The 72,089-nt window shown below is 42.2% G+C and overlaps 1 long non-coding RNA gene across 1 annotated transcript; it reads left to right on the top strand.

The window, feature by feature from the left end:
* Positions 1-32,043: 32,043 nt before the first annotated feature.
* LOC124175005 lies at positions 32,044-62,141 on the top strand. Its single transcript, XR_006869054.1, has 3 exons — positions 32,044-32,268; positions 56,824-56,830; positions 62,130-62,141. It is a non-coding gene; the product is annotated as an uncharacterized LOC124175005 (long non-coding RNA).
* The last annotated feature ends 9,948 nt before the right edge of the window (positions 62,142-72,089 follow it).

The following is a 72,089-nucleotide window of genomic DNA, read 5'->3' as shown; positions in this document are numbered from 1 at the left end:
GTGTATGTTGTTCAATAATAAATAAAACGAGGTGGCTATTTTAACTTTAGGTACGACCCGCTTACAATATTATAATTACTGATAGAAAATCATAAAGAATCATTACAATGATGAACACAAAAGCCATCCAGATGGTAAATTTTGTACTGCATCTATACAATATATGTGTGTGTGTGTGTGTGTGTGAGGGTTAATGAATAAGTGAGATTAGATTGGTTACCCTACGGCGCAGTTACTAACCCGAATAATTGGAGATCGAGATGTAATGAAAGAGAAAGATATGATTGTTGGGCGCCAGACGCACATGCGTCAAAAAATAGATAATTAGAGAAAAATATATAGATAAAGATAAGATCAGGTTCTACGACGGTTTTGCACAGCTTGCTCAGTATAGACAAGATAATAGTAGAGGAGAGGGGTTGAATCCAATAGATAAAATAAGAAACAGGAAGCAGAAATAGTATCAAATATATTGACCAAGAAGCGATAAATCTTAATAACAAGCAAACAACTGAAGAGATTTAGATACAATTAAGATAGGTTAGATAATTAATTTACAGCCAGAGAAAAGTTAAGCGAGAGTTTCAACAAGTAACAGAACGTTTTTAGAATAAACGAGAGATATGCGTTGGCTGGCGATACTATGATTTGAGATAATAATTAACACGGTTTTATAATGAATAGGCAGAACAGAGAAAGATATACGGTACTTAAATTAAGCATTGATCAAGCAAGCCATAAAATATGAGAAGCGATTATAAGAAACATGCGGAATACAAAAATTGTAATAAATTTCACATTACCTGAATTATCAGAGATATAACAGAGGCAGGGAATTATTAATTACGAGATAAATTCAAAGAAACAGGTCAAGTAGAGAATTATCATAAAATATAGAAACAGACAGATAATAAGTAGTCTCTAGTTTGCGGTAAGTGCGAGAAGAGAGATAATATTTGGTACGGTAAAAGATAATTTCGGGATAAAGACAAATTAAAATTACGATTAGCGGTATTAGCGAAGAAAATAATAAAAAAGATGTTATTTGATACTGCGCAATACTCCAAAGTCAAAAGAACGACGAGCGAGACCGCGCGGCGATGTGAGATCGCTCACGCGGTACACTCACTAAGATAAATTAATCAAAGATAATAGGTGAAGAAACAGTTATGAATTAATCAGAAAAAGTATAAGGAAATAGTAATGCTCAATAGCTAAGATAAGAATTCACAATTGAACAGAACACGCTGTTATACAGCGATATTCGATATTTAGGTATTCTAGAAGAGAGAGATAATAAAATGAAGCAATAGTCACTAACAATGCGTAAGTAAGAGTCAACCAGTCGCGAAGTTACTTGCAATAAGAAATAGAAAGGGACAAGATAAGAAAAAGTAGAGAATAAGGTACGAGCCCAGGTGGCTCACGCAGACCAACTGCAAGAGAGAGATTTAGATTTATTTTGATTTTATGCCGTGGCCTGTAGGAGCCAATGGGCAAGTTGAACAGAGACAGAGAAAAATAATAGAATAAAATAATAGTATAACATAAACAGGAAGAGTAACAGCAAACTTATAATACTAAATAGATAGAATACTATATAGATAAAAATAGGAAAAGAAAATAGAGAGGTACATTTGTGTGATTTATCAGGGGCAATCTAACAAGATAACAAAAAAAAAACACTTATAATTACGGTGATGAGTAGGGATGAGCGGGGATATGAAATGATGATGTGTAATCTGTAGTTGCAAGCCTCAAAGAGCGACGTACGTCGGGATGTTAAAGAAACAGCAATCCAGAGTGGCATCAGGAACAGAAGAGATGGGGCCGCAATCCAATCCAACGAGGGTAGACTTAGATGGCTTCGACGTTAGTCAGGTGCGATGCGAGAGTAGTTGAAGATCGGCCTCAGATTTTATCAGGATGTGATCAGAGGACGTATCCCGCTTGACGTATACCAATCCATTTCGAGTCCAGATGAAGCGATAGCCTCTCTCCTTGGCATAGGCTCTCACCTTTCCTAGAAATTTGGAAAGAGTAGGGGGCAGATGCTCGTTGATGAAGATAGGAGTCCGGAGCTGATCGTGCGGCAAGCCAAGCTGATTTGCATAAATGGGGCCTTTAGCTCTTTTGATGGCAAGTAGGTGATTCCGACATTAGACGGATCTGAGTTTGCAGAGAATCAATCGGGGCTTGTTGGAATCCAATGTGCTTTTGATGCGCCCAATCTCCAGAACATCGGTAGGTGGCACGTCAACAGAGAGTTGGGTTGTAAGGGCGCCAAATGTAGCCAAGAGGTCCTCGCCTTCTAGCTCGGGAACTGCAGAGATAATTAAATCGCTGTTTAAAGAGTTTCGCTCCAGAGACGCCAGCCTGTCCGTCAGATTTGTGTTGCATAATTTTAGCTCGGTATTTGATGTCACAAGGCGGGTGATCTCAGCCGCCTGTGATTTACTGGTATCCTCGAGGTTGTCGATACGAGCACTAAGAAGTGCATTTTTGTTTGTGAGATCCTCTACTTTTGCCGTGAGGCTACTGAACATCTCAGTTGTGAATTTTGAAAACTGATCAAACTTGGATGTCAAAGATTCCAGTTTAGCTGGCAGCAAGGTCAGACCATCGATTTTAGCCAAGAGCTGTGCGGACTGTCGAGCACGGGAATGCGAATTTTCCTCTAAGCCTTTCACTTTAGTAGAAAGTTCACCAACGTTATCAGGCAAGGTTACCAACTTGTCAAGCTTCGCATTGATAGCTAACGACTGTTTCGAAGAGGCTTCAATAGCTGCAAGGAGCATTTCGAGCGAAGGCGAACCTGTGGGAGGAACTGGAAGCGGTGCAGGTGTGCCAACCTCAGGTGGAGGAGTAACAGCTCCAGCGGTATCGACGGAGAAGGGAGCAGCCGATTTGGAATATGTGGCAGCAGCTTGGGCCGTGCAAAACTTGCATCTTGCAGCCGGTATACCATTGGCCTTTGTAACTTTCATCGCTTGAGCGCAACTGGGATGGAAATAACAAAGGCATTTGTAGCAGCATATAGGGGATTTGAGAGAGAGAGAGAGAGAGAGAGAGAGAGAGAGAGAGAGAGGAGAGAGAGAGAGAGAGAGAGAGAGAGAGAGAGAGAGAGAGAGAGAGAGGGAGAGAGAGAGAGAGAGAGAGAGAGAGAGAGAGAGAGAGAGAGAGCGAGAGAGAGAGGGGGGGAGAGGGAGAGGGAGAGGGGGACGAGGGGGGAGGGAGGGGGGGAGGGGGGAGGGGGGAGGGGGGAGGGGGGAGAGGGGGAGAGGGGGAGAGGGGGAGGAGGGGGGAGAGGGGGAGAGGGGGAGAGGGGGAGAGGGGGAGAGGGGGAGAGGGGGGAGAGGGGGAGAGGGGGAGAGGGGGAGAGGGGGGAGAGGGGGAGAGGGGGAGAGGGGGAGAGGGGGGAGAGGGGGAGAGGGGAGGGAGAGGGGGAGAGGGGGAGAGGGGAGCGAGGGGGAGAGGGGGGAGCAGGGGGGAGAGGGGCGAGCGGGGGCGCGGGGGAGAGGGGGAGAGGGGGAGAGGGGGGACATTAACATACGATGCAAGTACTTTCGTGGCTTCACAAAATACAAAAGGAACTTCACTTACGTGAAAAGAAGATATAACAAGTACTAGAGAAGGAGATACGATACCGGTTTAAAGAACTTTGATAGCGATAGCGAGAACACGTCCTGATATTACTGAAAACTGAAGGTAGAGTGTCTAAACGAGCGACGATCCTGATTTTCGTCGTGCTGCTGTCACGTGATTCTTCCTCCTATTTGCGTTATTCTAATTGGGCCAGCAGGTCTCGTATGTCTGTTCTACAGGTAGGCGGCGATAATCCCTCGCCGCTTGTTTTTCTTCTTCCTCGACGACAGGTATCGAGTTATCGGGACGTCGGAGGGTGGTCGGAGATTATTACCCTCAGCTGTGTTGCATCGTTGGTGGGAGGGGAGGTCGTTCCGCTCATGTATTGCGATATTGAGGTATGCGATAATATTGCGTCACTGATCTCTTGGACTCGCGATCGATCGTATTTCACTCCTTGCTTCACTGGTGCTCCCCGTTGTAGCTATTTTGTTGGCGCTGTATTCCGGCCCTCGCTCATCGGAGCCCTCATGCCGGAACGATCTGGTGGTGATGGCCCTCGACCCGGATCCCCACACTATATCCACCAGATCCACGTGGTCAGCATAGTCTACCCTATTCCACGCCACAGCCCTTCGATAGGACGGCTCACTAAGAGAAAACCGTCCTCTATTTGATAGACAACGACTTAGTAGATGTCGTGGTCGGTTTACCTCCAGGCTGATAAGTATCGCCGACGGTAGGCTTTGTTGTGTTTTTAATACCCAGCCTTGTACGCCGTCTGGCGATGCATCCGAGCGGTAGAAGCATTGATTCGTGGTTCGGCTTCTGGCCGATAAGTCTTAAATAGTTGGAGGTGCTGTTTGTGCATCGCGCACAACCCTGCTCACAACTTAGATAGCCATCCATCGCGAGTGGTTTCAGCGGTATTCGTTCTTCTGTAGTCGGTTGTGGTCGGTGTTGAGCTGGTACATGACCCCTGTCAGGCAGTGTCCTGGTATCTTGAAGCGGAAGTCTCGTAGATGGTTCTCGTAGAGCGTTACAAAATGAGAAAATAGAATAGAGTTAGCTTGATAAAGAGAATTTCATTTGAAGATAACTAGCCGTTCGTTTTGGAGTATTAGCCTCAGACGTGCTTCGGTTATTCTTAGCGATATTCGTACGTAGAGAAGTGCAATAATTAAACCATGTGACAGTGTACGAAATACCACGTCACAATATATACATGTACATGTGTATTCTTTAAACTACTCACAAAATATAGACTCGTTGGAGTCTTCAGGTTTTTCAAATGAACACCGTTTTCTTTTTTTTTCTTTTTTCTCTTTCTCACAACTCACTTTGTCAAAAACGCTTGTTTTCACACAAAGGATTTTCAAAATTACTAGAGAAGTTTCAAACCGCTGTTGGAATTTATACTACAGGAGTCGCACCCACCCTCCACCGAGCAAAAACCAGCCGGCCAATCATTCGTAGAGCATGCATCACGTGACATACAGACAAAAAAGTGATACAAGGGCAGTATAAGCTGGGAGAAAATTTTCTCAAGAGCACACCTGCTTTTCGTTTATCGATTTTTTCCATCACATGCCCCACGCTGATTAACGACTCATGAAACTCAACAACTGTACGTGCACATTCTCGCGCCAAACACTGCTCGCTACCTGCTCTTCGTTGACCGATTTTTCTTACCACATGTCCCACGCTGATTAACGACTCATAAAACCCAAAAACTGCATGTGCACATACCATCCCGTCAAGAGTTGGCAAGACACGATTTTTCTCACGCCAAACACTGCGTACTACCAGCTTTTCGTCGGCCGATTTTTTTTCTCGTTGCACACTCCACGCTAATATGATTGGGGATCTGCGAACTCGGACTTGTTTACTATAAAGAGATGTAAAACCCAAAAACTGTATGTGCATATATGAGCCAGTCAAGAGCGGGCAAGACAAGATTTTTTTTCACGTCAAACACTGCTCGCTACCTGCTTTTCGTCGATCGATTTTTCGCATCGCATGTCCGGTACTGATTGGGGATGGGGTGTGCAGGCTCAGACCTGTATACCGTGGGAATTTTTGATTCTTTGATGGTGGGGGTGGTACAAAGCTTGGCCCCCGCACCATCACACTCAAATTCTTGCGATCTATCGGCGTATATATAGGCTCAACGCATCCCATGCAGACTCATCAATCTTACACGATACGTGCAAGTCAAAAGTTACACAAAGTTCAACTTATATCAACTTCAAAGTCATGGCCGTCGAAGCGTATATGGGACGTGCAGAGCAGATAGAGAGGACGTGCAATTTGCTGAGAGAGCAACCTCCCGGAGAAGCGAATGACGCTGTCATCAATCATTGGACTGATATTGGAATTGCGAATATCCAAGTTCTGCGCGACATTTCCGTGCAACGAGAAACAACAGTTGGTGCAAAAATACGAATCCGACATACAATCGCACTCCTGCAATCTTGGGTGACGAAGATCAAGAAGTTGCAGCAGTGCACAGTGGTGATGGGGGGAAATATCGGTACTCCTGCAGGTGTACAGTGGGACGATGTATATAGTGCTTTTGCCAGCCGAAGTAGAAGATGGTTGTCACAAATCTTCCTCAAAATAATTTGGACGCCTTACTGAACGATGTGCAGCGCGTCGTCACCGAAAAGTTGGAGTGGGTTCTGCGCAAGGGGGGAAATGTGAAGGTTAACCTAATATTATCGTGCAAATTCGAAAATGTCAAACGCGAAGAGATCTCCACCGAAGTTAAGAGCTTCAACACATCCAACGTGGCGATTCTTCTCCCATCGAGCGATATAAATGGCTGGTTCATACGTGCAAAGGGTGATCTGCTATCAAAGGTGGAAGATTTCAAACATTGCGATTCCGGTTGGAGCATGATTGAGATCCTCAACATCGCTGTAAATATCAACCGCCACCAGCCTCTCACCGCAGGAGCTTCAACATTTATCGAGCTGTCCCAAAACATTTGACATGAAAAGGCTGTGATCAACGTGAGGAACGAGGACGAAAGATGCCTTCTCTGGTCCGTCACAGCAGCCCTCCACGCGGTCAACATCAACATCGATAGGACTCACAACTATCGTCGCTATATTTCCGAGTTGAGCTGTACATGTATCAAATTCCCTGCTACTCTACATGACGTGGAAAGGCTTGAGAGATTAAATAATTTGCGCATCAATGTATATGGTATAGAATCTCAAACTTTTTGGCATCATGCAAAATCAAACGAAAGCGTCATTGTGCCAATTTATTTGAGTAAAAATTTGCATAGCGTAAACATTGACACGATCCATCTTCCAATGGTTGAGAGTAATCCGGAAGACGATATGACTGGTGAGTTTGCACCGAGATTCCAGTTCGCTTGGATTAAAGATCTTTCCCGATTGGTGAGCAAACAATTGTCCATTCATGAACACAAAACGTTTTTATGTGACAGATGTTTGTGCCACTTTAGCGCGGAACATGTCTACGACAATCACCGACAAGATTGTATTACGCTAAATAAAGTACGCATGGAGTTTCCCAAGTGTAAAGATTTAGTATTTTCCAATTTTCAAAACAAAAGAACCGTTCCATTTGTCGTATACGCCGATCTCGAAGGTATATTAATCCCTGAACCTGTAGATGAATTTGAAACTCGTGAGACTTGTGAAATTCAAAAGCATCTCCCGCACAGAGTAGCGTACTATGTACATTGTGCGTACGATGAGACTTTATCGGAGTTTCACGGTAAACGCGGTGTCGATTGCATAGATTGGTTTATGAAACAGATCAAATATTTATCAATTCAAGTAGAGTCACGCATCAAAAACATCATTCCGAAGACGGCTCTGACCGAAGTGCGACGCGATCATGACATGCGCGCAAAGAATTGTTATATTAGTGAAAAACCGTTCACCCTGAGGAGAAAAAGTGTAACGATCACCGTTACTTCACGGGTAAATATCGTGGTCCTGCTCATAATCAGTGTAATTTGAATTTCAGAGAGCCGCACACAATTCCAATAGTTTTCCACAATTTGTGCGGTTACGATTCTCACTTCTTAATGAAATCCCTCGTGTTAACTTTCCCCGGTAAAATCACACTGCCACCCATGAATAGGGAAAAATATATATCCTTCACGAAACGCGTCGATGGAACGATGATGCACTTGAGATTCATCGATTCATTTCGATTCATCGCCAGCGGCATCGATAAACTTTCCGCATATTTGACCGATAACGATAAACGCATAAAACGTGAATTTTATAATAACCCGACTCAGTTCAGTTCGATGACCCGCATAGGCGTTTTTCCCTGTGAATACGTGAATTGTTGGAGGAAACTGGATGAAACGCGATCACCTGCAAAGAAGCATTTCTACTCGCACCTCTGCGATGCAGATATTTCAGACACCGATTACGAGTACGCGAGAACTGTTTGGGGGGAATTCCATTCAGAGTCATCAGGGGGCTATTCAGATTTATATCTGAAGACCTATGTTCTTTTGCTTGCCGATATTTTTGAAAATTTCCGCGCTAGCTGCTTCAGAACATACGATTTAGATCCGTTTCACTACTACACCGCACCGGGATTTGCTTTTGACGCAATGCTCAAGGATACCAATATAAATTTGCAACTTTTAGACAACCCTGAAATGGTGTTATTTATTGGCAGAGCCATTCGAGGCGGCGTGGCATAATCTTTGAATTGATACGCTCGGGCCAATAATAGATTCATGAGAAAAGATTTTGGTCCTAGTAACGTAGAATCATATCTCACGTGTTTTGACGTGAATAATCTGTGGGGTGCAGCTATAAGCGGGCATTCACCAATCGGCTCGTTCGAGTAGGAGTATCAGCACAGCGATATAACAAACCATCCGGACGATTCGCCGATCGGCTACTTTCTGGAGGTAGATTTGGACTATCCTGTAGAACTCCACGAGGATCACAAAGACTCACCTCTTTGTCCCGTATATTTTACTCCTTCAGGTAGTAAAAATGCCAAACTCGCGACCACCCTTTACCCCAAAACAAAGTATATATTGCACTATAGAAATTTGAAACAATATTTGAGTTCAGGATTAAAAGTAACGGAAGAGCACAGATTTTAAAAAATTGCACAATCTCCATCGCTCGAACCTTACGTCACGCTCATTACTGACATGCCTAAGTGGTCCAGGAATGAATTTGAGAAAAACTTTCACGAACTCATGAATAACGCTGTGTTCGGCAAGACTATGGAGAATGTGCTAAATCATAAACATGTTGAATTGATCACAAAATGGGAGGGAAAAGGTAGTGCGAGAACGCTTATTGCCCGAGCGAACTTCAACAGCTGCACCGTATTTGGCACTGATGTGGTAATCATTGAAAGTCAAAGTTTACTTCGCCGAACCTATTTACGTCGGCGCATCAATTCTAGATCTATCAAAAATCTTTTTCTTCGATTTCCAATATAATCATATAAAAACCAACTTTTCGAATAAACAAGCTAAATTGATCTATACCGACACAGACAGCCTTATACATCAATTCAATGTGCCTAAAACCTACGATATCATCAAACGTGATGAAGATACAATGTTTGATATCTCTGACTATCCACCCGACAATGTGTATGGTATTTCCCTTAAAAACAAAAAATAACTAGGGCTGATGAAGTATGAAAATAATGGTAAGATTATGACAGAGTTTGTGGGACTGCGAGCAAAGCTGTACACATTTACTACGATGGGTGAGGATGGGGAAAAATATGACAGTGGCGTAAAAGTGAGTAAGCGCGCCTAGGGTGTAGGATATTCATCGATGAATAGCATTACGTTTGATGATTATAAGCGCTGTCTGACGGCTTACCAAGAGTTGACTCTTCCACAGTGTTTAATACGCAGCAAAAAACACGAAGTAAGCACGATCGTACAAAAAAAATTGGCTCTGAGTTGGCAGGATGACAAGCGGCAATTGATACCTGGACAGACCCACACCGTACCTTGGGGGTTTGTCCCAGCCCCACAATAGCTACAGGATAAACTGTAAACATAGAATTGACGTATATATTTGATGTTTGACGCCTCGAACGATCCACCATCGGGCGGAAACGTTTCACGATCAATACTATATTCAATGGATTTGAAGTTTCAAAATGCCAATTCATACACTTAACAATTGTTCATTTATTTATCATTAGAATATCAAGCAATTATCTATATTCATTCGTTTACCACGAGAAAAGTTTTCAGAAGATGAAAAAAAATTTTCGGAAATCGAAACAAAGTTTTCAAAAAATGATAAAAAGTTTTCAGAAAACGAAAAAAAGTTTTCAGAATGTTACGGGGTAAATTGCATAGGCTCCGATAAGCGGTAATCGGAGCTTACTCTACGCCCAGCCAAGGTGTTATTTGGCTATTGTAGGGTCCGTTCTCGTCGACTATGCACTCGAGTGCTACTACTCCCAATGCTGGGAATGAATGAAATAAAAAGGGATCGGTATTAAGGGAAGGTAAACGATTGAGAGTATATGATTGTTTATTAGTAGTCAATGCAACGGAGTCAGTCGAGGGAAAAAGGTATGGTCTTGGTTTAGAGGGATAGGTGTCTTGCTTGAGCGTTAGGATGGATCTGCCTGGTTTTGCGGGATGTAGCAGGCAAGTAAGCCACGAGTTACAGGAGAATCTGCTGACTCGCGAACGATAAGAGTAGACTACAGAGCGTAAGGTAACTAAGAGCGTGGGAAAGGAATATGAAGTCTGGAGGACGTAACACGCCCCCCCCCCCCCCCCCCCCCCCCTTAGGGAAGAACATTCGGTGAGGGTACGGAATAGGATGTTCAGAAGGAAGTGGAATGCCATGAAACGTAGTGACTCACTTACAGAATATTACAGAGAAAGGTCTTAAAATCTAGCGCATAGATATTCGTGCGCGTTTAAGTGGGTTAGTATATATTTGAATAAAAAAAATTTGTACATGACATCTCATCGTACTGAATCACTTACAGAATATTACAAAAAAGAGTCTTAAAATATAGCGCCTAGATGTTAGTGCGCGCTTAAGTGGGTTAGTATACATTTGAACAAGGTTTTCTAAATGACATCTTATAAATGTGGTGGTATATATGATAGATATTGTATATATAATAGATATTGTGTATATTATAAACGAAACTTGTGCAAAGTGCTGATGATTATAATATGGCTGCAAATTATTACGGGCAGAATAAGGCAATGAAAGAATATGATTGCTAATAGCGGAGGGCTTAGCGCCAGACTTCGAGTGGTTCGGAGCTATCGTTAAGGCTTTGCTCGGGGAGCAATTTACGCGGCTTAGGTATGCCTAGTTCCGTCATTTCAATTGCCGATTGGGTCCGGAGCAGCGACGAAGAGCGGGGAGGCAGGTCATCGGGAAATGGTATTATTTCTAGGTGCGGGTGGTGGATGGCATGGCGCGTAGGAATTTGGGGTTTTGTACGACGCGGGTGAGGGATATGTTTAAGGCTAGGAATAATTTGTTCTGGTGATAGAATTTCAGGCTGGACGATACCTTTTTGGGCGAATGGGATAGCGTCTACTAAGCTGGACAGGTCGAGTTCGTATTCGTTCAAGCGTCGGTCCAGGTCAATTAGTCGGTTGAGTGTGCCAATTTCAATTTATTGAAATGGACGATTTTAGTTTTTCGGGGGGTAATCCAAATTTCAGCGTTGATATTGTCAATTATACATTTAATCGTATACACTCCTTTATAGTGGTCGTCGAATTTGGATCGGGTTTCATTCAGTAGGTAGACCTTTTCACGTGCTTCGAAATTTTGGCTATCGACATTACGGTCGTAGTACGTCTGGGAACGATGCTTTGCTTGTTGTAAGTTGGACGCGGCGTGTTTTCATATGCTGGATACATTAGTGATTGAGTCTAGAAGGAAGGAATCGTAGGAACGAGTATACGCGCTGGCAGGGTTCGCATCTGTTGGGAGTCTGGCTTGAGAGCCAAAAATTAGTTGGTGGGGGGTGAAGTTAGTACCTTCGTGCATCGCGGTATTATAACAAAAAATTGCAAAGCGGATGTAATCGTCCTAGTCTTTACCAGCATCCGTGTAGTGTTTGATGTGCTCAGTGTGAACAAGGTGACTGCGTTCTAGCGATCCGTTAGACTGTGGGCGGTAAGCTGTGGTTCGTATTTGCTTAATTTTGAAAAGTTTACAAAGTTGTTTGATGACTATGCTCATAAAATTCTGTCCTTGGTCTGTAAGTATTGCTCGAGGAGCACCGTAACGTGCAATGTATTCTTTTTCGAATGCTGCGCCTATAGTTTTGGCGGTGGCATCAGGTAAAGGGATGACGTCCTGGAATTTTGTCGAATTGCATTGTATCGTCAAGAGATATTTGTTGTTCGATTTAGTACGGGGTAGATTTCCAACAATATCTAATGCCACTTTGTCGAATGCATCGGCTGGCCTGTCCGTTATCATCATTGGCAATTTGGTTTTTACTCTGACCAATTTTTTTCTTTGGCAACTCTCGCAAGTTCTTATGGAATCTTGGATTTGTTCATTCATACGGGGCCAAAAATACTTTTGTCTGATGCGGTTATATATTTTAGTGACACCTTGATGACCGCCAACCAACGATTCGGGGCATTCCCTAATTATTTCTTTTCGGAAACATTCGTCTGGGATGACAGTCGTGTTTCGACAAAGCATGATTTGAATTTCTAAGTCTGCGAAAATATAGGATGGAAGTTTTCGGATAACGCGAGGATCGAGAGCGTCTAAACTGTCATCGGTTATCGGGAGGGCAAGAGACTTTGGGTTTGAATCGGCTAAAGCCGTTTTCAGTTTGGACAATAGCTTGAAGATATCGTATAGATTGCTTTTATCTGAGCATTTTGTTTTCAATACTAGGGTGAAAATACATCGACTATTGTGCTTAGATTCAATAATATCAAATTTTCGCGGACTAGGCCTCATTACTATTTTTGGATCAACCATATTCTCGCCGGCAAGTTGGGCTGGTATACCCTTGATCCAAGCGCAGTCTGTCGATATGAAGTGCGCATAGTTGGTTTTGAGCATCAAAAGTCCATCATTGGTATCTTTGACATTGTCTGATATTGGTATGTCATCCAAGTTGTCAATAAAACATGCAAAACCGTGAGGATTATCAATTTGATCATCGTTAGTTTTGAGAGCACTGTCGTGGTTATGGTCAGTAATTTCCATATGGGAGTCGAATTGTTGAGTGCATGTATAGTATTAGGTGTCCGTGAGCAAGTCACAACTGTCGTCGTTATCAGAGGAGGGCGGGATAGGCAAGGGGGGAGGGAAACAGGAGTGTAAGGAAGGGTTCGTCGGCCTGGAAGTAGCGGGGGGGTATCTCCTAGCGGGACGCGGAGGCCCGACAGGAGGGGCATGATGACGTCAGTGGGTGGGGGTGAACATGGAATCGAACGAGGTGCTGCAGGTTTAGTCGGACGTTCCGATTCCTTGCGCAGATGGCGGAGGGGGGGTAATCCAGATATGGAAGGGACAGGGTCAGGGAGGTTAGTATAAACGCGTGGAGGTGTAATGCAGGGGCGCGCGGTCGCAGGAAGCGGAGAGTTGAGGCGGCAAACGGTGATTCTTATTTTCGAACTTTTAAAAACATGATATATTATTCTGCGTACCGCGCTCCATTCTAATTTGTCGAGTCCGCAACCTATCAATGGTATCGAGACGGATGTTACGCCATCTTCTTGCAATGTTTTCCTAAAGTTAACCAAAGTGTCAAAAAAAACGTGGGGCAAAGGTTTGTCACTGTATTTGGGCTTTGTATCTAGGTTAGAGATTTTCCGGTTTTCATGCACCACAGAAATAACGTCAGTCACAGTCGGGTCGAATTCTCTAAGTTGTTCGCGGTTTATGAATTCACGTTCTGTCAGTTCTGGAGCGATTCCCTCTGACATTTGGCAGTCAGCCGATATGCAATGAGCTGAGTTATCATTTTGCTGTGATAGGTCAGCTTTTATTCCTTTGATACGTCTGTGACGCAGAAGAGGAAAAGTTTTGCTTTCTATGAGGAAATCGCTATAAGAAGGGCCCATTAAATCGGTGGCTGGACAAAAGTCACCGGTTCCTGATTCAGTTTCTGGGGTCTATAAGTCATCCGATTTAAGGGAAGAATCTGGAAAATAGCTCAGGTATGGTCTTTTACGAGGCCCAGGATTTGTTGAAGAATTTGTTTCGCGATGGCGTTTAGGTTGGCGATGTACTGTGATCGGTGCCGGGATAACGAGGGGGGGTTTGAGCAACGGAGTTTCTGAATCGCTGAACTCATCGTCGGAAAGATCAGAGGAATCAGAGGAATCAGAGGAGTGTATCATCTTACAGGGTTGTGAGATTTTAGGGTGTTTCAGCGGAGCTGGGTTGGTGGACTCGTCTGTGGTCTGTCGAGGGCGTCTGGGGTACTGATGAGTCTTTTCAGTGCGTTTTTTTAATTTATCGCTAGCGGCTTCAGTCGTTGGACGGGGGCGTTTTGCATCTATAGGAAGAATTTGAGCGGTTTCGGGCGGTGTGTTCCTGGACAGAGCATCAGCGTTGGTATTAGATTTTCCGGACTTGTATTTTGTATCGAAGTCGTTCTCTGCCAGTTCTGAGCTCCATCATAATAAACGGGAATTGGGTTTCTTGACGCTTTTCACCCATTTGAGTGGCTTGTGGTCTGTTATTAAAAAGAACTTCTGACCATAGATGTACGGGCGGAAGTGATTCATACTCCAGTATGCGGCTAGGAATTCTTCATCAGGTACCGAGTAGTTTAATTCAGCGGGCTTGAGGGCTCGGGATGCGTAATATTGCATATGCTACGGGTAGGTTGACACCGTCTTTATCTTGGCTGAGAACTGCACCTATCGCGAATTTTGACGCGTCTGTAGGGAGCGCAAATGATTTGTTGAAGTCCGAGTGTTGCAGAATTGGTTCTTTGCACAAACAATCGCGTAAGGTTTTAAAGGCAGACTGATGTTCGGACGTCCAGATGAAAGGAGTATCCTTCTCCGTTAAATTGTTAAGGCATTTAGCAATTTTTCCAAAATTTGGAACAAATCTTCGGTAGTAACCTAAAAGGCCAAGGAACTGTCTAACATTTTCGGGACTTCTGGGGACAGGATACTCTTTTACAGCTATTCATATACCAGGGTCAGGTTTCACTCCTGACTCAGTTATGAGGTGTCCGAGGTGAACGACTTCCTTGCGCAAGAATTATCACTTGTCTGGCTGTAGAGTTAAACCAGCAGCGGTTAGTCGCTTCATCAATTTCCGAAATTTAATTTCATGTTCCTGCAAGTTTCGAGCGTAAATACCTATGTCATCTAAATATACGAACATCTCGTTGCCTTGTAGGCCTAGAAGGACTTGGTCCACGAGCCTTTGAAACGTGGCGGGGCGTTCTTTAGTCCGAAGGGTATACGAGAGAATTCATAATGGCCTCTAGGTGTCGAATGCAGTTTTCGTGCTGTGATTGGAATGCATGATAATTTGGTGGAGCCCGGAAGCAAGGTCGAATATGGAAAAGTATTCAGCTGAGCCAAGCTGGTCAAGGATTTCCGTGATATCGAGCATGGGGTATGCGTCACCAACTGCTTTTTCGTTTAGTTTTCTGTAGTCGATTACCATACGCCATCGTTTATCGCCGTCACTATTCGGTTTTTTTGGAATGATCCTCACCGGGGAATTATACGGAGATAAGGAATGTTTGGTAAGATTTTGCTTGAGTAGTTTATTCACTTGGGATTCGATTCCGTCTTTGTGAATTTTGGGAAAACGGTATTGTTTGGTATGAATAGGCGTGTTGTCCGTCGTGGGGATAGTGTGATGAGATAAATTGGTGTGGCCTAATTTATCACACGGGAGATAAAAGAGATGGTTAAATTCTGTTACGAGGTTAAATATAGATTGTTTTTCGGTGTCATTCAAATGATCAAGATTCAAGCTGCTCTTCAGGACTTCCAATCTTTTTGACCTACTGTCAGCCAAGAGCACTGTTGCGGCGTCGGGACAGGGTGTACTGTCGTCAGGGATAGGAGAATCGCATTGCAGTTGCGCGAGGTCAGTGGACCGGATGGGGCAGGAGGGGGGATCATCAGTCGGTCGCGATGTACGCTTGGCGGCAGAAAGATTTAATGAGTTGCTGAGGAGAGGGCCAGGGTGCGAAACGAGGGTTTTGGCGCGGGCATCGCTGTGGTGGTTACTCGGTGCAGTGGGCGTAGCGTTGGGTATGACTGTATTCAGTGGCTCGTCGAAGTCGTCTAGGGTTACTGTTGGGAGTCTTATCTCTACGGCAGATTCGTTACAATTGAACGCGTACGAGTGAGCGATGCCGTTCTGATTCTAAGCTAACGCTTTACCACATAGAACATTGCTGCCTAAATCGATGCGTTTAAGGTAATCCACTTTAGTGTCTGGGCTCGCAACTATTAGTGGGATGGCTTTCACGGTACGGGCCTGTATTGTAATTACGCGCGTTTTTTCTGGGGCGGACAAGGTTTCATCGAATTCATTGAAGTGGATTGGCAATGAGGATCCAAGCATCACCGAGTTTGAGTTGAAAGAAGTAGTTGTTTTCTCTTTTCGTAAAAAGGGCTGGCCTAAGATGCCGTCGTGCGGAATCGGAAACGAGTCAGGGACCAAGTGAAAGATATGGAATTTATTAATCAAACGTGTTTCCGTTATTGCGATAGTTTACGTCTTTTTGTCTGTTATACCAGTCAGCGTCAAACGTTCGTCGGTTGTTCGTCGTACGAGGGGCCTGACGGTCTTTCTTTGACCAAGTTGACGTCTGCACCGGTGTCAATAATAAACTTATATATTTTTATTAGCTCGGGGATGTCGATCAAAATTAGTGGAGGGTCAGCTGAAGCTGTTATAAGGATATGACTTAAAGATCGAAACGCTAGTTGTTCGCGTTGCGCGCGGGCGCGTTCTCCCCGCGGGCGATGTTCCCGTTCAAATGTTTATTTGAGCCTGCATTGCCTTGATTATTATGCGGAGAGGAACTACATCGGTCTACTGTGTGGCCTCTGCGATGACAATTGTCGCAGTTTAGTTCTTGGTTTATGTTGCATTCATGGTGGAAGTGGCCCATTCTGCGACGTTTCGTACGATATCTTTTACTTTGCAGACGGTGACATTCCGTGATGGAGTGACCCTGGTGGTCACAAAATTGACAACTGCTGGGCAGAGCATTAACGTGGCCAGCAGAACAGGTGTTCGGATCGAGCACTTGGGTGTAAGGTCTGGGCTCGGTCCAAAGCGCTGGTTGATGAGCGTAACCAGGTGTGGGCAATGACATCAGGGGGGGGAGGGGGATAAAGGAGGACGCGGAGGGCACCTGAGACGGAGGAGCAGTACGGGGGGGGGGGGGGGGGGGGTGATGGCAGGCACATGGGTGTAGCGGGGGTAAAATATTGTGCAGAGAATTGCCTCTGACGGACAATTAGCTCGGCTTCTTCACGTTTGGCGATGGTGACGGCAGTTGTAAAGGTCGGTAATGGTCTGATAGTAGCGATTCTCCACTCCAATTCTGGCCGAAGCCCTGTAATAAACGATCTAGAGGTATCCCTCTGTAGATCATTCAGTAGAAGCGTTGTTAAGTCTGGAGGGTGGTTGGATATGATCGCTGTGCTTATTTCTTTTGATATTACTCTTATTCTGCACGAGTAATCCATAATGCGCTCATACAGTTGTCGTGTGATTCTATCTAATTGAGCAGATAACTGGCGTATGGGGATATTTGGGCGGTATGCTCGGCTGAGGGCAGTTATTAGGTCCTCGACGTCATTACAGTTAATGCCTATTAAATATTGAGAAGCGGGGCCTGTAACCTTTGATTGCGCAAATTTGTCGAAAGTCATTTTATCCGAAGGTTTTATAAGAGTCTCTACGTGACGTGGTTGTTTTACAAATGAGTCAAAGGGCATGTTGTGGCCGTCGAAAGGGGGGATTGTCGGCAAGACATCTTTTACTGACTAAAAATTTAAACCGGTTTCGTTAGTTGGTGCCATGTTGATTTAAGCAGGGTATTTCAAGTACAGCAATGAAAATATCAACTTAGCACTAAGACTTGGAATAGACTTACAGGGCGAAGGTAAACGCAAAAACAGAGTACAGCATGGTTGTAGGCAGCTGGACGCAGGTGAAACTTGGAGAGGCGATACACGTTATGCGTCGGCACGAGAAGGGTATAGATGAGGTACTCCGTGGCGTGTTGATGAATAAGTGCGGTAATCCAGGTCTTAGGGCGATGCTACTTTCGGGTCCAGATTCTTATCTTACCAGGGTTGCAGGAGTCCGAATGAGCGGAAAGGGTCCATTCAATATTTGTCGGTTCGAAAGGTGATGTGTTTAAATGCAGTGTGCGGCTTAACTAGGCTATCGCACTGAATTTCCACTCGCTACATAGTTATTCGACGTCGTACGTATCGATGAATTTCAATAGTACCGAAATGTGACGGAGTTATTGAAATTGGGGACTGTTTGCAGAGCCTGTGTCCGTGGCGAGTTGAATGGGTTCTGCATGCCTGTCACAGTACTTTGTGGGCCAGAGTTCGTTCGTAACACGGCTATCACTGATTGGGACAGCGTTAGAAATTTTGAGCACTGAACACTTTTGTAGAAAACATGCAGCACTGCACTAACGGGTAGGTCGACGGGCAAAACCGTTGCCACCAAAATGTTACGGGGTAGATTGCGTAGGCTCCGATGAGCGGTAATCGGAGCTTACTCCACGCCCAGCCAAGGTGTTATTTGGATATTGTAGGGTCCGTTCATGTCGACTATGCACTCGCGTGCTCCTACTCCCAATGCAGGAAATGAATGAAATAGAAAGGGATCTGTATTAAGGAAAGGTAAACGGTTCAAAGTATATGATTGTTCATTAGTAGTCAATGCAACGGAGTCGGTCGAGGGAAAAAGGTCTTGATTTAGAGGGATAGGTGTCTTGCTTGAGCGTTAGGATGGATCTGCCTGGTTTTGCGGGATATAGCAGGCAAGCTAGCCGCGAGTTACAGAAGAATCTGCTGACTCGCGAACGATAAGAATAGACTACAGAGCGTAAGGTAACTAAGAGCGTGGTAAAGGAATATGAAGTCTGGAGGACGTAACAAAAAAATGAAAAACAGTTTTCTGAAAACGAAAAAAGGTTCTCGGAAAATGAAAAAAAATTTTCAGAAAACAGAAAAAAGTTTTCAGAAAATGAAAAAAAGTTTTCCAAAAAATAAAATATGTAATATTCGTATGGCAAAATTGCATATTATCGTTATTATTATTATTATTATTATTATCATCATTATTATTATCTTCGTAGTAGGGCTATTCCGCGTCAACCGGATCAGTCATCTCTCAGATATTTTTTTAATTTGGCATGTGGATTGTGTGGGAGAAGTTAGATTTCTGTGCCAAACCGAGAATCTCATAATGCAAAATTCGATTTTTTATTAACAATAACAAATTAGACTCCCATTTTTTTCAAAAATTCATAACTTTGGCAAAAAATTATATACAATATATTCTTTTTTCCAAATTACGCGGAGAGCTCCATAGAATTGAAAAAAAAATACCAAATCGTAAAATAAAGTTGTCATCAATTGTTTATTTAACAATTAATTCCTCAAAGATTTTTAAAACAGTGACTGACACGATCAAAATATTTCTTTAAAATTCTGACATGTTCCTTGAACGGTACTACAACCTGTAAATTCATTCCAGAGGGGTACTTTTCTTCGTTTTCGAGTTAAAAATCATTGAAGGTGTCGATGCGCATGAAATTGTGGCGCGCAGAGTCGCTACGTAATGGCGGGCGGCCGGTTGCCGTCCTCCGCTACCTCGCGGTGGCGTCGCAGCGTTATTCTAGTCATCATCACGACGTAGGACACGATTGGAGAATCTGAAAAAAATACTGTACCTTTACAAGGCCTGCTCAAAGCGATAAGTGAAGTTTCAAGAATGTGTTTTTAATTTAAAATAAGTAGCAAGTTATGTCATTATTATCATTTATGTGCCCTCTCATGGTGTGTAACCGTTATTTTGAATCTCTGTAATAAAAAAACGGTGAAAAACACATTCCTGAAACTTCACTTATCGCTTTGAGCAGGCCTTGTGAAGGTACAGTATTTTTTTCAGATCTCTCAATCATATCCTACATCGCAAAAATGACTCTGAAATAACGCTGCGACGCCACCGCGGGGTAGCGGTGGACGGCAACCGGCCTCCCGCCGTTACGTAGAGACTCGGCGCACCGCAATTTCATGCGCATCGACACCTTTAATGATTTTTCACTCGAAAACGAAGAAAAACACCCTTTTGGAATTGATTCACAGGTTGTACTACAGTTCTAGGAACATGTCAAAATTCAAATAAAATTTTTTGATCGTGTCAGTCAGTGTTTTAAAAATCTTTGAAAAATTAATTATTAAATAAACAATTAATAACAACTCTTTCCTAACATTCCGTATTTTTTTTTAAACTCTATGGAGCTCTCCGCGTAATTTAAAAAACAAAAATATATTGGATCCAATTTTTCACCAAAGTTATGAATTTTTGAAAAAAATGGGAGTCTAATTTGTTATTGTTAATCAAAAATCGAATTTTGCATTATGCAATTCGCGCTTCGGCACAAGAATCTAACTCCTTCCACACAATCCACATGCCAAATTAAACAAATATCTGAGACATGACTGATCCGGTTGACGCGGAATAGCCCAGTACAGAGTATGGCACATGCGCGTACAAAGGAGATAAAATGTGGAAATATTTGTATATTCAAAATCTTTTATTGTAATTCGGAAAATACATACAAATTCTGTTACATTTCTGTTTTATTCATCCAACTATTGTGTGAACTATCAAAACCCAACCACTTCACATGGAACAGATTGCCCCGTTTGCGTAATACTTTCTCCACAAGGTAGCCATCGGAATTTGTCACTTTGTCGAGCTCTTCCTCGTAGAAGCTGATAATCGGTAAGTTTGTAGGTGGGTGGATTGGTATTTTTCACCTCACTCACGGAGAATATTTCTGTCGTCCAATTGGGTGTATAGCCTTTTTCAAATACATTCTTGTACTTGCTGATTCGAACTCTATCGCCCACCCTAAATTTCCACGCTTGATCACTTCGTTTGATTTGCCGAGGCTTGTACACGCTACGATACGGCTGTTCTTCATTTTCCGTGCTAACGTCCACCGGTTTCATCCGAATCGTGCGATGTTTGGTGTTGTTGTAGAACTTCATTGAATCATTCAAAATATTAATCCACTCGTACGATCCTTGGAGAGTAAACCGCCTCCACATTTTATTCTTCAATGTTCGATTGAAACGTTCGCATATCGACGCCTTTAAGTTGCTAAATGTCGAATACATGTTGATATTGTGATGTTTCACGAGGGCTTTGAATTCGCTGTTGTGAAATTCTTTGCCTTGATCAATGTGTAGATGTGTAGGTATACGACTCTGGATCAGTACAGATTTCATGGCAGCAGTAACATGTTTCCCACTCTTGGACTTTATCGGCACCACCCACGCGTACTTGGAAAATATATCGATGATTGTTAGTAGGTATTTGTATCCCTTGTTGCACGAGCTGTATGCGGTCATATTGACGAGATCAGCTTGCCAGGTCTCATTCAGTCCGCGTACATCTACGAATCGGCGCGGATAATTACGTCGAGCCTGTCCGTGAAGTTTGGCGGCTACTACAGTCTTGATTGTTCCCAACTCTTCACCCATCAATTTTTCGAATTGCCATCCAACCACTCTGGTTCCTTAATCGATACTAATTCCCTGCTGGTCTGTCCCAGCGTCGGTGTTTCTTGCTCCTCAATATGTTTGATGGGATTCAACGTGTTTTCTATGATTTTGTTACTTATGCGTAGCTGTTTTAACTCCTCGTTGTGATTATGCGCGAAACTCTCAAAATTTGATAGGAAAGTATCCACAATATCCACAGCCATAGACTGTGAAGCGGTATTGAGAACTTTTAAGGAAACGGCATCGGTGGAGTGCTGCGGATCAGCTATGTCACACAATCGTTTACCGTCTATATTGTACTGATTGTCGTTCGTGGTTTTGAATCCAACATCCGGAGGCCCACGAATGAATTTTTTACCCCCACCACGCTCTGAGTGTCGCCCGAATATGTCTATGCTCATCACTGGACGGTCACTGAACAAATGATGATTTTATGTTGACACGCCGCTAATAAACGATTCCAGCCTCGCGCAACTCCTTAATAATGAAGACTGTTTCGTTGGAATGGCTGGTATTGCCTGCAGCCTGTGACGCCATAAGCAGCCGGAGACGATCTACAATTTCATTTGGATCATCCCAGTAGATGTAATCAACATCTTGCCCCTCCTTTCGCGCAATCTTATAGTCGGGTGAGCCTTTACCTGATTTTTTCGGCGAGCCAACGTGTTGTGCAATTAAATTTCTATACTTTGCGGTTTTTAAATCATCTCGAAGGCTCCCATCAGCTCGGTAACGTTTTCGATGCGCCTTTGTCGTCGTTACAATTTCTACATAATTATCCTTGTCTGGGTCATTTGCGACCGATGCATCGGGTGATTTTTGAAACAGTAATTCGAGTAATCCAGGTGTTCTCTCATAACTTTTATCCCCCACATTGACCAGATTATCAGTAAAATTGATCGGTGTATCACCAATCATCATACCGTTTGTCAACTTTCGAACATCGTATGTGGTATCCAAATTTCTCTTTTTACTTGAGCTGAATATTTTCAAATATTGTGCCGTGGAATCAGTTGTTTTCTTCACCGGCGTACTTGTAGTAGAAATTTCACCAAACTTCAGTGTTTTATCATTTGCATCCATGAAATTTCCCTCATCCATATCCTCATCCTCCTCGTCATCGTCATTATCATCCCCGGAACTCTCGTCATCTTTTTCTTCTTTTTTCATTGTCACATCCGGTAGTTCCGTTTTAATTTCACATCAAATATGCTGCTGCTGCTGTCTTGGGGTATCAACCAATTCTGACAACGGTGTGACTAAAGGCTTGAATATCTCTCCCATAACCTGTTTCGTCGTGTCCTTGTCCAACTTGAGCATCTTATGCTTCCGCCGTATGACATCGGATGCTTTTAATATTTCACTCAATGTATCGCTATGCTTCCGGATCTTTGCACTCTCCATGTTACCGGCTCGATATTTGCAACAAAACTGTGCAAGTTGATATGAGTTTATGCTTATAAAGCAGTCAAACCCCTTTCTATATCGCCCGCCATTGATTTCGCTATCCTTGTCAATTACGGTAAAACTGTAATTGTCATCATTGCAGCATGCCGAGCACAAGTCTTTGAATTGCTAATACGTCATGTCCGTGTTCACATGATCGTTGTAGATATGTTTCAGATTCATATCATCCTGCCGAAATAGCACCAATAAGTTTGCATTGTCACGCACTAGGTGTTTTGGAATGCGCACGTATGTTTGACTTGGATAAAAGCTATCAATATCGCGATGCCTGCCCATGCTGGAGTATGCTCTGATATTATCCTGCTTTTCACAAGCCACATCGTCGAAAATCATAACAGAGTTAAGGCGAGCATCTTCCGGTTATACAACCTCATCGTTATCGCGAAACGGGAAATAACCCACTCCCTGCACGGGTTCTAGTAACTTTTGCAAAAATTGATACTTTGGCTGGATTAGAGGTTTCGAATAGACGTAGACATTTTCGAATTGCAATCCATTGCCGTGGGTGATAAGTACGAGAAGCGCATTAAATTTACCGCAATTGGATGGCCCGCAAAAAATTGCTCTTACGGTATTTGGTTGCAATTTTATATGTCGTTTTTCGATCTTCTGCTTACCACGTCGCACCATTTTATCGAAATTTACGATAGGTGGTTTATCGGGCTGATCTTGAAATCTCATGATGCTTCGTTAGCATGACAACGAACACTGAGATGACAGTATATAAATTACGCCTTTCATGGAAGTCACGTTAGTTGTTGCCCGACTTTGAGGATGTGCACACGGAAGAAACGCGGTGGTGGTTTGTTAAATAAAACCATTAATCATCTCCCAGTTGAATTGCATGTGCCGGGGTATCAGTACTGCGGACCTAAAACGAAATTGGCCAAGAGGTTGGCTCGTGGAGATTTGGGAATCAATCCGCTGGATGCCGCGTGTAAAGGCCACGACATTGCATACGCAAAGAATCGCGATATCGCAGCGATAAATCTTGCCGACAAAGTGCTCGGTAAAAAGGCGTGGAATCGCGTCTTGGCCAAGGACGCTGGTGTAGGTGAAGAGACTGTAGCCTGGGGAGTCACCAACACCATGAAAGCTAAATCTAAACTCGGAATGGGCTTAGCTGCAAAGCAGTCGAAACTTGGAGTGGCTGCGAAGAAGAAATCTACAACTGAGGGGAAGAGTAAACAGCGGAAATGAACTGTGAATCTTGAATCCATCATCACAGCAGTAAAGGTCGCCCTGCGACCGGGTCATGAAGCTGTCGAGTCGGCATTGGCGGGTGCTCGTGCGGCTGCGCGTGGGACTGGGAAGAATATTCGTATGCCTCGCGTTATACCTGTGCTTGATGAAATTGGCGGCATCCTACCGTTTCTTATTCCAATTCTGGCCGGTCTAAGCGCTACTGGGGCTCTTGCGGGTGGTGCTGCGGGTATTGCTTAAGCTGTCAACGAAGCTAGTGTCAACAAACATCAGTTGAACGAGGCCAAACGGCACAATGCAACAATGGAGGCGATTGCTTTGGGCGAGGGATTATACCTGCGACCCTACCGCAGCGGAATGGGCCTGTACTACGTCCGGCAAAAAACTAGTGAAGCTACCACACCGACCTCTCACCAACATTGATTTACGCAACTATGCTCAAAATATGAAAATTTCGCATTTTCGCGGTGTTTTCATGCGGAATGATCTGCCGAAATTAGGACCAAAAATGCGAGAATTCGCAATTGATAATCTTGATGATAAAAACGGTCTAGGGACACATTGGGTTGCGTACAAGAAAAATAGTGACCATGTTGTGTATTCTGATAGTTTTGGTGATTTGAAACTGCCTAACGACTTGATGAGGTAGCTCGGCGTTGGTAGCGTCGAATACAATCATAAGAGGTATCAAGAATGTGATACTATGATTTGCTGCCACTTGTTTCTCAAATTTCTCACCGAACAACTATAAAAAGACACGTGTTACATGAGCAAGCATTAGTCATGCCGGAATCGTTGACGTTAACACTGTCAGGCACATCCTTCGTGCTGGAGGCTCAATATTTCCTCCGAATTGAGTTATCACCAGAGAAGAACTATGTTCTCGGACTCGTCGAGTTCCCGACATTCAATTCAATACCCAATATTCATGAGAGGTGTAATAAATTTTACCTGAAACGAGCAGACAACAGCAGAGAGAGCATCGTGATACCCACGGGAAGCTATGAAATTGAGGATATTGAAAATTTTCTGCGTAAGGAGCTACCCTCCGACATTACCCTTAGTCTGACAGCTAACAACAACGGGCTGAACAGTGAAGTACCACGCAATCATGTGGTAGACTTCAAGCCCAAAGATTCGATCGGCCGATTATTGGGATTTGAGGTGGTTAAGCTATCACGAAACGTTACTCATAAATCTGAATTACCCGTAGCCATACTGAAGGTTAATACTTTACGCGTTGAGTGTAGCATAACCACAGGGTCGTACATAAACGAGCATCGAGCTCACACGATTCACGAATTTTTCCCAACCGTTCCATCGGGATATGAGATTATCGAAGTGCCTACCAACGTCATTTACCTGCCAATCGCCGTACAGTCGATATATCATTTACAGCTAAGAATAGTCGATCAAGACGACAAGCTGATTAGTTTTCGCGGCGAAACGATTACCGTACATTCACACGTGAAATCACTCAAATAATGGGAATCGTGTTTGAGACGAGAAAGTTGGGCAAAAGTTATAAAATTCAAAAATCATCAGTCGCCCGACACCTCTGACAACGTTTACACCGCCTGCGTGACTGACACATCTGAACGTTCGGTTTCTCCAGAGCCTGGGTCTTCGACGACGTGAAAATTTTGGAAAATATTGATTCGTGCCCGCTGTATCCCGCAAAGGACCGTGATATTTTGCATCTAACTTTGTTTTAATTCTATCGTTGTTTCTAACCGTAGCAAGATCCCCAATTTTAAATGGTTTAACTGGTTTATTCTTTTCATCAAACCGTTCTTTGTCTTTCATGGCTTTTGCTGTAATGCTACTTGTAGCCTCTGACCTGAGCTGTGTTAAATTTACATTGTCAGTCTTTACACACCTATGCTTCACACGTCCTATATCTATTGAATTCATTTTTGTGCCAAATAAAATTTCAGCGGGACTTTTTCCTAACGTTTTCTGAACAGTTGAATTTATTGCAAGCTGTACTTTACCTAACTCGGACTGCCATTGTTTCCCCTGAGCTTTGCATACTGATAAAATATTCCTGATGGTTGACATAACTCTTTCAACTTTACCGTTAGCTCTAGGCGTTCCTGAAGCTATGAAGTGAACCACAATATTCTTTTCATCGCAGTATTTCTTAAATCGTGCATTTGTAAATCTTGAACCTTGGTCACAAATGATTTGTCTCGGAGCTCCAAAAATAAATGAATGCTTTTCCAACTGATTGATTGCTGTTTTTGTATCCAAACAACTTATCAAATTTAGCGTTACAAATTTCGTAAATCCATCTATAATTACAAAAACATACTCTTTCTAGTCAGAAGGACCTGATAATTTTCCGGATATATCTATGTGGATCGTATACCACGGAATATCTTTTTTTTCTATAGGATGCAGCTGAGCTTGTGTCGGTCTTGACACTGATTTACAAGTTTGGCACAAAATACAATTTTCAACGAATCTCTTAACACGCTTTGACATTTGAGGAAACCAATACAGCTCGTACAACTTATCTAAAGTCTTTTCCCAGCCCAAATGGCAGATATTCTCATGTACGTGATGTATCAGTGACCACACCATAAGTCTCGGCACTACAGGTAACGTTATCTGTTTTGATTTTCTGTTTATCGTCCGCATCAAAATTTTGTCTCTAATTGAACATGTTTTTTCTCTCTCTGATCCTTCTATTACCTCACGGTATAAAGTTTTTATTTCGTCATCTTTCTGCTGAGCTACCATCAACCAGTCATCAGCTGATTCAATTATTTTATTCAAATCTTTCTTAACTATTTTGAGTACACGTTTTTTTTTTTAACTGGATTTCTTGACAAAAAGTCCGCATGCTTCATTCGTTCACCCGCGCGATATTCTATTTCGAATTCAACTGACTGCAAATATGCTCACCAGCGATAAACTCGTGGAGTAAGATCTTTTTTAAGGCTTACGGCTTTAAGCGAATTACAGTCAGTCGGAACTAAAAATTTACGTCCTACTAAATATTGTCTAAAATGTTTTATTGCGTTCACAACTGCAAGAGTCTCAAGTTCGTAAGAATGGTAACGAGTTTCAGCGTCTATGGTACGTTTGCTATAATAAGCGACGGGATGTTTTTCTTTTTCAACACATTGTAACAATACGGCACCATACCCGAGAGCACTAGCATCGGTATGTAGTTCGATTGGAAGATTAGGGTCGAAAATTCTCAGTAACGGTTCTGATGTTAAATAACTGACAAGCTTGGCCCTGGCGTTAGTGTGTTCGTCTGTCCATGTAATCGTTTTGGAACTACCTGCAGTAAGTTTGTATAAAGGAGCAGCCACTTGTGAAAATCTCGGTATAAATCTACGAAAATAGGATGCTAACCCTAACAATTGCCTTACCTGGGTCCGTGTCTTAGGTATAGATGATTGCACCAGGGCTTCGATTTTTCGAAGGTTGGGCCTCAACTCTCTATGTGACACAGTGTACCCCAGATAATCAATTTTTGTTTTCAAAAATTTACATTTTCTTAAATTGAATGAAAATCCTTTCTCCGCAAGTTTTGCCACACAACTGCCAACCTATCCAAAGCTTCCTGCGCAGTTCTACCGGGTATAAGAACATCATCCAAATAAACAATCGCAAAAGAATATCTCAATTCACCCAAAGCGTTATTGATTGCTCTCTGATATACGGCAGGTGCATTCATAAGCCCGAATGGCATTGTTAAATATTTAAACCGTCCGTCCGGTGTAATAAAAGCAAACTTTTGTATTGAATTTTCTTTTACAGGTATCTGATAAAAGCCTGCCGTCATATCTAATGACGAGAAATAGTACGCACCGCACAGTCGATCTAATTGATCTTGAATCAACGGTAGCGGATAACGATCTGCTACTGTGTTGGCGCTTAACTCCCGAAAATCCACACACAATCTATCTGATCCATCCTTTTTCTTAACTAAGATAATTGGACTAGAAAACGGACTCCTGCTTTCTCGAACGATTCCTGCCTCAAGCATTTTATTTACCATATGTCTAACACTCTCACGCTCTAAAATTCCTAGCTTATAAGGTCTTCCCTGTACAATTTTATTTTCATCTTTCAGTCTAATCTCAAAGCTGCCAGATGTTACACGAATCCTAGGAGTATCAACACTCATATGTTCCGCGTGCAGTCTTAACAATCTTATAAGTGATTCTCTCATCTCTTTCACATCGCAATCTACAGTATCAAAATTAGTAGTTGCAACACACGCACCAACAAATTTGTGTAATTTTGCAAATTTAACTATGGTTCCATCTAATGTGACTGAGATACCATTTGCTAACAATTCTTTACCCAGAATTATTTTTGTGGACAAACTTTCGTCCGGTACTACATATAAATCAATTTCAGCATTGATGCTATTCAATTCTGCACACACTGAGATCATCTTATGGCAATCCACATACCCATTTCCTGAGCCCCTCAAACGCATACAAACGACTTGTCTTTTACCAGGCAACCTCTCCGCCAAACTCTCTGTTACAAGAGAACAGTCCGAACCAGAGTCAAAGATGAACGTCAACACCTTACCGTTAGCAAGCTTCAGAGTATTCTCAGTGAAGGTAGAATTACAAAGCCTCACTACCTTCTCGTTCTTCTTAGGGCAACTCGGGGCAATCCCAGTAAACATGAGCCGGTTAAAATGTGGTTGAAGAAACGTTAAGGTCGTATAATTATGGTATAGGTAGAAAATATTACCGTGTTCGATATACGGTAATTTTTCAGTAAAATATTAATCGTTGTCTCTCCACAAATATTATACGATTTTCATTACACGTGCATTTAAACAACGGTTTCTAGACTAATAATCAACGTTTTGTTTACTAGTTCAATTGCTAATTTAAATTCGTTAAAAACCGGTATATTTATAGATATTAAAATACAAATTTTCTACGTTTCATCGTCAACGTTTTGTTGTGGTAAGCGAGATTCGTAGTATAAACGTGTGGTAAAACCGTTTATATTTCTAGTCTTATGAACAGTTAATGTTTTATTCCTTCACCGGTAACACAAGTTTAACGTTTCATTCACTGCTTTTCTACAACATTTAAACAACGGTTTCTAGACTAATAATCAACGTTTTGTTTACTAGCTCAATTGTCAATTTAAATTCGTTAAAAATCGGTATATTTGTAGGTATTAAAATACGAAATTTCTGCGTTCCATCATTAACGTTTTATTGTGGTAAGCGAGATCCGTAGTATAAACGTGTGGTAAAATCCATTATATTTCTAGTCTCATGAACAGCTAATATACATATTTTATTCCTTCACCAGTAACACAAGTTTAACGTTTCGTATAGTTACCATACCTTGCCAATATGTTCTCATTAATTGTTTAATAATTAAGTCAATACACTTTTGATCTACTGATCACATGTAATACGTGAAAATTACGTCGTACATAGACTTGTCATATCGATACACAGAATTATATACCTACTCGGGCTGAAACGTAAACAAGATTTGTTTCCTACCTTTCTGACCTTCATATCCAAGAATACTACCCTTTTCAACATAGTAAGGGCAGGAATCAACTTTTACATCATTTACTTACATATTGCGATGTTTGAATTTGGAACTATAATCATTATATTCAAGTTTTTCTCGTGTTAGCAGTGACTAAAATTCAACGTTTTGTTATCCTCCTCAGCACGTTTTTCTGATTACCTTAAATTTTGTAAACACCTGGTCATTCGATTTCCAATCTTTGTTTTCATTCGATAAACTAGTAAGTATCATCAAAAATATGAAAAAATTCAGGTGACATAACACTAGAAGTGATAATTTTATTCTACGTAATATTGTAAAGTAGAACAATATGTTACCTCCATTTTTTCAAATTCTTTTCCTTGTGTTATTGTTAATTCCCCAACATAGGAAAAAAAGTTGAAAAATCGATGAACAGATTTTTTTACAAAGGTCGCCAAGAAATTACGTAGTTGAGCATATAAGTGCATCCCTTCGCGGCGTCTTTATTAATTGTAAAACATACGCTTTCCTATACCATAATGTATATATTGGAATAACCCATGCTAGTAAAGCGAGTGGCCGTAGATGAAGCTCGTGTACCATGGATGTTACATATACGTATAATGAGCGCATGTGTCAAACGACAAGCGGTCGCGAAGAATCGAGAATGTCCTAGCGTGAAATACTCGCGCCTCTTCTTCTGCCTCTGATTGGCTCGCTAGGTCAGCGTGTTGTAACTCGTACGGTTCCTGCACGCTGAGAGCCGAGGACGACGCGCCAGAATGCCCCCCCCCCACCACCGTTCGCGAAGGCTCTCAGCTCACGCGATCAGTGAATCAGTCTAATTTGACCAACTTCCGAGGTCAGTGCACGTCCGTGTTTATGTGAGCCTTCATAAGCTGGTAAGTACAAATGTATTTCCTATTTGGAAAAATTTATCACGATGATTTAATACAGACGAAAATGACAATACAGGCGTAAATAACCTGACAATAAAAAGAAGAATAAAAAGAAATACTTTGTGATTGCGTCGTACTTGCTTTTGAACGTCGCCGAAAGGATGTAGGCACAATAGAATTGCTTGTAGATAATGCTATAAGAAGCATGTGTATGGTATGGAATATATACTGATTGCAAATAGAAGCCGCAGATATTTATTGTTAGCTTCACTCTTACTTGTGCAGGCATCGTTTTTCTTTTATAAGGTTATCCAGTGAAATAGATCGCTAACACATACGTATCATGTACGAATGAACGATCATTTAGTGGCTGCACCTTTTCCCAATAAACACACAGTGGTTGAAATGATATATAATAGACCTGTCAAGACACGTTGAGAGAACGTTGAAATGGCACATAAAAATTATTCTACCTAGAATACAGGTGTTAAATACTATGTATTTTCAGGTATTTGACGGATTAGCAGTGATATCGAGGAAGTGAATGCTCCAGCTGCGGTCGAATAATAATTAAAACTTATGCGTACTGCGTACCTAGACAACGCTTTCTATAGCGTCTGTGTTCTTTTTTGAAATAATGTGCCAATACTTTTTATTATTTTACTTTGTCAGGATTGTGATTTTTTACCTAGTCCCGAGATGAAAGTTAACAATTTTCCTCGTTAGGGTATAATCATTGTATGATTATTTTGTTTCATGTTTTATTTGTTATCAAACCTCTTGTATCGGATATAAGTTTTTGTTTGTTCATGTTTACTCAATTTTACTATTTGCTATACTTCTATACTCTTGTGAGTACATCTGTACAATTGAGGTATGCGTATATGTAAAAGACTGTATGTTTATTTATACATCCCAGTCAACAATCACACAGTTACATCGTTGGCATAATAAAATGTCCGCATCAACGATACAGACAAACTGGTATATAAAAAACTACTGTTATGTTTCGGATACATTGTTAAAGCGGATATTTCGATACGTGTGCAATGTAACTATTGTCATTGTTGCCTTGGATGAAAGTACCTTATAATAAATATATATCATGTTTCGCAAAGGTGTGTGCTTTATCTCATTTAGTTGTCCTGTATTTCTCATAAGAATACATAGGTGTGGATGTAAAATAATTAATATCATTTAATTGGTGCAAGTTACCATTACTGAAATAGCTAAGAATGTGAGCGTTGCTGTATCATCTAACCCCTGAGATAAGTCCATATTGACCATACAAGAAGCTTTTAACAGCTTGTGTATTAATATAGTATGTACATGAAAAATTATACCGAAAACATATTCTCAAGTTGGTTGTTACACGTTTATCGGAACCGCGTGATATTCGATTAAGTGTATTCAGTTAAACGTATAATAATTGTTTACGGATATCGTTTTTACGTTAAATCAACACACATTAAGTACGTGTATTATTATAAAAAAAATTTTCCAATGAACACGCTTATTAAACGTGTTTGAACCACGAAAAATGGTGGCTGTAACAGGTATATATTAAACGTCTACGTTGACATTTAAATTGCGTTCTTTCATACTTGTTTCATTACGTTTCTGAAAACCGTAATTTCGACGTTTACTTCAACCGTGGAATATCCGGATCATAATCACTAACAGAAAACGTTGATGAGCGCAGTCGAAAAAACCTATATCAGGGCGGACATTTTTCACGAGAAAAAACGTATGTGCTGAACGATTATTCAACTATATACAACGTTACTTTTCGACGAATTTCTTACGATTTATTTACCAGCAATGTTTATTGGGATGTGTCCCTCTTCCTTACAGTTGTAGCAGATTATCGGCTTCTTTGACCCCAAACCTCTACCGTCCAGTTCCTTGATGACCCATGAGTAACTGCCACGCTGTGTCTGCAGAGCTGATCGACATTCGGCCTTACGATGTCCTTTTCTTCCACAATTGTAGCACTTGATGTCAAAACGGTGCGATTTACCATTTCGCGGCGCCAAAGTCTTAGTATGTGGACCAGGGGCTCTGGAGCCCCTTCGGTTTTTGGATCGGTGATTTTTTTTTCGCTTTCGAGAAGTTTCTACTCTGCCGGTGTCACTCTTTGCACTTTTCCTCACACTTTCTTCTACATCTTCTGCCACACTGAAATCTTCCTCGTTTCGTTCCATCTCTATCTCGAAAATTTACTGGGTTTTTTACTTCTACACGCTTAAACGTTCTCTATCCCACTTCTGATGTCAGATATAAGGAATTAAATAAGGAGTTTAACACAGTTTATTTAATTGTAAACCGCAGAGATACGGAACAACACAACTTTATTCGAATCGTTTGAAAATCATTCTAAAAGATGTAACCAAGTTGAACAAGAATAAAACAAATCCAATCAAAACAAGTTCCGTCTGCGTCATACAACCGGTGATCAAAATGTAACAAAGACACAATATGGTGATGCGACATATACACTACTCTGTTTAGTTAACATGTCGGCGTATTTTTGTCTATTCAGAACTTCATCAACGAATAATGGACCGATGAATGAAGGAACGTATCATTAATGCGTGTGCAAATATTACTCAAGAAATGATGTGTAAAGCCAGGGAATCATTCATTATGCGTTGTGACGTGGTATTTCGTACCCTGTCACTTTGTTTAATTATCGCATTCCCCTAGGTACAAATATCGCTAAAGATGACGAAAGCACGTCTGAGGCCAATACTCCAATAATGAACGACTAATTATCTTTAAGTTGAATTCTCTTTACTAAGCTAATTTTATGCTATTTTCTATTTCTGTAACGCTCTACGAAAACCATCTACGAGACCTTCGCGTCAAGATACCAGGACACTGCCTGACAGCGGTCACGTATCAGCTCAACACCGACTACAGACGAACGGATACCGCTGAAACCACTCCCGATGGATGCCTATCTAGTTGTCGAACAGGGTCGTGCGTGATGCACAAACAGTACCTCCAACTATTCGTGACTTATCGGCCAGGAGCCGAACCACGAACGAATGCTTCTACCGCTCGGATGCATCGTCAGGCGGCGTACGGGGCTGTACGTCAAAAACACAACAAAGCCTCCCGTCGACGATACTTATCAGCCTGGAGCTGAACCGACCCTAACATCTACTTAGTCGTTGACTATCAAATAGAGGACGGTTTTCTCTTGACGAACTGTCCTATCGAAGGACTGCGGCGTGGAATAGGCTAGACTATGCTGACCACGTAGATCTGGTGGATATAGTGTGGGGATCCGGGTTGAGGGCCATCACCACCAGATCGTTCCGAAATGAGGGCTTCAATGAGCGAGGGCCGGGATGCGGCGCCGACGAAATAGCTACAACGGGAAGTACCAGTAAAGCAAGGAGTGGAGTACAGTTGGTCGCAAGTCCAAGAGACCGGTGACGTCATATTGCCGCATATCTCAATGACGCAACACATGAGCGGTACGACCTCCCCTCTCACCAACGATACCGCACAGCTGAGGGAAAACATCTCTGACCACCTTCCGACGTCCCGATACCTCGATACCTGTCGTCGAGGCAGAAGAAAAACAAGCGGCGAGGGATTATCGCCGCCTACCTGTAGAACAGATCTACGCGACCTGCTGGTCCAAATAGAATATCGCAAATGTGAGGAAGAATCACGTGACAGCAGCTCGACGAAAATCAGGATCATCGCTCGTGTCGTCACTCTACGTTCAGTTCTTGAATAATAATGTTACGCCCCGACGTACCGCCTTGGCGTACCTTTTTGAAAATTCCATTCCATTTCATTTCTTCAATTTCTTCAACGGACAGATATCATTTTATCAAAATCTCATATTCTAATTCTAACGGCGAGTTCCACCCCTCCTGGCAAAAGTCACGTAGAGACCAACAATGATCCCTAGTATGAGGTTCAACTTTCTTCTATTTAACTGGTACCAAGAACTGAGATAGGAGACTGCTGAATTAGCATCAGTAGCGCTCAGCCTGGAAATATCCTTCTTTTTAAGTTGAAACTATAATCAATAACTAGGATAAACCACTACCTTTGGAACCACCAAATTGAAACAGATTACTTATTAGGATATATGAATGAATGTGTGAACATTACATGTAAATATCTTTTGTTCATATCTTCAATGTGTCACCAACGAGATGGAGAATCGTCGGAACACCGTCGAAGAGCGAGAAGTAACGCTGACCATGTGGATTTGGGCGCCATGAGGTCGCCCTCGCACCTCATTGGCTGATTACCGTTGTAACTTATTACAACTGCAGCTCCTTGGACCCTCGGGCCCAAGGAGCCGCGTCTTTCGTCTGTCAAGTCGCGAAGTGCGTGGACGTCTACCCGGATTAGCCCTCTCGAGCAAGAGTAGCGTTTGGAAAATCTTAGTTGTGACCGACCTAAAGTCTGGCGCTAATTCGGCAAAACCGAGCATTCAGTTATTCTGTTAATTGCAAGAGACTCACTATCTTCTACGTTTCCATCTTTTCTGTGCTTTACTTAATCTCATCATTTCGAAAATAGACATTTTGATGCCATTCCATTTGCCATAATTAAATTGAGTTCGGCTCTGATTCAACCGAATCGGGTAATTTTAAGTGATAATAATAATAATTACACTATCATTTTTAATAAATAAATCGTTGCAATTATTTTTAACATACACCAAAATCAGAAAATAGACACTTTCAAGCTTTCGATAATAAGATATCATTCCGAATCTACAAAGACTAAGTGACCGACGTTCAACATCGTTCGATTGATCAACTCTTCCAAACTTGAGGTGAGGCCCTGGTCCAGAATTCTTCTGACGCAGACCGACACGATCCGACGGCTCTCAATCTCGTCGACCGATTCACCTAAAGCTGAGTCAATCTAAGTGTTAATCTTCGAAATTGAGCGAATTCTTGTTTCACCTTTATAATCCAAATTTACTTCAGTAATATTCATTCAAAAGCAAGTCTAGAATTGGTGGCTAGCTTCACTACCCCTAATTAAATCATACTTATTGTTTCCAAGAATTTACCAACGAGACTTAACAATAGAATATATAATTGATTCAAGATAATCGAAAAAGAGAGATACAATATCGAATAATCACGACCATCGTTAACCATGGTTAGTTAACCATCGTTTAGAGTAGATATTCTCGGTACCAAATAATAATATCCTTCAGAATAGAATAACACACGATTTGTATAAACTCGAACACTTTATAAATTGTTATTTTCGGCTCTTATATCATTATCACCATTGATTGTTGCCAGACATTTCAATCACCAAATCGAAACAAAATATACTTCATATTTTACCAGTTAAATCATATTAAAACATTTATTTTGAACGACCTTTTTCCCATTTTTATTATTATAAAATTGCCTCAACAATTTAAACAAACCTCACAGACCTGTACAAGACTATAGCAACACGATCCTACGAATTACCAGCTTATCGAAAGGTAGGTCTTTTCTCAGTTTTAATATTTATTCATTGTCGTTACGTGGAAGCCCTGATTATTCAATTAATCATAAACTACCACCGCTCAGTACACCCTCACCCCCACGTAACAATAACGACGTGCTATCGCAATATTTAGTGTCATTACCGCTATCTGCAGATCGAGTTCTCGCTATTGTACCGCATTCTCTAGTACCTGTTATATCTTCTTTTACGTAAGTGAGGTTCCTTTTCTATTTTGTGAAGCCACGAAAATACTTGCAATATATATCGTATCTTTATCTCTCTCTTTCTCTTTGTCTTGCAGTTGGTCTGCTTGAGCCACCTAGGCTCGTACCTTAATCTCTATTATCTCTTATCTTGTCCCTTTCTCTTTCTTATTGCAAGTAACTTCGCGACTGGTTGACTATTACTTACGCATTGTTAGTGACTATCGCTTTATTTTATTATCTTTCTCTTCTGAAATATCTCAATGTCTCATATCGCTGTATAGCAGCGTGTTCTCTTAAATGATCAATTCTCATCTTCATTATTGAGCATTACTATTTCGCTATAATTTCTCCAATTAATTCGTATCTGTTTCTGTACCTATTGCCTTTGATTGATTTATCTTGGTGAGTGTACCGCGTGAGCGACCTTACATCGCCGCGCGGTCCCGCTTGTCGTTCATTGGACATTGGAGTATTGCGCCGTATCGCCTAACATTTTTTTCATTATTTTCTTCGATAATATCGCTGACCCTAGAGTTTTGGAAGAACAAATGTGACAGATGGTATAACAATTCAAATTCACTAAATGAATTTGGTAAAATGCACGAATAAAATAAATTGAATATTTATTCAAAAGAAAAGAAACGATCTTATCTGAATCATTTCTATGTATTTTTTCAAAATAAGGCCACCAGTCATCCTCAGGGATCGGGAAAGTTTGGAAGGAAAAGGCTGTGTCAAATAACCTGAAAAAGTGATCACAAAAACTGACACTTGAGGTTAATATAATGAAACTCAAGCAATCGCTCATCGACATCGAAAAATAATCGCTGCTTGATTCACATGATAAAAGAAACCAAAGCCTATCCGACACAAAACTCGATTCCAAAAAAGAAGTTTCTGAAAAGAAACAAAACTCATGGAAAAACAAAAGAGCCTTACAAAACAAACAACTTCTTATATTGAAGTAATTCTTTCCCATCCGATCCTTTACCCGGCTATGATGAATTATAAGGAACACACCTACCTAAATGTGGCAGTGTTAGCTAAGGCCTTCCTTCACGAAAACGCACAAGAACATTCCGAAATGGAAACCACACATTACTTTAACTCTTTGTGGAGAGAAAACTCTTGTGGACGGCTGAACGCAGTTTCAGAGAAAGGAAAAATAGGCTACCTTTGTCAACGTTGCTTTGACTCACAGTGAGTACATCATAACGAGTAACACAAATAAATTATGAGAAAATAATTTCTGTTTCAATCATTACTTTAGCTCCAAACTCGAATCTCTCCAACACAAAATCTCCTTTCACTTGACTTTCTTCAAAGAAAAAGCGCAATGTCGTCCTTGCAAGCGAAGCCTCTATGACATGGTTAAAAAGGCAGAAGGATGCTGAGGATGTGACTTGGTGAAAGAAGAATTGAAAAAAATTTGAAATATTGCTCGTTATTTCCCTTGAATGTAATTTAATTACAAAAATTAAGTTTTAGTTAATATAGTTTTTGTTTAATAAATTTTTTTTTTAAGAACAAAATTCTTTGAGTATTAAATTCAAAGGTTTAACTTTGTCCGTGTGTCATTGCAAGACAGAAACTAGAACAAACTTGGTCGGCTGTGGATTCTGCATTGATAACCAAGACAGGAGCCGACAAAGAAAAAAAGGTTCGATTTACTGGCCAATCCTCAAGAATCTCATGAATAGTTCTGAGTAGCCCTAAAGAAACGCTCGATTCCTCCTCACGAAAACCGGAACTAACTCGAGCAAAAGAAGTTTCGGGGAAAACTCGCAAATAAACAATGAAATCTATTCTGAATTCAGACGAGCGAATGAGAAAAACGAAATTTTTCTATCAATAAATGAGATTCAAAGTCGCGAAAATTACATGACCTTCGACGAGCTTCTACGAAACAATTGCGACTGAATATCGATCTTTCCATCACCTTTACAGGCAATGAGGTCGTCTGAAGATGTCTATCTAACATAACCATCTGAGCGAAATGCTGAAAATAATAGCAACAACGATCTGGGTCCTGATACATCTAATCTAAGAGATTAATTCCAGCTACGTCTCGATAATCCTCAAGCGGTTCAAAAAGTGTACAAACCTGGTGATCTGCTAGAAAACTTTTTGTAAAAGTTGTTTTTCTGCATCCGATATTCCCTTCAATAATGATAGTGAGTGGTCGAGTTTTACTCAAATGAATTCCAGAAGGCAGATTCTTCTTCCAATCGATGACCGACTGCAAAGAAGGTCAAGTCGATAACAGTCGTCAAAGGTGTACGTCTGAAGATCTAACCTCGAAGGATGTTCCTGATCTTGAAGGGACTGTTCCAGGTTGATCTTCTTCAAATGGAGCAAGACGATCCAAGTGTACCACTTTCTGACGCTTACGAGGAGATCATCGGATTCTATAAACAACATCATTTATCCGGTTAACCACTAAGTAAGGGCCATCCCAATTTCTTTGTAGTTTTGGACATCGTCCTTTCTGTTTTCGGGGTTGCAAGAGCCAGACAGAATCTCCAGGATTTAATTTTAAATCTCGAGCTCGAATATCATAACGAGTTTTTGATTTGTCTGAAGCCATAGAAATTCTACTCCTAGCAAAGTGATGAATTTCTTCTCAACGGTGTTGTAATAAAAAGGCATAATCTGTTTGATGCTGTCTTTGCACAGGAACAGGGCCTTTCTCTGAATCTGACGAAAGTCGAAGATTTCTTTCAGTAAGTATGAAGGCTGGCGTCTGCTTCGCCGTCTCATGAATCGCAGATCTGTAAGATAAGAGGAAAAAAGGGATCCAGGAGTCCCAGTCTCTCTGATTCTGCCATACGAAGGACGACAAATACTGTAGCAAGGTTTGATTCAGACGCTCTATCATGCCGTCCGATTGCGGATGCAAAGGAGTCGTACGAGTTTTTCTAACCCCTAAAATCTGAGTAACCTCTTTCATTAAGGTTGACTCAAAATTTCGGCCTAGATCAGTATGAAGTTCTAGAGGAACTCCGTGTCTACAAATAAACTCTTTAACGAATGCCTGTGCTACAGTGGAGGCTTCTTGATTAGCGAGAGGGACCACTTTAGGCCACTTGGTGAAATAATCAGCAATAACCAGAGCATATTTATTTCCAGAATGGGTTATCGGTAGAGGTCCGAGAATGTCCATCGCTACCCTTTCAAATGGAGCTCCCACGTTGTAAATTTGAAGAGAGCTTTTTCCTTTCGCTCGAGGTCCTTTGTTTGTCGTGCAGATTCGACATCTTCGGCACAATTCCTCAACGTCCGTCCGGCAACAGGGCCAAAAGTAGAAGTTGCGAATTCTGCCCAGAGTTTTATTTGAGGCGAAGTGTCCGCCTGCAGGAGAATCATGATAAAGAACATGAATCTCCGGAACTCGTGTCCTGGGAACCAAAAGTTTCCGCCTGATTTCTTTCAAGTTTACAGATTCCCATTTTCGGTGTAAAATTCCATCAAGTGAAAGGATAGAGTCCCATTGAACCCAATAAATTTTCAAATCTGGCACGGCTAAAGATATATCCTGCCAGTCCGGGCGAGTTTCCGCTTCCTTCCAAGACTTAACTTGAGTCAAAGTGTCGTCCTCTTGTTGTGATTCTCTCCATTCCTCCAGGTTATTTTCGAGAGGAATCTCTCGTATTGAAAAAGAGGAGTCTCGGTTTTTCTCTAATCATGCACATTGTTCACACTATGGCATTTCTTCGCCGGGTCTTCGAGGGAGAGCATCAGCGTTTCCATGATGAATTCCTGCTCGATGACGAATGTCAAAATCGTACTGTCCAAGCCTTTTCAACCATCTAGCTACCTGACCTTCGGGAGATTTGAACGAAAGTAACCACTTGAGAGAAGCATGATCCGTTCGTATCAAAAATCTCCTACCGTACAGATGATGATGAAAATGTACTACGGTCTTAACAACAGCTGAAAGTTCTCTACGAGTGATACAATAATTCCTCTTAGTTTTACTCAAAACTCTGCTGAAATAACTTATCACTGTCTCCTGACCTACCTGAATTTGTGATAGAACCACACCTATTCCTGAAAGAGAGGCATCCGTATCTGAAATAAAAGGAAGTTCGGCCTCTGGATAAGCTAAAATTGGCGGAAAAATGAGATTTTCTTTTAATTTCCTCAACGTTTCTTCGCATTCCGGGGTCCAGTTAAAAGGAATCTTGATTCCGGACAAGTGATGGACAGGTTCAGCTTTACTATCGAAACCTTTTACAAATCTTCTGTAATACGTACAAAGGCCTAAAAAGCTTTGAATTTGTTCTTTATTCTTAGGTGTCGCCAAGAAGAAACCTTCTCGATTTTGGATGGGTCGGTCTTCACACCTTGTGCTGAGACGATATGTCCGAGGAAGCCTTTTTCTTTCCGGAACAAATGGCATTTTTTCGGGCTCATTTTGACGCCTGCTCGCCTCAGCCTGGCATAAACTTGTTTGAGATTTTGAACTTCTTCTTTAAAGTTCTTGCCAAAGACGATTATATCGTCTAAATAATTGAGGCATATTTTGCCAGCGAGCCCATGGATAACAGCCTCCATTATTTGTTTAAAGGTAGCCGAAGCATTACTTAAACCAAACGGCATAACCTTGAACTGCCATAATCCTCCTAAACCCGTAACAAAAGCTGTTTTTTCTTCATCTAGCGGATCCATTTCGACCTGCTAGTATCCGCTCTGAAGATCTATGGTGCTGAACCAAGTTGCACCGGCTATCAGGTCGAGTGTCCCGTCGATTCTGGGTGAATGGTAAGAATCTTTCTTTGTTATATCGTTCAGCTTCCTGTAATCGATGCAAAATCGTTTGAATCCGTCCTTTTTGTTAACAAGGACGATGAGTGAGGCCCAGGGACTAGACGATGGTTCAATCACATCGTTCATTAGCATGTCTTCCACAAGCTTCCTCACCTCTCCTCGGGCGTTGAGAGCAAGTCTTCGAGGAGCTTTTTTTATTGGTAGACTCTCTGCGACGTCGATCTTATGCTTGATGGAAGTACATCGGCGCTTATCACCACTATTTTCGGCGAAAGAATCTACAAATTCCAGCAAAAGAGATTTAAACGATTCTAACTGAGCTGGATTCGACGAAATCGAAGATTTCTCAACAAGGCTCTGTAAATGTGAAGGCAAGTGTTGTTGAAAATCTTCCTCAAAAAGTTCTATTTCCCAAATTCTGGGAGGGGACCAATAAATTCCATTTCTATTCGTACAAAGAGCTATTTCGCGATTGTTCGAAGCTAGTGAATTTCTTTTGGTCGAGATAACACAGTTATGAGCTGTAAGAAAGTCTATTCTCAAAATACCTTTATCCTCTGATTCTGCTATAAAAACCTTACGTGGAGAGTCGACACACCCAAAAAGGTTGATTTGGACAGTAACCTGTCTTAAAACCGGGGTCGTCTCTCCAGTGGCTGTTCGCAGGGATAAAGAGGGAACAATCTGGTCATCCGATTCAAAGAAATCCAATCAAACTACGGTTACTTCCACGCCGGTGTCTATTACCCAAAGACAATTGACGCCATTTACAGTACGGCGCGCGTAAAGGCCAGACTGTCGTAGACTTCTAATCAAAAACTGTTCTCTAAGAGGGCTCTCACTCTTAACAATCTGCGATGATTTTGGGCGCCGACAAATTATCCGAAATTACTTTTTTGGACGAGTATCTGTTGAAGAGTTCGACTGAGGATTGGCTTCCCTAATTTCTATATCTTTTTTACGCTAATTATCCGAGTTTAGATTCGAGCTTTGCATCGGCTCCCCATCAATTTTCTCAATCAGAAAACAATGGTTGGCGTCATGTCCAATTTTTTTACTAAATATACAAGTCAAGCCAGTTTGAGTTGTCATGACCGCGTTTTCAATTTCACGTTTGTTTTTCTGGTCTTGAAAAGAACCACGATTTCTTTGTTTAAAATTATTATTACTATTTTTATTCCTGTAATTTTGAGGCTTTGTCTTTTCCGAGTGCTCTAAACTTCGTCTTTCTGAGGTATTTTTGGACACTTCAATCTGACGAAGCTTGTTTGTCCCAAAATATTGCTTTTGCATAGCCTCCACCTCAAGGGCTTTGGCCGTTGCCACTCGCAAAGAAGTGAGACCCGATGTCCTAACGGCCATTTTGATTTCCGGATCACTCATTGCGTTTAAAAAAGCTTGGGTCGCTAATAAGTTACGACACGGCTCGTGGTCTGGCAAAGCTACACGAGACAGCCGTTCAATATCCCGGCTAAGTGACGCGAGGTCTTCGTCTCGTCCTTGTCTTCTGGTCTGTCATTGAGCTGTATATAATTTTGTCAGATGGTCATTTTGGTATCTTCATTTTAGCACGGAGCTAAGTTTTTCATAATCTGAAATTTCTTCCTCATACAATGCTGTTAAAACATTCAAAGCCGGCGTCCGAAGACAAGAGGCAAGTCAAGGCCTCATGGCGGAGTCCTACTGATTACGTTTTGCTATTGTGCTAAATTGACGCTCATACTCTGTCCATGGAATTTTTCCATCAAAAATTGGCGGTTTTGAAGGACTAAAGGGTTTCTCGTTAATCTGAGAAGCAACCCCAGGAAATCTAGAATTATTTAATTGACTTAAATGAGAATATCGAAGCTGAACCTGAGACAGAGGTTCGGAAAAACCAACCTCATTATCTACTCTTGCTCTACAAATTGGGGATTCATCTACCCCCCTAGTAAAAGGCACAGACCTTGAGTCACGAAAATCCTGGGGTCATCCTGGATGTTGTACCTCCAGAACAGCGGGAGAGGAAACAGGAGGAGAAAGCGGAGTAACGGCTCTGGAACCTCGAGGAGTAACGGCCGGTTCTCCAGAGCCACTCATTTGATGGACGGATTGAAGGGCCGCCACATTCGTCCGGAGCAGGTTATGAAGACTGGTTTTCGAACGCTCTCGAGCCTCTCTTTCTCGTCTCCGCTGTTCTTGTTGCTCTTGAAGCAACTGGACAAGTTCTTGTTATTGTCGAACAGCGGCATCTTGTTGTTGACTAGCCGCATCCAGAAGCTGTCGTTGATGTCCGTCGGTGGCTTCTTGTTGTTGGCTCAAAATCTTTAGTAGATCGATCTGTGAGACTGAACCGTCGCAGGGACAGGTAAAGAGGCCACTGAAGGTGCACAATTTGTCTCGGGAACCCGCGGATTTTCCGTGATGGAATGTTCTTCTCCGCCACTTTTCCGACGACGAGAACGTGTCATACGACTGTTGCTCATAGTTTATTCCACGCACTGAATTGACCCAATTAAAAAGAAACTCAAGATCCCACTTCTGACACCAGTGTAACGTTCCTGGACTTTACGGAAATAAATATGGATCCGTGAGTTCGATTATCAAGCCAAAATCAAAGGAGTAAATAAAATGTCGTGAAAAAGCTTTAATCGCAAGTTCCTCGTTTTAAGTCTGAAACAAGACAGTTTTCACAATACTGTTGGTTGACGCAGCAACCTCATTAATTTTAAAGACATAAGAGGTTTATAAACGTCTTTTATCTATGATGACTACTAGATCATTAAAAGGGGGCAAAACGGGTGATTTCACCCTTTGTAACACTATTATACAAAACCGCATCTAAGTGATAATGAACATGTTTTGCTTGAAGAAAACCAGCTTGACCCCCACTATAATAGCGTACGTGATAGCAAAATGTTTATCAACAGGAAAATAGAAGGTCTTCACCTAGTTATTCCAAAAGATATTTATCTTTTTCAAGACGAATTCACATTTCCGGAAAATGACTTAATCAAAGGATCCCTTTCGGATATAATAAAAAGATACGGCAAACGCGAGTATGATTCAGCTAAAAAACACGCCTCAAAAATATTTGAAGCTTCCTTTTCCAACTTAATGATACCTTTCAGTATGAGAAATAAAATTTTAAGTCCTAGCGGACATATCATGCACACATGCTATGAATACGATAATGGGAACTCCAGCCTATTTATGATCGTAGACAAAATGTTGTGTAACAATTATTATAGTGCTCACACCCGAAACAGGTCTAGAGAGAGAGAGGGAGGGAGAGAGGAAGTGAGAGCGAGGGGGGAAAGAGAGGGCGAATGGGCGTGTCCAACCAAGAGTGACGTCACGATATGACTGCGACGCCGTCAAGCGGCTGCTAGCGTCGGAAAAAACTTGTCCTCACGCAAAGCATAGGAATTGCGCTTCTATGTACGTCTGAATTTGTTATCCATACCCACTAGCAAGGTTGCGCAGAACTCAAAGTGCGGAGCTATTAGCGCCTTGTACACGATACATCCGGTGTATGCAGATATATATCCGGACTATACACAACTATTTTTAAAATATTTATAACATTTTTTCGAATTTTTCTGATTACACAACGATGAGTCAACGAATGGTGATTTTCGTGAATTGACTAATCAGAGCAAGCCGCATCCTTGTGTTTGTTGCATATGATAAGGAACCTTACTTAAGATCACAAATCACACTGGTTCAAACTCGCCGGGCTCGCCGGTGTGCACTGGTCGCCGCACGTGCAATGTTGTTTTTGAAAGATAAAAATTGTTTAGGCAAAAAGGCGTACCTGGATATTGAAAAAGTGGGTAACGAAATTACATTCAACTGTATTTCACAGTCCAGATATTGAATCGGCAGTATTTAGCGATAGTTGAAGCAAATATTTTGTCGCTTTTGCAGTTACGCACGTGGCTGCACGTGGTATAAGAAAGATCCAGTATCAAATGTATTTTTCCAAGGGCATCGGAATCGTTTTGGTAAGTGTTAGTTCTGGACACATGAGAAACTATTTTTCCAAGGTTACGTACGGCTTCTCTTCTGTACCTTGTTACTGTGTGTTTAAAACATTGATTGTTGGATATCAAGCTGCTTTCCCAAACTCTGACGTCACGTTGACTCATCTTCTGTTCTGTTCTGTTATTGACTGTTATATGTTTCTGATTTGTCTTTCCATAGATCCCGTATGTTCTACAAGTGTGCATAATGTTTGGCCTTGTAAAGTTTGGCAATGGGTTACATTATATATACCCTATGAAAAGTATAAGACTGGTAGATACAACAATACGCATTGTTAAACATGCGCTGAATATATATCCCTATCGGAAGAGGTTTGATTTTTTCTAGTATACCGTCTTTGCCTGTAACTTTGAAAAAAGGATTCAAATCATATTAGAACATATATTCTTTTCGGAGGAGGTTTACTTTTTTCCAAACGACTGTCTTTGCCTGTAACTTTGCGGAAGGGATTCAAATCATGATTGGTAATTTTTTCCGGAATTTAAACAACTTTGTGATTTCAACACGTGCATGGAATAAGCCTTTTTTGGATGTATATTGGATGCAAAATTGCTTATTCCAAGCGTAGATCTAGAGAGGTAGTACCAAAGATTTCCTAACAAAGGTAATGAGCAATAAAATGTAACTATATGATTTTTTCCATCAGTCATTGTGCCGATGGTTAATTCATACGATTGAAACCAAATGTAAAACGTGAATATTTTACTTTGCCCTACATTCATAAAAAAAAGGTCTGTACATGCACTTGTTAATAAAAAACCACAGTTTACCACAGGAAGCGGAGGGCGATTTCCAGCTCGGGTAAGATGATGATGCACTTGACTTCGATTTGTGAACCATAATCTCATCCTTGGTAGATAATGCCCACTTTCCCACCTTGTTGTACAGTGTACTATTATTGATTTACTTAATGTTATTTGCAGAGACACATGATAAATTACAAGCACTGAAAACTATCTTGAATCCATCTACATCGTCGGCAGGCGTGAAGAAAAATGAACGTCCGAAGCAAAAACCTCGAATAAGGAAGATTGAGAAATTTCCTGTAATTGACAGACTTATTGCCCCAAAGGCTGATAGCTTGTCTGTTTCGCATTCCAATGTCCAAGATTCTTCACTGGATTCAACAATTGATAAAAGTAATATCTCCAAAGTTACCAATACCGTTATTGAAGAAACCGACGAATCGACTGAATTTGATAACGGAAATCAATCCATTTCTAATTCTGAAGTGAAACTGAATGAGCATGTCGCACAAGAACAAAAAACTGACGAAACAAGAAGTAGTGCGATTGTCAGTATAAACGAAACTTATATACTGTCAATACCTGCTCTGCGATTCTGGATCTTTTTAACGCCGCTAACGACCGTGTTAACGCTCAAGTTAGTGACTCGAACCAAGTCCATAGCAACCACATAATTTTCAACCGGTCTAGATAGCTAGCGATAATTGCAAAAGATTTTCGCGAGGCTAGTGCTTGCAACCAATGAGAGCCCTCTATTCCGTACCAATTTGCGTGTGTGCTGTAATGTGGCGATTCAAAATCGCCCGTCACAAGGGCACACAACCGTTATTATTTCTGATTTACGCGTCCTCAGCAGGGTACTACAACCGAACTCGATACAAACAGGCAATAACTACTTTTAACTAATTCTTTCTTTGTAAATTCTGTATTTCGCGCTTCGGCGCACGCTAATAAGGTACTTGGACGACAACGATCCCGACCACCGAGGGACCAATATCTACCGTTTGCAGCTCTCGACGACTTCGCCTACTGACGGTCTAATCAGACTATGCTGGCTACCTTGGTGCTCTTCTTTTGCTACTGGGGTAGCATCCACCCAAACCTTTCGTATTGCCTCGACTGCCGGTAAACAGGGAGATGAAAATCCTCCCGACGGCCGAGGGCACCGCTACTCAAGGTGGAACCAGCCGCCCGCTCTATCGGATGCCGTAAGGATGGCGTGAAGGGCGGACCGTAGCCTGCTATCTTCCGACTTACCGCCCTGGTAACGGACCGACCCCAAACCACTACATCCAGATTGATAAAGCCATCGTTCCGAGGATCGACGCAGCCTTCCTGTCGGCAAGGACTAATTGTGTGGGTCGTGGTCCACGGTTTAGCTAACCGTTTGACTGCATGACCTCGGGTAAAGGCAGCCGGCTATTGCCTGTACATAAGCCGGTGGAGGTGAACAGTGAGGCGTCACTCTCCACTTGATAATTCTGACCGAGAGGCACCCTGTGTATGCCTCTGTCAAAAAAGTCCCTAATGATAGGCAACCTGGACAGTAAACTGAAGCAGCCATTAAATCGTACGAGTTGGTGTTAATGACGAAATCACGAGCAGCACATTACGCCACATTTAGCGGTAATCTTCGAAAGCGCATGACCACGCCGTAACCAATATTCGCCACAGGGGGATGGCCTATTAGCGGTGGGGGTCAACCAATCAATCAAAGGGAAGAAGAATCACCTCACGAAAACCGTGAGATCGGTGAGCCGAACTCCGACCTCCTTCTATTCTACGCTTGACCTGCTGAGTGACAGCCACGAATTTTCGAATCCTCCCGATATAATCTCTCGATACTTCCCAATAAACACACGTACGTTGAATAGCCGTTTAGGAAACGTCACCACTGTAAAACTGAGGTGAACGTCGATAAATTATTCGTTTTCCACACATCACTAAATAAACGTATCTGCACATACGTAGAAAACACGTGAATATACGCCGTTATATTCAACAATTTTTGTACGGTAGAGTAATTGTTGATTATACGTGTTATCCGTGGTATATTTTCTGGTCCGAAGTCCGCCTAAGATACGTGGACTTCGAGCTTTTATAATACGTATAATTCACGTGTCTATAACTCTCACCGATTCAAAGATTGTTATCTGGCGATCGATATAGGTATGTTTTACCGTTGAAAGTTACTAATTATATACGACAGTAGATAGGTTATGAGAGTTCTCGATCCAAACATAGCGGCGTGCCCCCCCGCCCCCCCCCCCCCCCCATTTTGATAGCCATTTTGATTTTTTTGATGGCGGCCATTTTGACGGTGGCCATGATTTTTTGTTGGCGGCCATTTTGATTTTTGCTTAGTCAGACGAGTGGCCATTTTGATTTCTGCTTAGCCGGATGAGCAGCCATTTTGATTTTTCCTTGGCCGGATGAGCAGCCATTTTGATTTTTGCCTAGCCGGATGAGCAGCCATTTTGATTTTTGCTTAGCCGAATGAGCAGCCATTTTGATTTTTGCTTAGCCGGATGAGCAGCCATTTTGATTTTTCATCATCCGACAGTTTGATAATATGATTTTCGCTATGACGTCATCAGCATAATCGACCGATTTTGCCGTCTGCCGAGCAGCCATTCAGACAGCGGCCATTTTGATTTTCATCGTCCGACAGTTTGATAATATGATTTTCGCTATGATGTCACCAGTATAATCGACCGATTTTACCGTCTGACGGTGGCCATTTTGATTTTTGCTCAGTCGGATGGGCGGCCATTTTGATTTTTATCGTCAGACAGTTTGATAATGTGATTTATTTCTTGGTCGGACGAATAGCCATTTTGATTTTTCGCCGTTACCCGTAAACTTTCGCGCCAATAGTTTGCCCCAGTGGAAAAATAATATTTTCCACGTACTTCGAATACATTCTTTTACGTTAATCGACCGGATGGTGGCATCGCAATTTGATAGACAGGGAATGCTGATGACGATCCGTAAACTTTCACGCTAATAGTTTACCCCCAGAGCGAAAATTTTACACTCGAAAAATATTAATAGAATTTATTGTAGTTATGTATATATATATATATATATATATGTCAAGGATAATGAAATGAATAACGAGGAGGATTATCACCGCTTTCTTCTATTCGGTCTCCAGAGAAACTACGAAAAAGATCAATAACAGTTTCAAACATTGAACATTTAGAATCTTGTGATTAACGTAGAATTTTGAAAAAGCTTTGTTCAATAAGTTAAGTTTCGTTTTATCTTGTGAAAGAATAAAAAGGTGGTTCAACATGCGTCCCACACGCAAGACACAAAGTTCACGAGTGATATCTGGCCATTCTCCGACATCAGAAGTGGGATACCGAAGGGACGCGGAACCATCCATTTCAGAATTACCGTCCGAGACTCCTCAACGCAATTCTGATACTTCGGAAGATCGTTGGCAAATTTTATTTGAGAATCAAAATAAGTAGCTTATTTTAGCAAAAGAACTACAGAAATAGAGTCGCGATATCATTCGTATGAATTGGAAACACTTGCTGTTGTGAATGCTATTAGGCATTTTCGGCATTATTTACATGGTAGAAAATTTACAGTAGTTACAGATTGTAATTCTCTCAAGGCATCTCGTGCAAAACTTGACTTATCCCCAAGAGTTTATAGATGGTGGGCATTTTTACAGTCATTCGACTTTGATATTGTTTATCGAGAAGGAAAAAATCTATCACATGCAGATTTCTTTTCTCGAAATCCTTTACCTGAGAATGACAAACTGAATGTTAAAACTGTTGAGCAAAAACGTATAAATTTTTCAAAAATTTCTCACGGTTGGTTACAAGCGGAGCAGCAGAAGGATGCCGAAATTCGTGATCTTATTTCTAAAATAGGAAACGATGAGCTTGACTCAAATGTTTCTAATACATACGAACTTAAATCTGGAATTTTGTTCAGAAAAATACAGCGAAATAATGACACTCGTATTTTACCAATAATCCCTAAAGCTTTTCAGTGGTCTATAATAAATCATGTTCATGAATCAATTATTCATTTGGGATGGCATAAAACTTTAGAGAAGGCTTACCAACATTATTGGTTTTCTAATATGTCCAAATATGTCCGAAAATTTGTCGAAAATTGCATTACTTGCCGAATTTCCAAATCTACTTCTGGTAAAATTCAAGCTGAATTACATCCAATCCCAAAGAGTATTCCTTGGCATACTCTTCATATTGATGTTACTGGAAAGCTTAGTGGCAAAAGTAATATTAAAGAATATGTTTTTGTGTTTATTGATGCCTTTACTAAGTTTGTTTTTCTTTACCACACTCTTTCTATTGATGCTGTAAGTGCTATAAAAGCTTTAAAATCAATCGTCACATTATTTGGAGCACCGGTTCGTGTGATTGCTGATCAGGGGAGATGTTTTGCAAACAAAAATTTTCGTGATTTTTGTGCTTCCCATTGCATTAATCTTCATTTGATTGCTACTGGTACTAGTCGAGGCAATGGTCAAGTCGAACGTGTTATGAGTACACTTAAAAATATGCTCACTTCTGTTGAGATTGACAATAATAGATCTTGGCAGGATTCTCTTGGAGATATTCAACTGGCACTGAATTGTTCCGTCAGTAGTGTGACTAAAGCTACTCCTCTGGAATTGATGATTGGTCGCGTAGCCAGACCGTTGAATCTGTTACCGATTACTGATTGTGAAAAAGAAATTGACTTATCGGAAATCAGAGAGCGAGCAGCCAATATGATTGAGATTAACTCGCAAATTGAAAAGTCGCGATTTGATGCCCGAAAGGCAAAATTTTTAAAATTTTCTGTTGGGGATTATGTTTTAATTGAAAATCACGAAAGAAATCAAACAAAATTGAATTCAAAATTTAAAGGGCCATTTCGTGTTATTGAAGTGTTAGACGGAGATCGGTACATTTTAAAATCTCTAAATTGTAATCGAACGTACAAATACGCTCATGACCGTCTTCGAGCAATGCCTGACTCTTCTGTACCTTCAGAATTGGATATTGATTTTGATAAATCTTCTGAAGAGTCATTGAGTATTCAAGGTATTAAATTACAAATTTAATGTGTTATTTTTGGATTAATAACCTGTGACATCCTTGTTGGCGCACCTGTTATAAGAAATTCATCAGAATATTGGAGTAGGAAATGATTGTCATTCCCTTTGGTTTGAGCTTGATCCTAGTGCACACATTCATTACGCTTATTAGTTGCAAGTCAAAAAAAAAAAACCTTACTCATTTCGGTGAGCGGAGATGGCGCAATGTAACGGCTAATGGTGTGGTGCTGTCGCATGAGGCGACTGTGTGTGGAAATGTTGATGTATGGACGGCTTGACGTTGTCATACGGTCACATATGTGAAGCCCAATTGATAATTGGCAATGTGTGTGGAAATTACATGTTTGGATAAAAATATAAGTCTCATGAGAGGAATGCAAGTCTTTTGAGAAGATTGTAGTTCTTGCTCTTGTGGAAAGAAGATGATTTCTATGAAATGGGGTGTTGTCACCAGTTTGTCACCGGACTTGTTATTTAGTACGGAATTTGTTATAAATTATGGATTTGTTAAAGCACATTGTGATTTTTGGAATGGTAATATGATCAGGTTGGCCGAACGGTCTAAATATCTTTTAATTTTTGTCTTACAGCACACGAGGACGTGTGATTGTCAGGATTAGCCGTGTCAAGGATAATGAAATGAATAACGAGGAGGATTATCACCGCTTTCTTCTATTCGGTCTCCAGAGAAACTACGAAAAAGATCAATAACAGTTTCAAACATTGAACATTTAGAATCTTGTGATTAACGTAGAATTTTGAAAAAGCTTTGTTCAATAAGTTAAGTTTCGTTTTATCTTGTGAAAGAATAAAAAGGTGGTTCAACATGCGTCCCACACGCAAGACACAAAGTTCACGAGTGATATCTGGCCATTCTCCGACATATATATATATTTCGAATTACAGTTGCACTTAATTTTAAGTAAAGCTGGGGATGTTCGCCACAATTAGATAGGTCGGGAAATGTTGATGGCGATTCGTAAACTTTCACGCTAATAGTTTTACTACCCAGAGCGAAAAATAATATTTTTCATGTACTTCGAATACACTCTTTTGTGTTAATTGAATGGATGGTGATGTCGCAATTAGATAGGCCGGGAATGTTGATGATGATTCGTAAACTTCCGCTTTGAAGAGTTTAGTAGGTGGGAGAGTGTGGTTAGTTGGTATTTAAATCGCGAGCTCATTCAACACGTTATATTGTTCTCAAAGTTTTCCCATTGTGAACTTCAGTATCCATACTACGTCAAATTCATAAAATCCACATCGAACGTGATGGATCTAAATAAAATCAACCTCGTCTGTCGCCTGGAAACGTTGCCCACCAAGAGAATGTCAGATCTGGAGGTTGGGGAGGAGTACAGCGTGACGGGGGAAAGACGCGTAAATACTAAGTACGGCACGAGTATTCTTCTCGCGCTCAATGAACAATTCGAAATATTTTTACTCCCACGAATTGTAAGCCTCATGGAAAATGATGTGGTGCAATTCAACGCCACGCAAAAGACGATAATCGAGGGCATTCTACGAATGAAATATCACGGAGGCGAATACAACAAATTTGAATTCTTGTGTGACAGATGAGCAATTTGAGCGTAACAAACAGCACTGTTCCAACTTGCGATATGGAGATGATCATGGACATTCAAAGTTTCGTTGGCCCCAACGATAAATTTATACCGAAGGAACTTTGCATTATAAATATAAACTCATCGGGTTTGAGTCGCATTCTCTTCAAACCGCCGCGCCGTACGCTTGGGCGGATCTACCAGCTTAACACAAAGCTACTAACGCTTGGCTAACACACAATTTTCATGGAATACCCTGGAATGCGGAAATCGAACCTTATGCTGAGGTGCAGAAAATTGTAAAAAACGCTGTTAAATATGCATGCTATGTATATGTCAAAGGTGAGGAGAAGAAACGGTGGCTGACAGAGATCCTCGGTGGGACAAAACAAGTAATAAACATGGAAGATTTACACATTTCACCACCATCACTGGAAAAACTGAAAGATATGGAAGAGGCGGGCTGGTGCTGCGATTATCATGGAAACGCTTCAACGGGATACAACTGCGCCTTCGAAAATGTTCAGCGTTTGAAGAAGTGGTATGTCGAGGAGTGCACGAGGTCTCTCACGAAATCGCTCTGTCTTTTCGAAAAACAGAAAAAATATTAATAGAATTTATTGTAGTTATATATATGTATATATATGTATTTCTAATTACAGTTACACCTAATTTTAAGTAATATAATTTATTCAAATAAATGTAAAATAAATATATATGAATGTATTATTGGAGGCAGCATCTGTTAAAGAAATAAAAATACTCATTATTGATTATGTCTACTGGGATGATCCGAATGGAATTGTAGATTGTCTCCGACTGCTTATGGCGCCACAGGCTGCAAACAATACCAGCCATTCCAACGAAATAGTCTCCATTATCGAGGAGTTGCGCGAGGCTGGAATCGTTTGTGTTTGTATAAAAAATTTATTCGAGGGCCTCCGGGTGTTGGATTCAAAACCACCATCGATAACCACTATGATATAGACAGCAAACGATTGTGTAATATCGCCGATCCTCAGATGGAAAACGATGCGGTTTCTATGAGAGTACCCAACCAAAGTGTACGGCGAGCGAATGATGTGCTCCAATACGATATCGAGGCGGGAATTCGTATCATTGAGGTGAAGATTGCAAATAATGCCGAAGAAATTCGCGAGGTTATAGGATCCATGCTTGAAAGTATCAAAAGTTTAAGGAGCGATTTGAATTTGTTTATTTGGAAAACCGTTGAAGGCATGGCATGGTCGATAATTAAACGAAATGAAAAAGTCCCAACTGTTCCAACGAAATAGTCGCCATCGTTGGAGAGTTGCACGAGGCTGGAATCGTTTATTAGCGGCGTGTAAACATAGAATCATCGTTTGTTCAGTGATCGTCCAGTGATGAGTATAGGCATATTTGGACGACACTCGGAGCGTGGTGGGGGGTAAAAAATTTATTCGCGGGCCTCCGGGTGTTGGGTTCAAAAAATCATAGAAAATGAGTTGAGTCGCATCAAACATATTGGGAAGCAAGCAACACCGACGCCGGGGGCAGGCCAGCAGGGAATTAGTATCGATTGAGGAACCAGAGTGGTTGGACGGCGATTCGAAAAATTGAAAGGTGACGAGTGGGGAACAATGAAGGCTGTAATAGCTGCCGATTTTCACAGACAGGCTTGAACGCAACTATCCGCGCCGATTCGTAGATGTACGCGGGCTGAATGAGACCTGGCAAGCTGACCTCGTCGATATGACCGCATACAGCTCGCGCAACAAGGGATACAAATACCTACTAACAATCATCGATATATTCTCCAAGTACGCGTGGGCTGTGCCGACAAAGTCCAAGAGTGGGAAAGATGTTACTGCTGCCATGAAATCTGTACTGACCCAAAGTCGTATACCAACACATCTACACGTTGATCGAGGCAAAGAATTTTACAACAGCGAATTCAAAGCCCTCGTGAAGCATCACAATATCAACATGTATTGGACATTTAGCAACTGAAAGGCGTCGATATGCAAACGTTTTAACCGAACATTGAAAAATAAAATGTGGAAGAGGTTCACTCTCCAAGGATCGTACGAGTGGATTAATATTTTGACTGATTTAATGAAGTCCTACAACAACACCAGGCATCGCACGATTTGAATGAAACCGGTGGATGTTAGCACGGAGAATAAAAAACAGCTGTATCGTAGCGTGTACAAGCCTAGGCAAATCAAACGAAGTGATCGGGCGCGGAAATTCGGTGTGGGCGATCGAGTTCGAATCAGCAAGTACAAGAATGCAATCGAAAAAGGCTATACGCCCAATTGGACGACTGAAATATTCACCGTGAGTGAGGTGAAAAATACCAATCCACCCACCTACAAACTTACCGATTATCAAGATCATCCCATCGAGGGGGGCTTCTACGAGGAGGAGCTCGGCAAAGTAAAATACCCCGACGGCTATCTTGCGGAGAAAGTATTACGCAAACGGGGGAATCGGGTCTATGTGAAGTGGTTGGGTTTTGATAGTTCGCACAATAGCTGGATGAATGAAACAGACATGTAACATAATTTGTATGTATTTTCCGAATTACAATAAAAGATTTAAATATACAAATATTTCCACACTTATCTCCTTTGCATGCACATGTGCCATACTCTATACCATGAAAATAATAATAATAATAATAATCTGCAATTTTCCATACTATTATTACACATTTTATTTTTTGGAAAACTTTTTTTCATTTTCAGAAAACTTATTTTCATTTTTAGAAAACTTTTTTTCGTTTTCAGAAAACTTATTTTCATTTTCTGAAAACTTTTTTCACGTGTTAATCAAATGGGAAAAAAGTTTTCGGAAAACTTTTTTTCATTTTCTGAAAACTTTTTTTCGTTTTCTGAAAACTTTTCTCGCGGTAAACGAATAAAAATGAATAATTTCTCAATATATTGATAATAAATAAATAAATAAATGAGTAAATGAATAAATAAATAAATATTAAGTACATGAATTCACAATTTCAAATCCAGTCTAAATCGTTTCCGCATGATGGCGAATCGCCCGAGGCGTCAAACGTAATTTTTCATTTTCTGAAAACTTTTCTCGAGTTATGCGAATAAAAATTATTAATTTTCTTAATATATTGATAATAAATAAATAAATAAATAAATAAATAAATAAATGAATAAATGTTGAGTATATGAATTCGCATTTTCAAATCCAGTCAAATATCGTTTCCGCATGATGGCGGATCGCCCGAGGTGTCAAACGTAAATATTCACAATAATTCTACGCCTACAGTTTTATCCTATAGCTATTAGGGGGCTGGGACAAACCCCCAAGGTAGGGTGTCGGTCTGTCCGGGTATCAATTGCCGCTTGTCATCCTGCCAACTGAGAGCCAATTTTTTTTGTACGATCGTGCTTACTTCATGTTTCTTACTTCGTATCAAACACTGGAGGAGGGTCAACTCTTGGTAAGCCATCAGACAGCGCTTATAATCATCAAACGTGATGCTATTTATGGAAGAATTTTTTACACCCTTGGCGCGCTTACTCACTTTTTCCCCATCCCCACCCATCGTAGTAAATGTGTACAGCTTTGCTCGTAGTCCCACAAACTCTGTCATAATTTTACCATTATTTTCATCCTTCATTAGCCATAGTCGTTTCTTGTTTTTAAGTGGAATGCCATACACATTGTCGGGCGGATAGTCAGAGGTATCAAACATTGTATCCACATCACGTTTGATGATATCGTAGATGTTCGATACGTTAAATTGATAAATAAGGCTGTCTGTGTCAGTATACAACAATTTGACCTCGCTGTTCAAAAAGTTGGATTACACATAATTATAGTGAAAATCGTGGAGAATGATTTTTGATAGATCTAGAATCGATGCACCGACGTAAATAGGTTTAGCGAAGTGAACTTTGACGCGATTCATTTCAATGATGACCATATCAGCGCCAAATACGGTGCAGCTGTGAAAGTTTGGCCGGGCAATAAGCGCTCTCGCACCACCTCCCCCCGCCTATTTTGTGACCAGTTTTACATCTTTATGATTTCGCACATTCTTTATAGTTTTGCCGAACACCGCGTTATTCATGAGTTTGTAAAAGTTTTTCTCAAATTCATTCCTAGACCGCTTGCGCATGTCCGTGTTGAGCGTGATGTAAGGTTCAAGCCATGGCGATTGTGCAAACTTCAATACTCTGTGCACTTTCGTTACTTTCAATCCTAAACTCAAACACTGCTTCAAATTTCTATAGTGCAATGTATACTTTGTTTTGGGGTGGAGGGTGGTCACGAGTTTGGCGTTTTTACCACCTGGAGGAGTAAAATGCTCGGGACAAAGAGGCAAGTCTTTGTGATCTTCGTGGAGTTCTGCAGGATAGTCCAAATCTACCTCCAGAAAGTAACCGATCGGCGAATCGTCCGGATGGTTTGTTATATCGATGTGCTGATACTCCCACTCGAACGAGCCGACCGGTAAATGCACGCTCATAGCCGCTCCGTACAGGTTATTCACGTCAAAATACGTGAGATACGATTCCGCTTTGTTTGGATCAAAATCTTTTCCCATAAATCTATTATTGGCCCGAGCGTGTCGATTGGAACATTGCGCTACGCCGCCTCGAATGGCTCTTTCAATAAATAACACCATTTCAGGGTTGTCTAAAAGTTGCAAAGTTACATTGGTATGTTTTAGCATCGCGTCAAAAGCAAGTCCCGGTGCAGTGTAGTAGTGCAACGGATCTAAATCGTACGTTTTGAAGCAGCTAGCGCGGAAATTTTCGAAAATATCGGCAAGCAAAAGAACATCGGTCTTTAAATATAAATCAGAATAGTCGCCCAATGACTCTAAATGAAATTCCCCCCAAACATTTTGAGCGTGCTCGTAATCGGCGTCTGAAATATTTGCATCGCAGAGGTGCGAGTAGAAATGCTTCTTTGCAGGTAATCGCGGTTCATCGAGTTTCCCCCAACAATCGACGTATTCATAGGGAAAAACGCCTTTGCGGGTCATCAAACTGAACTGAGTCGAATTATTATAAAATTTACGTGTTATGGGCTTGTCTGCATCATTCAAAGATTTGGAAAGTTTATCGATGCTGCTAGCCATAAATCGAAACGAATCGATGAATCTCAAGTGCATCATCGTCCCATCAACGCGTTTCGTGAAGGATGTATATTTTTCCTTATTCATGGGTAGCAGGGTAATTTCACCGGGAAAAGTTGGCGCGAGGGATTTTATTAAAAAGTGAGAATCGTAACCGGACAAATTGTGGAAAACTATTGGAATTTTGTGCGACTCTCTGAAATTCAAATTACACCGATTATGAGCAGGACCATGATATTTACCCGTGAAGTGACAGTGGTCGTAGCACTTTTTCTCTTCAAGGGTAAACGGCTTTTCACAAATGTAGCAATTCTTTGCGCGCATGTGTCGGTCGTGTTGCACATGGGTAAGAGACTCCATCGGAATTATGTTCTTGACGCGTGACTCTACTTTAGTCGATAAATCTTTGAACTGCCGCATGAACCAATCTATGCAATCAACGCCGCGTTTACTGTGGAACTCCGATAAAGTCTCATCGTACGCGCAATGCACATAGTACGCTACACTGTGCGGGATATGCTTTTGAAATTCACGTGTTTCACGGGTTGAAACGTGATTTTGGAATTTGTCAATTGGTATAGACTCTAATATGCATTCGAGATCGGCGTAAACGACAAACGGGACGGTACCCTTGTTCCGAAAATTTGGAAATGCTAAATCCGTCGACTCGGGAAATTCCATGCGTACTTTATTTAGCATAATACAATCTTGCCGATGATTGTCGTAGGCATGTTTCACACCAAAGTGACACAAACATCTGTCGCATAAAAACAGTCGACCATTATGATCGGACAATTGTTTGCTCACCAATCGTGAAAGATCTTTAATCCAAGCAAAGTGGAATCTTGGTGTTAACTCGCGAGCCATATCATTTTCCGGGTTACTCTCAACCATCAGAAGATGAATCGTGTCAAAGTTCGCGGTACTCAAATGATCGCTCAAATAAATTGGCACGATGACGCTGTTATTTGATTTTGCATGATCTGAAAAAGTTTGAGATTCTGTCCCATATACATTGATTCGCAAATTATTCAATCTTTCAAGCTTTTTCACATCATGTAGAGTGGCAGGGAATTTGATACCTGTACAGTCCAACTCGGCGATAAAGCGGCGATAATGGCTAGTTTTGTCGGTGGAGGCGTTGGCCGGGTGGCGTGCTGCAGTGATGGACCAGAGAAGACACCTTTCATCTTTGTTTTTCACATTGACCACCGCTTTCTTCCGCTGAATGTCCTTGGGTAGCTCAACGAATGTCGAAAGTCTCGCAGCTAGAGGCTGGTACCAGCTGATATTTACGGCGGTATTGAGGATCTCGATCATGGTCCACCCAGAATCGCATTGTTCAAAATCCTCAACCTTCACAAGTAGATCAGCCCTTGGGTGTGTAAACCAACCGTCGATATCGCTCGCGGGGAGGATCGCGATGTTGGCGGTGTTGAAGCTTTTAACTTCTTCCGCAATCCCCTAGTGCTTTATGTTTCCGAATTTGCACGATAATGTGAGGTTAACCTTCACATTACCCTCTGCGCGCAGTACCAGCCTCAATTGTTCAACGATGATTCGTCGAGCGTCGTCGAAAAAGGCGTCCAAATTCGTATGCCCGAGATTCGTTACAACCCCCGTTCGGATCCGATTGGCGAAAGCACTTCCAACTTCGTCCCACTGCACGCTCGCAGGACCACCGATGTTCGCGCCAATTACCACGGCGTGCTGCTGCTGCTGCCGCTGCTGCTGTCACTGCCTCAGCTGTTGCCGAATCTTTGCTATCCAGGATTGTACGAGCGTGATTGTGTGCTGAATTTGCAGTTTTGCACCTATGCTTGTTCTCGGTCGCTTGGAAACATCACGCAGAAATTGGAGATTTTCCATTCCAACGTCAATCCAATGCATGAAGATGTCATCATTCTCCTGCTGGGGATGCAGCTCGCCCAACAAATCGTGCGCGTTCTCCATCGTTTTGACGATATATGAGTATGTTTCAGCGACCATGACTTTAACGCTGATATTTGCAGAACTTTGATGAACTTTTGACTTGTACGTATCGTGTCAGACTGATGAGACTGCATCGGATGCGTTGAGTTAATATATGCAGATAGATCGTAAGAATTTGGGGGAGTGATAGTAAATGCAAACTATTGACGTGAAAGTTTACGGATTATCATCAACATTCCCCCGGCCTATCTAATTGTGGTGAACATTCCCGGCCTATCTAATTGCGACATCACCATCCGTTCAATTAATACAAAAGAGTGTATTCGAAGTACATGAAAAATATTATTTTTCGCTCTGGGTAGTAAAACTATTAGCGTGAAAGTTTACGAATCGCCATCAACATTTCCCGACCTATCTAATTGTGGCGAACATCCCCAGCTTTACTTAAAATTAAGTGCAACTGTAATTCGAAATATATATATATATATATATATATAACTACAATAAATTTTATTAATATTTTTCGAGTGTAAAATTTTCGCTCTGGGGGTAAACTATTAGCGTGAAAGTTTACGGATCGTCATCAGCATTCCCTGTCTATCTAATTGCGATGCCACCATCCGGTCGATTAACGTATAAGAATGTAATCGAAGTATGTGGAAAATATTATTTTTCTCCTGGGGCAAACTATTAGCGCGAAATCTAATTGCGATGTCACCATCCGGTCGATTAACGCAAAAGAATGTATTCGAAGTACGTGGAAAATATTATTTTTCGCCTGGGGCAAACTATTGGCGCGAAAGTTTACGGGTAACGGCGAAAAATCAAAATGGCTATTCGTCCGACCAAGAAATAAATCACATTATCAAACTGTCTGACGATAAAAATCAAAATGGCCGCCCATCCGACTGAGCAAAAATCAAAATGGCCACCGTCAGACGGTAAAATCGGTCGATTATACTGGTGACATCATAGCGAAAATCATATTATCAAACTGTCGGACGATGAAAATCAAAATGGCCGCTGTCTGAATGGCTGCTCGGCAGACGGCAAAATCGGTCGATTATGCTGATGACGTCATAGCGAAAATCATATTATCAAACTGTCGGATGATGAAAAATCAAAATGGCTGCTCATCCGGCTAAGCAAAAATCAAAATGGCTGCTCATTCGGCTAAGCAAAAATCAAAATGGCTGCTCATCCGGCTAGGCAAAAATCAAAATGGCTGCTCATCCGGCCAAGGAAAAATCAAAATGGCTGCTCATCCGGCTAAGCAGAAATCAAAATGGCCACTCGTCTGACTAAGCAAAAATCAAAATGGCCGCCAACAAAAAATCATGGCCACCGTCAAAATGGCCGCCATCAAAAAAATCAAAATGGCTATCAAAATGGGGGGGGGGGGGGGCGGGGGGGCACGCCGCTATGTTTGGATCGAGAACTCTCATAACCTATCTACTGTCGTATATAATTAGTAACTTTCAACGGTAAAACATACCTATATCGATCGCCAGATAACAATCTTTGAATCGGTGAGAGTTATAGACACGTGAATTATACGTATTATAAAAGCTCGAAGTCCACGTATCTTAGGCGGACTTCGGACCAGAAAATATACCACGGATAACACGTATAATCAACAATTACTGTACCGTACAAAAATTGTTGAATATACCGGCGTATATTCACGTGTTTTCTACGTATGTGCAGATACGTTTCTTTAGAGATGAAATTAAAATCAATGAATATAACATGAATGTTAAATACTTGACTTGTTTTCGTAGTATATCTGAAACATTCCTCTCTGAGCGATGGCAGCTGAGTGTGTAACGGATATTCTACTTCGACTGAACCTCCTTTTCAGGTCAACTGATTTGAATTTATTTGCAAAGGTTATTAATAGTTGAAAGTGATAAATATCGAAACAAAAACATAATTCATTTGAAACAATATCTGAAGGAGTCGACCCGGAAAGGGGGCTCAGTCGAAGTGGAATACCACATGAACATCTTCCTCAGCGTAGCGGTCATGAACAATCTGCTCACGTACACGCCGACCTTCGCCAAGAAGTACTGCTGGTGCACCTGCAAGTTCGGGAACAGGCATAGGCACTTCTGCGGGAGGAGCGTCACCTCCTACTGCTGAAATGTCATCTAACGGCAAAACACAATAGTGCTAGCGCACAGTGTGCAATGTTGCACATGCGTTGACTATGTTGCCTGCCGCTTCGTGGTCGTACATGAGAACGCGTTAGTAGTATAACAAGGCGGGTTCTGGGTAGAAACACCTTCTTTACCGACCAAGCCGCCTATCCGCTGACCAATCCGCCTATCCGTGCATCCCAGACGCAAACCCTTGAAGGTTACATCCACTGTCGTAAGATAAAATGTGCTCTGCCGACCGCTCGTCGGTGGAACATCCTCCAAATGACAATGATTGTCGGTAAAAAATCCTCCAAATGACCATGATTGTCGATGAACAATGCCTGAAATTGCCGTGGTATTACCCGTCGGGGGATGAATTGTGCTCTTTTTCGGTGAAGAAAATCATGCTTATCGAGCGGGATCGATAACTGCATTACCGAGCGCACTCCGTGAATCCTCAGGCGTTCGAGCGGACCCCGTGAAGCCTCGAACGTTCGACCAAGAATCCTGGCATGAGTCAGGTTTTGAGACCTTCCAGAAGGTCCGAGAAGATTCTCACGACCTCAAACGAATCTAGATTGACAGACAATTCGTCCGAAGTGTTTCGACTCGATGGTGAGCGGCATGCGATCGAAGGATTCCGGTGCGGCGTGAAATTCCGAAAGACCCGCACTGGCCTTGAACGAATTTTCGACAAACAATTCTCGGAATCGTCCGACGAAAACAATACTCTGAATCGTTAGACGAGTTTTGACTTGACGGCGAGCGGTCTGTGGACAACGGATTGCGGTGCGACGTCGAATTCTAGAAGGTTCTGAAATTTGTATGCGGCTTCTTCGACCCTGAACGAATGTCGGCTGACAAACAATGCGTTCGACAAGTTTCGACTTGACGGTGAGCAGTCCGGGACCGTGAGAAAGAGCTTCTTTGACCCTGAAAAATTCTCGGAATCGTCCGACGAAAACAATACTCGGAATTGTCCGACGAGTTTCGACTGGACGGTGAGCGGTCTGCGGACAACAGATTGCGGTGCGACGTTAAAGTCCGAAAGGTTCTAACGTACAATCGAAGACACATCGTTCCGGTAGCTTCTAGAAGTTTTTCAAGGATTCTGTGTACCTGATAGGAAGAATACGGCCATAAAAGGCTGAATTTCAGGTCAGAAAGACAGTCTTGCATCTTCAGCTCTCATGAGGAGAACTTCAAATAAAGTAGAACTAAAACAGCGAATCGATCTGTTCCTCAAAAATATTCAAGACTTGAAAACCGTTATAAACCAGAAATCCGAACTCAACAAAGTGACAAAAAAGTTCGCAAATCTGAATTTATCAAGAAACACGTAACTGCCAAAAATTTTAAAAAATGGATTTCACAAAACTAAACAAAGTTGCAAGCATGAACGAATTTCTACCGACGAAGAAATCAACGGAGCTGGAAATTTTCGAAATCTACAAAGTCACCAACATTCGACGAGTCCAAACGAGGTTTGGACAGCGTGTCGTCACAGATCTGAACGACGAATTCACCGTATTCTTACCGGCACGGATTGTACGACTGCTGAACGAGGACGAGACCCAATACCAGAAATTGGTACAGACGATGGAGGAGGAGCGGTTGCTCTTGCAGTATCTGGGCCAGTATGGTCAAACTGAATTCAAAGATGCGTTGACTCTCGCTCAATTTGTACATCGTACCTGAACAACGCGTGCAGCGTCTTCTTCTTACCAGCATGGACCGTGCGACTACTGAACGTGATCAAGAACCAATTTCAAAATCTGAAATGAAACGCCTACATCTACACGTCGGTCCGATGCACATTCAATGCACATGCAGCCTGCTACCAGACCGATCGAGACCTAAGCTCATACAGGTATATACGTGATTCGGGATGCCTGCTGGACGCACTGTTGCGTCAGCTTATTCCATGTCAATGATACCAAGAAGTATTGCGTGATAATTATATTCTTAAAACAAATAGCACCACACAATAAGGCCAAACAAACAAATACTAATAATGGTAATGATCATGTTCTTCAATTTACGTGGAAGCCCTCCCTCACGTGTAAGATGGGGGTTCTCATCGGCCTCGATTTCGTCACGACGTAGGATTACTTTCTGCCTCCGTTGCCTGCTGGTCTCCAGCGGGACCGATTGAGATCGGTGGCCTGAAAATAGATAAACTAACATCAATTTTGTTGGAGCTTACAAGGCGTTCCGAAGGGCGCACACGACAACTTGGTCGACGGATCGTTGATATGAGTTTGTAGAAATGATATACTCACGTCTTAATAAGATCCTGGACATTTTCAGTCTTTTATCAGTCTTCTAGAGACTAGGATTTGGATCCAGTAGCTGCAAATGGGAAGAAACGATATACGAAATTCAGTTATTAAAGCGGTGCTCTATCCCTGGAAGGAATGCGCAAGGAGAAGTATTAAAATGCATGATATAATTAATTCTAATATCGGATACTTATATAGAGAACAGCGTTGATGTCGAGGTCTTCTGGCACAGTACTCTGGATGAACGTGTTTATGGTGCTCGGGCTAATGCATTCAATGAGGAATTTGTTGACCCCATATAGTGGCCTGGTGATACCGGATCCAGGACGTTGACGGGGAAAATGTTAATCGGCTGATGCAAATGGCGGCTAATTCTGGAATAAAATCAAACCTTTCTGCTTGTGGTCTAACCACCATCAGTTTCATCATACTACGTCAACTGTAATGCCAGGTACAATTGTTTTCCTTTAATCCTGACGTTTATTCATGTACTGTTCGTTTTCAAATTGAAGTAAAATTTGTACCTAATATGGTCAGTAATCGAGGACTACAAAGTGCCAACGTCTGAACATGCTAACTTTTTTGAACTCCGTACAAGATAACCTTGCGTGCCAGCCAGGTGCTCCGTGTCTTGGCCGCACCATGGAGCTATCGATACAGTCAGTGCGACACAAGAGCGCGCTACAGGCTGTAACTTCAAAGTTAGGGCCCGGGGATAGTGGAGGAGGTGATACTTTTAGAATCAGGAGACATAAATCTATCATGCAATGATGTCAACTGTCAACTCCTTAGCCGTTACGCTGGACCCATTAGAGTGCGGTAACTGTTGCACGAATTGCACCGTATCGCCTACATCTGCACGTCGGTCCGATGCACATTCAATGCACATGCAGCCTGATAACGAACCGATCGTGACTTAAGCTCATCCAACTTTATTCGTAAGTTGGGATACGTACTGGACGCGGTGTCGCGTCAGCTTATACTATGTCAATGATATCAAGAAGTATTGCATAATATAATTTTCAAACTTCGTACAAGCAGATTAACTTGTATGCGATATCAGCTGCTTTGTACTTGCTTGGTCGCGCCATCGAGCTACCGATGAGACCGTACCGCACGTGACTATCCGTGGCTGCATGGAGCTCCTGGTCACACAACAGATTAAGATGCAGCGACTGTGCTATCTTTGAAGAAAAAACCATGTATTTCTACTCAGGCGTATCAATAGTGGGTTCAGCCTGTTACAGAGCACGTCGCAACATACAAAAAGTTGAGTTCGCAACGGATTTATCAACTTTGTATAATGCAAGCCTGAAAGGCCGTTGCACATAGAAACACGCGTGTAGACATTATTTTTAATCTGTAAACCATACATGTCGCACACGCCCTGAACTTTCGTGAAATTCTCATTAATATTGTTATGAACAACCACTAACATTAATTCCGAGCGATACGGTTATCGTTATCCTCATTCCGCATCGGAACGATATTATATTTATGAAATTCCCGTTAATATCATACTGGAAAACCACTAATATTGATACCGAGCGATGCGGTTACCGTTATCCTCATTTTGCAACGGAACTATATTTTTACATTCACCTTATCGTCCGGCTAGAAGGTTAATTCCACCGGGATTTACAAAATCACATAGCAACTACCCCATGTAGTTATTGTAATATCCCGGGATAAGGTATTTGGAATAGTTTGGTTGCTATGGTCACAGAATAAGAGAAGTGACTACGGTTTTCACCAAGATGACGGAGGTTTCATAATGTTTGTGCAACATCACATAACATTGTGTCTCAAGCATCGCTTTACATTTCAGCATACAGAGAACACATCGGACGTTCATACTTGCTGCATCAAGCAAAGGGCATGTCTAACGTCACTATCATTGCTGAGTGCCGGCATGACGACGTATCGTAACAAAGACACTGTTCACGTCACGTTCAGTTATGATCTGCGTCAAGCTTATGTACGTGTACGACACATGAACACACACATCCACACGCATACAAGAAAAACGTGTTATGATTTCAGTAAATGTCAGGAACGTTTGAAGATAAAGTAATGTGTGTAACAGAGGTCTGAGAGCAGGTGAGCCTGGCTCAGGTATGATAGATTGTTGACGTTGACACTAGCCTTAGGATCGACGTTACGTTACTAGAAGTCAAAGTTTTGCGCCAAGGTGTTCGTTAGCTCTGCAGCGTTCATCTGTTCATCTTTTTGCAACACCTGAAAGTCTTATTTTGCAAAGATTCATGCATAGACCTTATCCAGAAGCGTGCCAGGAGGCTGGCGATCATCGTTTGTGGTAAAAAATTCGACTGCATTCTGAGCCAAATGCATCTCAATGCATCAGGTTGACATTGCAATGTCGAAATTCCTATTCTCACCTGATGCTGCATCTAGGAATTATGCACCGTACGATATTGAGTTCCAGACTGTACTATCTGCATTGTGCATTTAACGATTCGCTTTAAAAATTCGAAATTAATCGCGGAGAAACTTGCATCCAATGGTTTGTGAATGAGTTAAAGAAATTGGCACATTTATCAGAGAGATACTATAAGACTGTTGTACCGATGGAACCACTGAATTTCAATCAGATCTACGAATTTGATTTATCGGCGGTCTGCAATATTTGTGAAAAACCGTTTACACCCACAGCCGTGAAATATCAGGATCCCTGTCATTTCACGGGAAAGTACCGTGGTGCTGCTCACCGCAGCTGTAATCTAAATTACCAAAATTCGCACACTATCCCGGTGATATTCCACAATCTGTCGGGTTACGATTCGCATTTTCTGATCGAAGCCCTGGCAACGTCATTAGAAGGTACTGTTGAACTATTACCTGCTAATGAAGAAAAGTACATTTCCTTTACTAAATTCGTTAAGGCAACGGATGTAACGTTCCATTTCATAGATTAGTACCGTTCCATGCCTAGCAGCCTCAATAAATTATCATCGTATCTGGACGATTGTCAAAAAACAATAACACGTGAATTTTGCAGTAGCTTGAACAAATTTCGGTTATTGACTAGAAGAGGAGTCTTCCCGTACGAATACATAGACACTTGGGAGCAGCTCGAGGACAGACGTCTACCACCCAAACAACAATTTCATTCAAAATTAAATGATCAAGACTATGTCAGACGACGACTATGCACATGCACGTGAAGTTTGGCAAACTTTCAACGTTCAAACTTTCGGAGAGTATTCGGACTTGTATTTACAGATGGACGTCTTTTTACTAGCCGACGTTTTTTAAAATTTTCTACAGAATTTTTGGACAACCTATAAACTGGACCCATTACATTAGTACACAGCGCCTCGTCCATCGTTTGATGCAATGTTAAAATGTACAGGCATCGAACACGAGCTTCTCACCGACATGGATATGGTTATGTTTATCAAAAAAGGTATTCGAGGTGATGTGTCACAGTGCTCGTGTCACGTGCGGAGCGGTCTCGCACGCGACGACTTAACCCTCTAGGTAACCGTAGAGGTTTATTCTTATTTTTTTGGTGGGTCAGGAGGTGATCGTCCTCTACAGAGCAATCCTTGTGAAATAAAATAAAGGGTTTCAATATTATCGTACTAAAATGTTTATGACGGAAAGCCAAATGTTTAATGAAAAGATAGCAACAGAAATGGGAGACGGGGAGGTTTACAGTGTTCTTTATTTTAATGTTTACTCTCTCTCTCTCTCTCCCGCACTGACTCTTCAGTAATTCAGCTCCGAATTCGCAGAACGGCTCATGCTTTCACACTCACATTCAATTAAGACTACACAACTTGATTAAGTTCATGGCACAGCTTTCTACTCTTGAAGTCTAACTTCGAAAGGCCGACGTCGCGACGCGAGACGCTTCGAACTCCGCGTGTAGAATTAGAGGAATTCACTCTCTATTCGTCGGTGACTCTAAGACTGATAACACGTTACTCGACAGCTTCGAAGGAGCCTTTTTCCGTTGACGTTGGTTTGATCCTGTCTCTAACGGGACTGACTTCGCTCGCTCGTCCGACACACCTTGGAGCGTCGGGCAGCGAGCGAGGTTCTTGCTGAATTCATAATTTTGGAACAAAGGCTCGCCTCGCGACGATCATCCTCGAAGCGCGTGATCTCGCGCTCGCCTCATCCCGGTGTTGATTACACCCGGGATCCGGCGGGCCCGGAAACGCTGACGTTGCTGACCGTCAACTACGCCGTTGCGCTTTGGTTGTGCCACGAACTGTTTTATAATGATTATTTTATAAATTTACTAGTGAATTTGAAGCTATGCTTCCTCGTCTCTAAAGCGATATTACTAATTATTGACATGTTTATGATGATATATTCGGTGTGAATATGCGGCGCTCGTGACATCCCTCCCCCCTTAGGTGTTGATGCCCCCATTGACTCGGTGCGCCGGGCCGACGGTGACGCCGGCACTGGAGGGTTGGCTCACCCCTGAGCGCATATTTTGGTCAATCGGTAGTTACATGGTGTATACATCGCACATGCGCTCTTTCATAACCCACGCACACATACGACACTTTTTTTTGGTTTTGGTCATTTCACTCACTTCGTTGTCACTTCGTCGCTGGCTCGTCGCTCGGTCGTCCTTGCGCCTCGCCAGCCGCGTCGTCTTTGTGAGCCTGGTCTTCTTCGGGTTGCCTTGGCGTCCTCGGGTGTCCTCAGATGGCCTCGGCGTCCTCGTCTTGTTCGGGCTTGACTAATTCGGCTTGGGGGGTCGCGGGCGGAGTTCCGCCCGGCGATTCCTCCCACCGGATCAGGTCTTCCACGACCTCGGGTTCACCTTGCAGAACATCTGCGAGGTTCACCGGAGAGTCTGGTGTCGTGAGCGGTGTTTCGCCGGTCGGCTCTTCCCAGGCGATCAAACCGCCTTCCTCTGGTTCGTCTTGCTCTGCGGGTCCGAGGAGCTGGTTCATTTCTCGCTGGAGCGAGAGTCAGCGCCCCAGGATACGTGATCGCACCGCGGGAATCATGATCTTGCTCAGCCTACGGAAGTCTATCAAGAAGGGAGCTTCCTCTCCCTCCTGGATCATGATCAGGTCGGTCTGGGTCCCCTTTTCCTTGGTGTCCTGCTTGGTCTGGACACCCCTCTCCCTTGTGCTGACAGTTAGACGGCGTCGGGACGTCGTCGTCTGCACGGGCGCATCGTTCTGCCGGGTCATTGGGCTGGCCCCGTGGATGGCTCTCGGAGCCGCTGGGGCGACGGGGGCTTCCTTCGCGCCGAGGAGGTGACCAAAAGCTTCCACGCAGTGGCCCGCGTGGAGACCGGGTCGGTCGCCCACGCTCTGGTCGCAGAGGGTGCAATTGCTGTTTCCCGGCCTCCGGCGTCAGAGGTAGCGCTCCAGATAGCGCTCCTCCCAGTGCTGGTCGCTCACCTTCTTCCTGCAGGTTGGGCAGACCCCGCGCCTAACCTTTTCCACCGCGAGTGTCATCGTCGTTGATGTCATCTTCGCCGGCGGAGGCACCTTCATCAACTTCGGCAAGGCGGTTGAGGCCGCCGCCTCAGCTGGTGCTGGTGCTGGTGCTGGTGCTGGTGCTGGTGCTGGTGCTGGTGCTGGTGCTGGTGCTGGTGCTTCATCCTTGGCGTCTTTTGCCACTCTATCGTATTCTGGCGCCATTCTCCGAACATATGCAGAACACGCGCTTAATTTATATATGTTTTCACACTCATACTTGCGCACTCTTATACACATATTTGCTATTGCTCACGGCAATTACCGCGTAGCTCAGCTGTGCATTACGATATATTTTTATGGTACAATTTCAGTAAACTGGCTAGTGGCTTATGCCACCGCCAGTCTTACCTTGTCGACATGCTTCCTTATTCTTTTCCCATTTTCTGCGTCCAGTATTACATTGCTATGGTCAGTTACCTGGACAATTTTATAGGGGCCATGATATTGGGAGTGGAACTTACCCTTACGAGGTTCCTTAAGGACATAGGCAAGGTCGCTCACTTTACCTGGGAAAAGACGGATTTTCTTGTCATAATATTTTGTGGTTGTTTCTTTCGCGCGATTCTAATTTTCACAGGCCATTTCGCATATCTCGGAGAGACGTTTAATTAACTCGATAATATACGAATTATACGTTGATAGTTTATCGTCCACGGGGAACTGACTCGGTGGCCGAGGCAGCCTCCCGTACACGATTTCGTAAGGGGTGAAATTTGTCGCTTCGTGCACGCTAGTGTTGTATGATAATTCCGCGTAAGGCAACAAGCGATCCCAATCATCGTACGTATTTGCATACTGCTTTATGTATTCCGCTAACAGTATGTGACTTCGTTCGAGCGCTCCGTTCGTCTGTGGTCGATAGCCGGAAGTCGTTACTTGTTTTATATGAAAGATTTCAGGTATTTCGCGTAATATATTTCCGGTGAAAGCTGTTCCGCGATCAGTAAGGATCGCACGGGGAGCACCAAATTGCGCAATTAATCGCCTCGCCATAGCTTCGGCGATCGGAGTCGCTTTTAAATCAGGTATTGGTTCTGCTAAACAATACTTCGATAGGTGGTCTTGCATGGTTAGAATGTGTTCATTGCCATGTGGTGTTGTAGGCAACGGACCCACCGTATCGAGCGATACCTTATCAAAGACGTCAGCCGGCGTATCAGTAATGAGCATCGGCTCGCGCGTCTTTGCTCGAACCAATTTACGTTCCTGATAGCCTTTGCAACGACGAATGTAATTTCACACTTCGTTTCTCAGCGAAGGTCAATAAAAACGTTCTGGGATTTTGCGATAGGTCTTGGTTACCCCTCGATGGCCTTCAACAAGACTCGCGTGAAATTCTTCAATTATTTGCGAGTGTCGTTCGTCCGGTGGCCGTCGAATTGTACCGTAGCATATTGTGGTGACTATTTCAGACTTACCGAGTAACCTGTTCAACCAGTCGAGGAATTTCGTGTGCGGTAATTCGTCCGTATAATCTCCTGAGCGTGAAATACGAACCGACTTCATGGCCGCTCGTTGAAGAGCGAATTTAAAATTCTCGAGTCCCTTGAATATGTGCTCGGCGTTGGTTTCGTCGTAGTACCGCTTTTTAATAACAATACTATAAATTTTATTGGGCCCATATGGAGTCACCGTCATTTGTCCGATTGTTAATTTCCGGTCTTTAACTGTTTGTCCATCTACCCTTCCTAGATCGGCGAGTAATTTTCCTATTGAGGTTGATAGTTCTCCATCCGCAGAGATAAAATGGACTAGATTATCCGGTTTACACGTTAGGCATTCTCGCGAGCCTATTATCGTACTTGTTTTTGCTATAGATTTTTCCCGCTCAGGTTCCTCTTCACTGGATAAGTCCAGTGAGGACGACGTGATCGAGGACGAAGTCGTGTCTTTTGATCCTATTATGATGGGATCATCGGGAAAGGTTATGAATTTGCTTTTATCCCCGCTAGAATTATCCGGAAGTGAAGCACGTGGTAACGCACGTGATCGGTACGGTGTAGATCTTGCAGCCAGGGCCGCATCGTTGCTAGGCAATAACCATCTCACCGTGTGGCGGGCAGTAGAGAGGTCCGAGCGGGCTGTGAGGTGTCGGGTTCGCGCTCGAGTCCCGCGGCCATACTTGTCTTGGGTCTCGTTCTTGCACTCACTCGCGGCATACTCTCTCTATCAGCTGGTGGCTCATCGCTCTCGTCGTCCGCCTCCGTTCCTTCTTCTGCCGTGCGTGATGATGTCTTTATTCATGCACTCAGCCGTCGCACTAATTCCTGGTCCGATGTTGACATGAACCTATTTTCTAACGCTTTTAAGCGGCTGACAAGCTCGGCATCTGCGGCAATGTTATCGAAAGGGTCATGTTCTTGGAGAATCTTCCGACCCTCCTCTTCTACCTCATCCCCCTCCGACGGATGATCAGGCCAGTCAAAATCTGTTCTAACAGGCCTTTATTGGGGTCGCGGGAAGATTTGGTGTTATGTCGCTTTTCCAAACGCCTTAATGATTCGTTAAATTCGTTAATTGAGTCTTCAAGGGTTGCCGTTACCGTCTTCGTGCTATCTGCTTCCGATTCCTCCGTTCTTCCATCAGAATCGTTGCTAGGGGTGGTGAGCGTGACCGTTATTGCAGCAGACCTCTGGTCAGACGTCGCGCTTGCGGATTCCGATAAAGACGCTGGTTCTTGGGGACCGCTGAGGGGCTTGACCTCTACGGGGGGTGGAGGCTTCGGCCTTTTCGGAGGGAGTAACGGTCAGGGCAACATACTGCAGTGCAGGCGCTGTATGGTTGGCTCTGAGCTCTCCGATTCAGATCCAGAGGGTTT

The sequence above is a fragment of the Neodiprion fabricii genome, chromosome 2 (genome assembly GCF_021155785.1).
Source record: "Neodiprion fabricii isolate iyNeoFabr1 chromosome 2, iyNeoFabr1.1, whole genome shotgun sequence".
Taxonomy (NCBI): domain Eukaryota; kingdom Metazoa; phylum Arthropoda; class Insecta; order Hymenoptera; family Diprionidae; genus Neodiprion; species Neodiprion fabricii.
The sequence above is the reverse complement of the archived record's forward strand: the minus strand, read 5'-3'. Positions and strand labels throughout refer to the sequence as shown.